Source organism: Ipomoea nil, unplaced genomic scaffold, assembly GCF_001879475.1.
Source record: "Ipomoea nil cultivar Tokyo-kokei standard unplaced genomic scaffold, Asagao_1.1 scaffold0873, whole genome shotgun sequence".
Classification (NCBI taxonomy): Eukaryota; Viridiplantae; Streptophyta; class Magnoliopsida; order Solanales; family Convolvulaceae; genus Ipomoea; species Ipomoea nil.
In genome coordinates, this window is record NW_017617301.1 from 1,267,235 (window position 1) to 1,339,323 (window position 72,089).

Sequence of the window (72,089 nt, forward strand, 5' to 3'; positions counted from 1 at the left end):
ATTTTTTGGTTGACATGGACCCATTTGTAGATATCTTCTTCGCACAATATCCCTATCATTGATATGATATTCATAAATGCTTTTCCTTTTAGCCAGATCAACTTCAAGTTCATCTATATTAACTTCAATACGCGGCCTTATACTTGACAATTCGTGACTACCGTGACTAGATGAATCCTCAAAAGTTGATTTTCTTTTCAAGAATTTTTCCATAACTGAACCAACATAATTAAGTAATTAAATTAACATAAGTAAATTAACTAGGATAATCCATGACATTAAATTAACATAAGTCATTTCCATGATAGCAAGGCTTTGAATCTTAATAACATAAACAAACTAGTAATTAACAGATTAAGTAGTTAAATTAAGTAATTAAATTAACATAAATAAATTAACTAGGATAATCCATGACACTAAATTAACATAAGTAATTTCCATGGCAGTAAAACTTTGAATCTTAATAACATAAGCAAACTAATAATTAACAGATTAAGTAGTTAAATTAAGTAATTAAATTAACATAAGTAAATTAACTAGGATAATCCATGACAATAAATTAACATAAGTAATTTCCATGACAGCAAGGCTTTGAATCTTAATAACATAAGCAATAAAGCAAACTAGTAATTAACAGATTAAGTAATTAGTAATTAACTAGGATAATCCACACTTAATAAATAGTAAATTAGTAACTAATAGATTATCAATTGAATACCTGGCTACCTCCAGAGTCGATTGCAGCAGCTTCCGCCTTCCAAGTTCCACCAATTTGACAATTCACCAAACATTACATAAGTAGACTGTAGACATCAAAGATTCAAAGCCTTAACCTGATTCTGAATTAGGGTAATTTCAAATTAGGGAAATAAGAATTAGGGCAAACAAAAAATTATGGCAATTAGGCAAACAATCGAATAAATTTTTGAAATTAATATTTATAGTTCAAGCTTCAATGGGGGAGATTGTGAGAAGTTGATGTTGGTGTCAAGGTCGAAGAATGAAGAAAAGTAGAAATTAGAAAACCAATTAAAGGATTAACCAAACCTTAGCAAATCGCGACGCGGTCGGAGGCGATGGATCGGCAAGCGGCAGCCGGCAGGGGCGACACTGCGGCAAGAGTGTACTGTGTATGGAATATGGAGGCGGTGCCCTTGTCGGTGTTCGCAAATCGCAAGAGAATCGCAGAGGAGAGAGGACGTCTTCGGACTTCGGTGTTCGCAAATCGTAATTGCAGAGAAGATGCGGCTTACGGGCTTAGTCTGTAGAAAGAGTGGAGAACAAATGAAAAATAATATATATATATATATATATATATATATATATATATATATATATATATATATATATATATATATCAGCCCCAAAACAACGTCGTTTTGGGGCTGAGTAATTTTGGTCAGTGGGGGCAGCTGCCCCCATGTTCCCTCCGCCCTTGCACATACACATACACATACATATAGAGTTAAACTCATGCACTTTAAACTAAAAAGTGATGCACTGTAAGCTTTAAACTTGTGCACATAGAGTCTGGAAGTTGTTATTCGTAATCCTTAATATTATATGTTCAGAAACTTGTTTTTCCTTGAGGTACGTATTGTTGTGACTTTGAGTATTTGAATGTAATTAAAAAAACTCCATAAAGCATAATGAATATTGGTTAAAGGATTTAAATATATGAGCACGATTACAATTTACAATTAAGAAAGATCAAAATTGAATGTAAAGAACATACCTTGATCGAATTTTTTCACTGCAGAGCAATCGTCAATAAAGAAACCAATTTTGCCTAATTTTTACGTATAGAGAAAAAGAAAAGAGTTCTGAAAATGTAACAGTAGAGATTAGGAAACAGAGATGCGAAGAAGATATTGTCAAAGGTGGTTAACAAAATCGGTTATAGATATTACCAAAAAAAACAAAAAAAAAAACAAAAAAAAAACAAAAAAACAAAAAAACAAAACAAAAACAAAACAAAAAAAGTCTCCTAATTAGCATTATACGTTAAAGAAGACGCTCATATTTGGTCCGTTTGATCAACCCCTATCAATGACTTTGATTTAACCCTTTTTTTTATAGGAGCAACACTTTGCATGGGAGTAGTCCACACACACACACACACACACACACACACACACACACACACACATATATATAGAAGAAATTTCAAATTGGGCGGGATCTTCCCGTGCGGCGGAATTTCAGAATACACCAACAGTTTTAACAACATGCACCAACATTGTAAGGGAAACACACCACATTGAAATGCAAAAAAAAACACCAAAAAATACACAACATACACAAAAAAAAATACATCATGTAACTCACCACACTCCAATGGTGTATTTCTGAACACTGTATGATGTTTTTACTCACACCTAATGGTGTGTTTTTGGCGATGCGTACCTAATTTTTGTATGGTGCATTTTCCTAACGTTGATGGTGTATATTTGTTGAACTATTTTTGGTGATGCCGCACCGCCGCACCTGAACTCGCATATGTAAGTGCACAAATTTACAATTTAAGGTGTATAAATTTCAACCTAAATTTGCATAGAGTTCAAACTTAGCGCACATTGCTCTGCACCTTAAAGTGCCCCAAATTTACAACTTAATATGCATAGATTTGAAAAGTAAATTGCATAAACTTAAAGTTGAGTACAAGCACTGAAGCACTTAAGACTAAAAATATCACATAGAACATAATGAATTAAGCATACGAACACAAAAAAATATGCAATTAACTAACTCCAGATGCTACTAGTACTAACAAAGTGATTGATCACAATAACACAATCACAAAAACATCTAGAAATTAGTAAAATCATAAACAAAAAAAAACACCTAGAAACTACAATCATGCAATCATTTTCTTAACCATAATACATTATTTGATGATTAGGTGAAATTTACCTTGTTGCAGCCGTTGGGGTACATTTTCTTCAGAAGCCATTAATCCTCTGTACTACTCTATGCCAAAGGCATTAACGTTGTTCTCGCTTGTGAGTGATAAGAGATGGAAAAGATGTAAAGACAACAACCAGCAATGGAGGAGATCACTTCGCCTGACGTATTTACCTTCTTCTCGCCTACGGGATGCAGTTGATTACAAATGGTTTGAAGACACACACAGAGCATGAAACAATAGAGATTAAGAGGGAAAAGACGACATAGTGGAGAAGATTTCTAAGTTCTTCTTTGATTATTATTTTTCTTTTTTACTTTTATACCCCTTAGTAATATGTGAACTACCTTTGAATCAACTACCTCTCCAAATTCACAATCAACGGCTGAGATTCGTTGATGAACATTGAATAAAGGGCTGGGATTAAACCCCATGTTTCACTTGGGACATATCATCGCACCTGATATCCTGTGTGTGTGTGTGTGTGTGTGTGTGTGTGTGTGCGTGCCAGGATCAAGTTCAAAGAGATGATCTGATAAAACATGCGAATAAATATGAGTTGTTGATCTGTCCAGATCAATGAATCTAAAAAAATAGAGTAAAAGACATTTTTAGTCCTAGACTTATGGTGGCTCGGACAGTTTTGGTCCTTAATAAAAAAAAAAATCAGACAATTTGTGGACACTCTTATTGTGACGAAGACAATTTTGGTCCTTCGTCACTTATCTCGTTAGTTGACTGTCTAAATGAGGGGCATTTCTGTCAATTCAACTTATTCTTTTGATCCTATAACAAAAACGACGCTGTTTTGCCGAAGGTGACAAAAACAATGAACAATTTCGTCTTCCTCCAGATTCACGCACGCTGAACACAATACAATGGTAGTTTCTCAAATTCAAGCTGCTACCAAAACCCTCCAGATTCACCTTCCTCATCCATAATCCCCACCCAAATTCTTTCAATCAAAGATTTCAATGCATCAATTTCACCTTCCTCCATATTCACGCACGCTCTGACGATTTGCGAGAAAACTAGCGATTTTGACTTCGCCAAATTTTACCGCAAAATTCCGGCGCCGACATCAATCATGGAGAGGGGTCAGATGATAATCACAATCGACCCTCTAAAATTCGGACGAGTGCGACGAATCGTGGAAACCCTAGTTCTTCGTCTCTCGCCCCCCGGCCGACAATCACACCCGCTGCGTCTTTTGCTATTTTGATCGCTCCGTCGTCAATGGAGCCTCTACATGGGCGATCGGAGGTCTTGGCTGGTGTTGGGACGGTGTCCAGATTAATCCCCTTTGTTCAGATTTGCGATCGGAGTCGAAGAAGAGAGTCTTCTGCAGCAAAACAGAGTCGAACCCAAACCCAACAATTCTTGTTTTGTTTTTTATTAGGGTTGCATATTCTCTCAATCTGTGATCTGGGTGTTTGGATTTCATTTGCTTTGATTATGAAGTTTTGTTCTTGAAACTCCAGTATTTGATTCAGGGTGGGTTTCCAATTGTGGGCCTTTTAGATATTTAGGAAAATTAACCAAACAAGGAAGAATCATTTTCCAATTAGGTACAGCTTTTAGATGTTTCAAAAACTGAGCAAAAAGGGAAGAATCTTTGAAGTTATTTGCCAAACAAAAATACAGAAAGGAATAGTCTTTTGAAATATTTTCCAGATATCATCGTACCTTATGGTTTCTTAAAGCAGAAAGGCTTGCTTTCACTGCATTTATCTTTGTTATGTGGATGGTTGTGTGTTGAAATTTTCATATGTGGAGAGGGGCATCTCTTTTCATATATCATAAACTGCTTTGAATATTCACTGTCCTTACTAATCAAGGAATTGGGTTTGTTCAGGCAGTTGGAACCTTGTTAGGAGCAATGACTGGAGCTCTGATAGGGCAAGAGACGAAGAACGGCTTAATTAGAGGCGCTGCAGTTGGCACTGTCTCCGGAGTTGTTTTCTCTCTCGAGGTCTTCGAATCATCGCGGCTGTTGTGGCAGTCAGATGAATCCGGGATCGAGTGTCTCCTGTATTTGGTAAGCAAACACGACCTTTTAGTTCTGCGTTGTGATCACTGGCCACTAGTGTGATATTAAGTGGCTTGTGTATGTTGTGGATCAATGTCTAAAATGTACTCCTATGTAATGCTAATTTGAGCAAACTTTGCATCTGTTTGTTGCGTTTCAGTGCGGTTGGTTAGATTTATTCCAAGTCATTGGATGATTTGAAACTATACAGATTGATGTGATTGCAAGCCTGTTAAGCGGTAGACTTGTTCGTGAGAACATGAAGCTGACTCTATACTGCACTCAGCATTGCAGGACCATAGCAGATATAATGAGATATAATGAAATGACGCAAATACCCTCATCTCAAATGGCCATCTAACGGGAATGCTGATGGAGGACCAAAATTGTCCTCGTCACAATAAGTGTGTCCATAAATTGTCTAAATTTTTTATAGAGGACTAAAATTGTCATTGCCACCATAAGTCTAGGACCAAAAATGTCTTTTACTCAAAAAAATAATTTTACGCTTCTAATCTACTGTCTTTGCATTCTGTTCAAATCCTGGAAGGCACAAAATGTGCATTCATCTTCACAAGATTAGTAAACCCATATCTTGAACCTGTCACTTTCCCACAGGATTATTAAACTCGTTTCTTGAACCCATCACTTTCCTTCTCTCTTTCACGGGACTTAACAACGAGTCTGTTGAACTTATTAAACCAACCTGTTAACAATGTGCACTGGAAAACACAACAATATGCACTATAAGCACTCAATAGCAAAAAAATAATGCACCCATAGACAAAAAGAGAGTAAATGTCATCTAAGGTTCTCCGAGTTTAGTGGTTTCGCCACGTTTAGTCCTAAACTTTCAAATTGACCACCCGTGGTGTGACACCCCGAAAATCTGACTCCTTAAGTAGGATTAATTGAGGAATTAATCCTAAAATCCTTGGTGAATTCCTTTCCAAAATCCTGAGATTTAATAGTCGAGTCACTAGAAGTTGACTAATTCCTTAGTCAACCATGAGTACCTTTTGTTTTGTGCTTTGTACCTAGCCTTTTGTCTTCCTAGCCTTTTAGTAAGGGTAAACTTGTGCTTTCACACATGATTGGTGTTCAAGCTTGCCCTAGCAAGACACATTTCATTCATCCTCTTACTAGCCAATATCCTAAACTCTCTACCTTCTCTCTAAGAAAAGTTGGCTTATCCTCCAAGCTAAAAGAAGAACACCCCATCCTTGCAAAGAATCATCCCAAGACTCCACCTTTCCATCTCCCAAGCTTAGGAAAGGGTAATATCTAAGGTTGTTTAGTGTTTTAGTTAGCTTTGCTGAGTCTTTATCTAAGTTTTTGTGTTTTCTTGTAGTTTTGGGTTGTGTAAGAAGTCTTGGTTGAAGGGGAGCTTCAAGGAGAATCTTAGAATGGTAGAAATGAATAGTTTCTTGGTCTACAAAGGTAACTCATGCTATACAAAACTTATTTTCTACTTGTTATTGATGAATCTTGACTTCTATTTATGATTCTTGGTGTAAATGTGAGATTTGATGCATGATCTTGTGATAGTGCATGTTTAGAGCTTGTATCTAGGTTTCTTGAATGCTATTCTTTGATCTATTCTTGGGTTCAAGTCATTTCCTTGTTGTATGTGAGATTTGGGGTGTGTTGGACTTGAACTTGACCTTGGAGATGAAATTCCCCGAAGGGAATTATTTGTGAGTCGGGATGTTCCCCGCGGGCGGAACGGCGGGCAGATGTCCACCCGCCAAGCTTTGTACCTGGCGGGTAGGACCACGGGTAGGTACCCACCCGTGGTTCCACCTGCGGGGTACATTGATGGTGGCTTGTCGGGTGTTGTTTTCCCGTGGTTCCATCCTTTGGTATGTGATGTTTTGACATCCTTTTGTTGGATTGTTGAGCTTTTGGGTGTCTTATTGATGTTTCGTATGTCTAGAACGATGTCCTAAGTATCCATGTTAGGATTTGGTGTCTTGAATCGTGCTAATGGTCCAACTTTGTGATTCGTTGGATTAATGTGAGTCTTGGAGGTTCGTTGGAACCGTTTTGGTTTATCCGTTTGATGAGCATGCTACATATGATGTCGTTGATGCTAGTATCTGTTGTTTTTCCTTCCTATTGAGGATTGGTAACTTGTGTTACCAATCATGTTGTTATTGGATTGAAGTCCATTGTTGTTGTTGAGTATCGTTTCATGTCTTCCATTGAAACCTCTTGATTGAATTCTATGATGTGATCTTGTACAAATGTTGTACTTTATTGATTATTCCGTGGATAAGCTATTGTTGAGCTTATCCGTTGTTGTACACACCTTGTGTGGAATCTATGCTTTGTTGTATCTCTAGATTCCGTGTGTATTGACTCTTGTTGAGATGTTGGAATGGATGTGATGAGATATTGAGCTGGTAAAGTGGACAGTGTGGGGACTTATGTGTGAACTGATCCAGTAGTGGGTTTAAAGCTCCGGATTGCCGTGTGGATACTTATGATTTGTGGGCAACTTGGGAAACTCATTCCAGTTGCCAGAGATAGTAGCTAACCCATTGAGCTTGGAATCTCAATAGGAGGTGTATACACTCAAAGTTGCTAGATCTGTTTCCATTGAGCTGCGATCCTAGTCATTGCGATGACTCTATGGTATGTGATTGATGAGTTGGAGTCCTCCACACTGGTCCACTATGATTCGGGTCGTTTAGATGAATCTATGATGAATGCTTCGGTTTGACTATGTCCTATGTGGGCTTGGAACATGTTGTGAGTATGAATCTCGCCTTATGGCTTATGAGCATGTCTATGATGAACTCTACCTTGAGTATGGTAGGTTGCATCTAGTGTTGAGTATGTTGCTTGTTGTCCTTGTTGACTTGCTGAGTTGGTTCTCTTTGGTCTTTGTTGAGAGTATTGATGAGCCTATTGATGTTCCCTCTCTTGGTTTTAAAATGATATATTTATATTCCTCTGTCCCAAATGGTTTTGCTTATATCTATATATTATGATACTTAACGCATATTGGTGGGTTACCAGCATCTTTCGCTGACGGGTGTTATCCCTATCTCTTTACAGGTTTTGAGTAGCTTTGGAGAGCGCGTTAGTGGACCGTAGTTAGCTTAGTTCTCCTTTGTTCTAGTTGTTTGTGGCCTACGAGCCGAGTTAGTTTAACCGTTAGCTGTCGTGGTTTGTTAGTAGCTTGCCTGTGTACCTATGTTTGAGATAGGTGTGGCATAGCACCTCCGTGTTTAGACTTTGCTTCTGTTGCTTTAATGAATGTTTAGCTTGATCGTTCTGTTAGTTAAGCTTTTAAGTTTTGGTAAAATCGGGGGTGTTACACGTGGTCTCCGAGTTTCGAATTTCGACCTACCGTATGTCGTTTGCGCCGTGAAAAGTAAGGGCAAAACAGTCTTTTTATTTTAACCCCAGCCAAAACAACTCATTTCTCTCAACAATTAGCCCTAATCTCTGAATCATACTTCTTCAGATTGAAATTGCGGTTTTGGCTCGGCAAGGAACGATGTTTGCATAATTGAAAATTATTGGAGAAGAAGTACAATTATTAGTTAAGAAAAGTAAATAATATAATAGAGGGTAAAGTATGAAAAATAATAAAAATTTCTAAAATCAAAATAGTATAAACCATTCATTTCATCAAATAATTACACCAACATTTTTTGTTCCTATTAGGGGCCTAACTTTATTGACTCTTATTAAATTTGTAGATATATGAATTATGAAGTGGGTGCATAATATGTTCACTATAGACGCATAATATGAATGTCATTTTGGATCAGGGTCCACAATGCAAGGTAGGGCAAATTATTGTGTGGACTGTACACAGTTGTGTGGACCATGAATATAAAGTACATTTTTAATATAGCAGAGTACATTATTTGTGTATTGAATGTACATTATTTGATACGGAGTAGTATATAAATAATATACTTTCAGTACTCAAACAATACACTTTCAAATAATGTACTTTACTTTTAGTATATTAAAGAGTTAATTCTATTTTTGGTCCTAGATTTATAGGTCACAGTCCACTTTTAGTCTCTTTTTTTATTATCAAAATATCAACTTTTGGTCCTAGTATTATTGTGACATAACCAATGTTGGTCCTCTATCAATAAAACCGTTTAAAATATTTTGGTCCTAAATATTTACAGGTACCACTAATATTTAATTATAAAAATTATTATATTTAAAAAAAAAAAAAAAAAAAAAAAAAAACAGGGCATCAGTAAATCACCTAATGATTATGATGCGTTTCAAATCTAAAGGAAAGAAGTGTCCTAACCGAAATGCCATCCTGTTTAATTAGATGTATTAATCCAAAAGCAATACCATTCACAAGGGTTGGTGAATAGTGATAATACCAAGTTATGGAGATGAAATGATCACCGAAACAGATTAAGTGATTCATTATAAGATATGAAGGCATCATGCATATACTTTCATAAATTCCGTGTTCTTATGAAATGCAGGCAATACATTTTACAGAGAGTTCATGCTCATAAACAACTAATATGGAATTATGGATGGTACATATTTTGTGAAGTTAAAAAGGTTTCATGCTCATACATTTTACACTCAACTTGTCACACCAACATCTAGGACTCTGGAGATAACTATTATCTTCCTACCTCCTAAAGGCATTGCGTTCGGTTGCTTCTGATCTCCCCTGCAAATAATGCGTTCGGCGCCGCACACTCTCTTCTATGGTGGTGCTTCCTCCCTTCTCAGCCCCATATATGCTTCTATGAGCAGCATCCAGGAAATTTCTTCCACCGGTTGAGTGAGCACCAACAGCTTCCTTCGCGTCATTTTCATCCGCCTTCTTTAGCCTTTTCCATCTTTGCTCCTCGTGCAGCTCAGCATCTAGCTGCATCTCCCGCAGCCTGGCAGCTCTCTCTTCTTCAGAAAGTCTAACCGGATTCCTGCGTTTGTTTGCTTCACGCTTTGGTGAAGCGTCTCTCCGTGTAAAGTCTCTATGTTCTCTCTCCCTTGCATCACCAGATTCTCTCTGCCCGTAATTATTACTATCATGTTTGCTCTTACGTCTATAATCACCACCACGCTCTCCGTCAGATTTCAAATCTGACCCTCTAGTCTGCATATCTTTGTGTTTTCGGTCCCTATGTCGATCTCTCTTCCCTCGGTAATCCCCTTCACTTGAATCTTTATCTGACTCTCTAGTCTGCATATCTTTGTGGTTTCGGTCCCTATGTCGATCTCTCTTCCCTCGGTAATCCCCTTCACTTGAATCTTTATCTGACTCTCTAGTCTGCATATCTTTGTGTTTTCGATCCCCATGTCTATCTCTCTTCCCTTGTTCTTCCCCATCACTTGAATCTTCATCTGAACTTGAACTACGGCGCTTTGACTTTTTGTGATGCTTAGACTTCTTATGATGATGCTTCTTTCTGAGCTTCTCCCCGTCTTTTTCATCATGACTCTTATCCTTTTGCTTCATTGCTTCAACCTGAAACAAGGATTAAAAGTGAGACAGTTCACTAAAGCGTGCATGCCAGTAAAATCACAAAAAGGCAAACTCTATGATAATGCAAGATTGCACCTAATACATACATCATATAGGATTAAGTAGGATAAGGAAGTATAATAATCCTGCTGTATAAGTATAACATCATTGCATCTTGGATAAGAGTTCCAAATAAGATGTATTTCCTTCACATCCAATAAAACCCAAAAGGATAGACAAGGCTTTCAAATTATATATTATTAAGGATTCAAGTTTTGAATTAGCAATGTGGCCGTTTTTAAAATGTCTCCTACAGTTCCATTTCCTATTTCAGTTGAGGTAATTAGCAGCACTGTACCATATTATCTTTTTGAAAGCACTACTCCTCCCCAAAAAACATGCATGGTTCAAGGGGTGGATTCATAGGCAATGTAATTACACTACCGAGTACCCAAATCTACAGATACTCAAAGTCAACAAGTAATGGAACACATATCTACGTCCCTCGTTACCCTTAAGGTAACCCAAGTAGAAAGTTAGAGCACCATATAAGAACTAGCACTCATTCCATCACCCCAATCAAAACCAAGCAACTTCAAAAATAAAATAAATGGCCACATTGATAACTCAACAAAGCCCATCCAAGGCCAAGATACCAAAATTTAGTAGTGCCCTTGCCATTCTCATTACTTCAAATAGCAAACCAAAAATAAGCAGCAGCATACTTTCAATTTCCTCAACCTTTTCATAAGCATAGGGTGAAGGCAAACCCTTATAATTTCCAGTATGTCAAAGATACCCAAATTTAAACAATATAAAAAGGGCGAGCATCAAATTCTAGTTTTTTTAGTTCTACACAAAAGAATAAGTTCCTATACTAATTAATATAAACAATTTAAAGTATCTTAACATAAAAAACTTACAGATTTCTTAATCATGGCCATCTGTACTGGATTGTTCTTCACACGAGCTAAAGCATCTTGCTCCCGTTGACGAATTAATAGCAAAGGATCTGAATGGAGTTTCCTCCAAGCATCATTGGCAGATTGTGGTTTATCTTCAAATAAGGCACCAGGCGTCGCTGATTGTGGCTGCTGAAACAAATATAAGCTAACTTAAAAAGTGTAAAACAACCAATTTTCCACATTTCAAAAACTAGAACGCTTATTCTGCTTCAAGATTATTTAAGCCTTCAGAACAACAATACAGAAATACATTTTTTACACACTTGAAAGAAAAACTTTACCTTGGAAGCAGAAGAAGAGGCAGGTGTTGAATCAGGAGGATCGGTCTTGGTGGGCAAGGATTCAAGAGCCTTAAACCCACTACTCTTTCCCACAGCTAATCCAGAATCATACAAAAATTCCAATCTCTCTTGCCTCCTGTGAAAATTCAAAAACAAGCCTAAGCGAAGGGAAAAAACAAAATTTATAATTCAAAAAAAAAAAAAAAACTTACGGAACGAGTCCGGCTTGTTCCTGGAGTTCTCGAAACTCGGCGCGTTCTCTTTCCTCCTGGATCTGCTTGCGGAGCTCCTCCAACTTCTTCTGTTCCGCATCATGTTTCTGCTCGGCCTTCCATACGTTCTCGATATTCCGAAGGCTCCCCGTGTGCCATCCCTTCTTGTTCAGAAATTTCAACGCCATCGGAGGGGTTTTCGATCTAGTCTTCCCTTAATTGGACGGTAGAAGTCGGAGCAGTGAGTATCCGCGGCGGTGGCCTCGTGTCTCCGCCTCTATCCCTTTCGTTATCTGTCTGTGTATGAGAGACTCTTCTGGTCTGCGTCCGATTTGCAGAATGATGATATATTACAACCACCTCCCTAATCCCTATACTTTACAGATATTACAAACACATCCTCTTTTCCCATTCCAACCGGATTTCGAATTTCATTTTGTCCCCCCAACTCTTAATTTGTTTTTAAATATCGGATTTTAAAATTCGGAGTTGGGCTATCCAAACTCAGATTTCCATTTATATTCGGATATTATTAAAGTAATTTAAAATAATTTTTAAAACAAATTTTTAAGAAAAAAGTTTGTAAAAAGTTAAAAACTGGGTCAAAAGACTACTATACAAATACTATAATAAACTAATAATAAATAACTAATAAAGCTATCCAGCTACATGCCTATACAATCGTTATATTGTGCACTAGGGTCCACATAGCAATGTGCGTCCCGCGCCTCTCAAAACGACGTCGTTTTGTTGATTTCAAGTATAAAATTCCCGCACCTCCCAACAAAGTGACTGGCGACAGTCGCATGTCACGAAGAAGGAGACCAAGGTCGCCTTCTCTGTAGAGAAGGCGACCACACCGGCGACCGTCCGTCTGTCACTTTGTTGCCTGAAATTTCGTCGGAATTTTGTCGACGGATTGCCGGAACCCTAATGACCTGTGTTAGCAGGTTAATTAATTGGTTTTTGGACTTTATTGCATCAAAATAAATTGTTGATGAGTGTAATTACATCTTTAAAATGTTTTGCGGGCTAATTGACTTTTTAGCTAAAAGTTCGAGGGTCTATTTCACCATTTTTCCTTATCTCTTATTACACATTCAGGTTTCAAGAAAACGGTCCAAAAGTGAAAAGTGGAAAAAAAGTGACCACCGTGCCTTTTCTTTGAACTCCCTCTTGTCCTGTTGACAAGGTTTCTCCCTCTTGTCCTGTTGACAAGTTTCTCTTCCTCTATGGTTTTGTCGTTATTGCGATTGTTTGCATTTATCCTTCATCGTATGGTGTTGTTGTATGTCTCCACTGTTTGTTAATGAAGCAGTAGGGGTTGGTGAGGCTCTATGCCAGGCAGTTATTGCATGGAGTAAATGATGAAAAGAAGTACCCTCTTAGTACCTCAAGTTGCCCAAGGTCGCTTTTACTTGAGATTTAAAGCAGTGACAATTCTCAGTGATCTCCCCACCTGCTACTCTCGTGTCCTCTTGTCTTCCTTGCATTTCCTCTCTGCTTTCACAACTATGGCATCAACCAGTAAGGGAAAAGAACTGTTGGAAGAACAATACGCTGCTCTGAACATTCATGCTGATGATGATGAGATCGAGATTCAACTGGACGAAGGTGTGCTAAACCCTATAGGGGAGGAAGAAGTCTTCACCCTTGTCGGAATGGTCCTCACCGACAAACCCGTGAAATTCAACTACATGAAAGACATCCTTGCGGTTGTATGGCGATCGATAAAGGGCATGCTTGCGAAAGAGGTATCTCCAAATCTGTTTGTCTTTTATTTCTTCCACCTGAAGGACATGAAAAGGGTTCTGAATGACAGTCCATGGTCATATGATCAAAGTTTACTCATTCTCAAAGAGCTTGGGAGTAACACATCCCCGTACGACGTGAAGCTGGACAGAGCCGAGTTTTGGGTCCAGATCCATAAGATACCCCGGGCTCTTGCCAACCCGAAAATAGCTGAGATCATTGGAGCAACTCTGGGAACTTTTTTGAAGGCAGATTTCTCAAATTTTGATGGCACTTGGAACGCTTTTCTTCGTATAAGGGCATCCATTGAGGTTAACAAACCTCTGAGAAGAGGTGTGAGGATCAAGCAGCCTAATGGTGAGTCTATCTGGTTGGAATGCAAATACGAGAGGTTGCCCACTTTTTGTTTCATATGCGGCAGACTGGGGCACGCTGAAAAATATTGCCCACACCAGCTTGCAATCGATGAAGATAGCTTTGTGAAACTGTATGGCCCGGAGTTGAGAGTAGCGCGACGGAGCAACACCATTGAAGCCAGCAGATGGATGCGCTCGGAACTGCCCTTTCAGTTTGGACAGGTGTCGGAGAATGTCGCCGGAGATGCAAACCACCAGGAGAACATGGGCGGAATCCCGAGGTACGAGGAAGATGGAAGGCAATCGGTTCATAGCTCAGTGTTTTACTCTTCGGTTATTGACCAGGAGGCAAGAGGCGTTTCCATCCAGAACTCAGAGGCATTTAATTCGCGTGCTGACACTCTTAATGGCACATGCGACAAAAACATTTCAAATGTTCCACCGCATGTTTCTATTATGGACCTCCTAATGGCTGATCCGAATAGAAAGAGAAGGGCCCAAGATATAAGTGGGCCGAGTGAGGTCAACCAGTAGGCTGTTGAGCCCATGACTGTGGAAGAGGAAGGATGCAATGTTAGATCAAAGCACTTTTTTAGAGGTGGGCTCTGCTGGGCAGGCCCGCCTACATCAATGAGTTTCTTAGCCTGGAACTGTCGTGGGCTTGGCAACCCAGAGACAGTTCAAGTGTTAGTGGACTTGATCCACTCTAAGAGGCCAACGGTTGTTTTTCTCATCGAAACGCTATCTAACTTATCAAATTTGCAAGGTATTAAAAATAATTTGGGCTTTCTAGGCTTGTTCATGGTGGATAGTTTGGGCCGTAGCGGAGGTTTAGCTCTTTTATGGAAGGAGGAGTCCGAAGTTAGCATAAGGGGCTTTTCCAGATACCACATTGATGCTTCGATTACTTTGGCAAACAATCCTGAACCTTGGAGGTTCACAGGTTTCTACGGGAATCTGAAGAGGAATCGACGGCGAGAATCTTGGAGCCATCTCTGTCAGTTGGCATCGTTGAGCACACTACCTTGGGCGATAATGGGGGACTTTAACGACATCCGCAATCCCTCAGAGAAGATTGGTAATCACCCGCATCCTCAGTGGCTATTCAGAGGTTTCAACGATGCAATTGAGAGCAGTGGTCTGAGAGATTTGGAGTTTGATGGATGCCAATTTACATGGGAGAAGTCTAGGGGCACTCCATATTGGATCCGAGAAAAACTTGACAGAATTTTGATCAACGATGCATGGGCTCAGAGATTTGGGAATGCTACTGCTCGGGCAATTACAGTCCCTACAACTACAAGTGACCATCTGCCACTGTTTATGTGTACCATTCCTTCGATTCATCGGCAAAAAATGAGAAATTTCAAGTTCGAAAATGCATGGATAAAAGAGAGTCATTGCAGGGAAATTGTCACTAATTGTTGGGAGCAGTCCTCCGGCTATCACGTTCTAATACGTCTTGACAAGTGCAGCAAGGCTATCTGGGATTGGGGGAGAAGGAGAAACACAAACTTTCAACCGAGGATTGATGGCTGGGCATCTCGGATGGATTCTCTCCGTAGCAGAACTGATCCGCAGGGACTGGCAGCCTACGCCGATGCTCAGAAAAATTATTTGGACCTGTTGAATCAACAAAATATTTTCTGGAGACAAAGAGCTAAGGTCCACTGGTTCAGGGACGGTGATATTAACTCAAAATTTTTTCACATGTCCTGTCAACGACGAAGGAGTAATAATCACATTGCAAAGCTTATGGATGGCAATGGAGTTTGGTGTGAAGAGGGTACTGACCTTGATAATCTTATGTTGGATTATTTTAACCACTTGTTTACTTCTTCCCAGGGTAATATGGAACCAGTTCTGAATTGCATCTCTACCAGAATCACCGAGGCTAATAATGCAGATCTTCTAAGAAGGGCTAGTGCGGACGAGGTCAAAAGGGCAGTATTTGGAATGCATCCTGATAAATCTCCGAGCCCCGACGGTTTCAACCCAGGTTTCTACCAGGCTTATTGGGATATTCTTGGCCCAGATATTGTTAGATTATGCAATGAGTTCTTTCGCTCAGGGCAACTGCCAAGAGGTCTTAACTCTACCCAGCTTGTTCTAATCCCGAAGAAGGCCAAGCCAGTGTCCATGGGGGACTTGAGACCTATTTCCCTCTGCAACGTAGTGTATAAAATATTTGCTAAGGTCCTGGCCAACAGATTGAAACCTCTCATGAATAGTCTTGTCTCAGAGAATCAAAGCGCTTTCATTCCCGGGCGCCTAATCATGGATAACATTATGATTGCCTTCGAAGCACAACATTACTTGAAGAACAAGAGGCAAGGGGCTGATGGCTATGTTGCTTTAAAACTCGACATGAGCAAAGCATACGACCGCGTTGAGTGGGGGATATTGAGGGCTATGCTACTGAAATTTGGTTTCTGCCACAGGTGGGTGATGCTAATTATGGAATATGTATGTTCAGTGGAGTATGTCATCCAGGGGGAAGGAAGAGAGTTAGGCCCTATCATTCCTGAACGTGGGCTTAGACAAGGAGATCCCTTATCTCCCTATTTGTTTATCCTATTGGGGGAAGGTCTAAGTGCTCTTATCAGGGAGCAGGAATCGCTGGGAAACTTTCATGGTGTCAGAATTGCTCGTAACGCTCCCAGGATATCTCACCTTCTCTTCGCCGACGATAGCTATGTTTTTTTCAAGGCAAACCAGAGTCAAAGTATCATTTGCAAACACATTCTCGACACGTACTCTACTGCCACTGGTCAGCTGGTAAATTATGAAAAGTCCTCTCTGAACTTTAGCAGAAATGTGGATGTAACAATAAGGGGGGTTGTTGGTTCTATTCTGGGGGTGAGATTGGAGGGAAATGCTGGGAATTATTTAGGTTTACCTTCTCTAGTTGGGAGGAATAAAAGGGATATTTTGGGGTTTGTTAAGGGAAAAATTGTGGCTAGAATGAATTCTTGGAATCATAAGTTCCTTTCAAGGGCGGGGAGGGAGGTTCTTTTGAAGAGTGTTATTCAAGTTATACCCTCTTTTTGCCATGAATTTGTTCTTGCTTCCTCAAGGGTTGGTGAGCGAAATAGAGAGATCCATGAATGGTTTTTGGTGGGGAAAGAGTAGTGAGCAGGGCAGGGGTCTGAGATGGATGGCATGGGATAAACTCTGTGTTCCAAAAAAATGGGGGGGAATGGGCTTTCGTAGGATTAGAGATTTTAATCTTGCCATGCTCTCAAAACAAGCTTGGAGGCTGATTGACCAACCTGAGTCTCTAGCTGCAAAAATCATGAAAGCTAAGTATTACCCGGATTCCCATTTCGTTGATGTTGTTAAGGGTGGTAATCATCTTTTGTTTGGTCTAGCCTGTTGGAAAAAAGGAATATCATCAAGTGTAACACCCGCTAGAGAATTGGAAATGGGAGTCTTGTCCGTGTTTGGCACGACAAATGGTTGCCTGATGGCTGATGCCGTCAATCCCATGGTCACCACCCCACCATATCCCTTCCTTCATGATGCTACTGTGAATTCACTGCTAAATCCCCAGGAGTCGGCTTGGGACGTGGAGGTGATTAGAGACATCTTCAATTATAGGGATGCTCAACTCATCCTTAGCATTCCCATTGCGCATGGTACTAGGGAGGACAAGATGATCTGGGCAAAGGACGAGAAAGGGAGTTTTACGGTTAAGAGCTGCTACAATTCCATCTCACACGATCTCACACATGTTCCTAGTTCAAAGTGGACTGAGGTGTGGAAAGCTCATCTCCCTCCCAAAGCAAAATCTTTTATATGGCAAGTCTGCTCCGGCTGCCTCCCAACGGCTGACAAGCTACGACTAAGGAAAATAGATTGCAACCCTCTGTGCCCTTTATGTTTTGAAGCCGAGGAATCAGCATTCCATCTTCTAGCTCACTGCAGGTTCGCGACTCAATGCTGGAATCTCTTCCAGACTCTGCCGGACAAAAATCAATTCCAAAATTGCTCAGAATGGATCGCACAGGCCTTTTGCACTCTGCAACGTTCACAGGTTTGCCTTTTTGTTATCATCTGCTGGAATATCTGGCGTGCTAGAAATGAGAAAGTGTGGAAGAATATCTCTACGCCAGCCAGGACCGTCATGGAGAACTCTAAAGTTTACTGGAGGGACTGGACAGCTTGTGTTGAGGAAAGCAATAGGAATCTCGGGCAGAACTGCATCATCACAAGATGGACTGCTCCTAGTCAGGGGTGGTACAAGCTGAACGTGGATGCCGCTTTGGACGTAAACTCCGGTAAGATGGGACTTGGATGGGTGCTGCGCAATCACCATGGCACCTTCTTATCTGCAGTCTGCAATCCCTGGACTGGAACTTACTCTCCCAGGGAAGCTGAAGCTTTAGCAATTAGGGAAGCTCTAAGCTGGTTCAAGCAACAGAATCTCGACTTTCTGCATGTTGAGACGGACTCTCTTCTGGTTGTTCAAGGCCTATCATCTCCCGCGTCTATCACTTCTTTTGACCTTCTGTTAGCTGATGTTAAAGATTCGTTGAGCAGTATTGCTCATAGTTGTATCTCTTTTGCTAAACGTTCTGCGAACCGGACTGCCCATCTCCTTGCGAGGGAGTCCGTTTCTATGTCTGAACGTAAGGAGTGGTTTTCCACCCCTCCTCCCTTCATTTGTAATGCTCTTTCCTTTGATTTAATATAAGTTGCTCTTTGGTTTTCAAAAAAAAAAAAAAAAAAAAAGAAAAGTAATGTTGAAAAATTAACTTATTTAATCCCGCTATTCTCAAAAACATTTTGAGGAAGTCACAACTTTTTTAAAAAAATATTCACCCCTAGACTTTTGCAATGAACGTATGTACTGTCAGTTCCATTTCAATGGAACAAGTTTAGCCAAATGAAGGGGAAAAAACACCATTATACTATAATTGAAGGACTAAATTCACTGTAACCCTATAGTTGTAGAACCAAAAATATCAGGCATCACACTGCCATTATAAAGGGTCGAGTTTGAGCTACCGTGAGTTATTAAGCAATCAAGCTTCGGTTTCTTTATAGGAGATAAAGCACTACAAATAGTAAAATACCAAAAACATCATAGTAAGCAAGAGGCTGAAATTGAGTACAATAACACAATGGCAATGCTCCATAACCGAATTTGCAGATATCCACAGGGCACTATAAACTAACATCATATGCTACTATTGGCTCCCCAAAAAGAAGTATGATACATCTAGTCAACTTAAATAAGATAATAACACAAATTATTTCTAAAGGAATAGAATATATCCGAGCAAAAACCGGAAAAAAAAAAAAAAAATACCTAGGCAACTAAGACAATAGTCAGAGATTACAGTAGGACACCCCCCCTATTCTCAGTTTTTACTTCCTCTTTCTCTTCTTCCCAATCTTTGACTCAGTTTCTTGCTCCTTGGATGCTCCCGAAACTTTCCCCTTCCCGCTATCTGGTGTTTTTGCTACCTCTGTGGACTTTTCCTTCACATCCCCAGTCTCCTTGCCCTTTGACATAGACTTTCCTTTGCCTGTACCGCCATTGGCACTGGGCTTACCACCGCTTTGAGGAGCTTTACCTTTTGACCTGGGGATTGATTTTGTCACAGTGTCTTGCTGGGATTTGCTGGCAGTCTTAGGAGAGATATCTGTCTTGGACTTAGACCTCGGAGAGCTGCTGCTAATAACATCTTTCAACTTACCCAAGCCCTTTTCAGAATCATTTTTAAGTTTATTACTAGTCACATCCTTAGATTTACCACCAGATTTTAGGCCGCGGTCTTTGGATTTTGGCTCAACAATAGCATCATCCTTGGATTTACGACCAGATTTTGTAGCTGTGCCTTTGGCCTTGGATCCACCACTGCTTAAACATTACCCCTTAATGAATATTCTCTCACATCATGTCCACAAATTATTGACACAAACAAACGAATAAATGAATTACAAACCTCCTAGGTGAAACATCTGACCTGTCATGCTTAGATGTTTCAGCCTGTCTTCTGGTTTTTTTCTTCTTCGGCCTGCAATAAAGAATGAGCACATAAACAAATAGAAAAAAAAATATATTGCAGAAGGATCAAAAGTCAAAAGAAAAGGTTAAAACCTGAAGAAATGTTCTAAAATATGGAAGGAGTACAAAATGATGGAACATAACAATATGATGAAGACAACAAATGGTATCGTCTGATTAGCAGAAGCAAGAAAACAGACAATATGGAGCAGGATACTGGAATAAGATCTAAAATTTGGAAAGAATATGGAATGATATGACACCATGCAAAACTTTCATTCAACATTGGAAACATGTTCTATATAATGACTATTATAAAAACATCCTATATAATTCATAAAGTTCCTACGCTTAATTTTAATGGCTGTCTCAAAATAATAAAAACCTTCCACCACTTGAAGATCATATCCATATAATATTGTCTGGTATGATTGTTGTAGATAGAAATGTGCTTAACTAGACCCAAAATTCAGAAATCCGGAAAGAAATACTCAGTAATAGTTGTTAAAGGAGAGCCCCAAAGCACACAAAAAGGATCAAAGAGAAATGGTAGGAGGGCTGAAAAGATCTTAAAAAGACATTGACACGTCCAATAAAGAAATAAGCTTTTACAGACACAGCATAGCAACAAGTTTGGGAAAACATGATGACACTAATCTCTAAGAGTTGACATCGATGAAGTTGCAGAGAAAGAAAGACTTCATCACATGCTGGAAATATATTACTTGGTACTTCCAATATGATATGACAATGTTCAAAACAAATATTCATTTATCAACGAGGTTCAACTTATATCCTCGATTACTCAGAGAACATATAGTAACATAAAATCTTTTAACGGGTAGGAACAGAGAGAGAGAGAGAAGAATGATAATGTAAGAACACCAACTCAATCCTTGTTTTCATAAAACACCTAATAGCAAGAGAGAATAAGTTGCTCATCTAATGAAAAAGTAGCACTCACATCTCGGCAGAAGCATCGGGGCTAGATGGTTCGTCCAAGTCCTGTCAAAATAGGATAATCAAATAATGTCTAAAAGTGATTTAAAAATGAAGGTAGGAAATGCACATTGACTGGAAACATACTGATTCTCCCATTAAATGTTCACCAACAATTTCCCATCGTTCCTTCCTAAGATTCAGAACTTCTTCATCTCCATCAGTGTACAAAACCTGATTAAATATAATGGAACTGTTCATTTTCTGTAAGAGCCACATGGCATAAACAAACCATCAAAGGAAAAAATGAACAGACCGTATGCTTCTTTTTAACAGGATCATAGGATGCTACAACACCTTCATAAAATCTGCAATTGGTAAAGCAAAGTTAGCTTTTTGATAAAATTTCAAAACATATTAGCATATAGCCAACAAGCCATTAAGCTTTTTGATAAAATTTTAAAACATATAAGCATATAGCCAACAAGCCATTGGCTCATGTTACACCCGGCAGTACTTAGGAGTTAGCACAATAATACAGCAATGAGGCAGGGTGGGATTTGCCAGTGAAATTCCAGCCCATAAAATGAACACCCAACCGTAGCCATATAACCTACACCCATTAAATCATTCACTCCTCTTGTGACGAGGATCTCAAAAGCTCCTGATTTATATTATAGATGAATGAGAAGAACTTACACACTATCCAATGGCCACCAAACTTTGACCTTGGAACCAACAAGGCTCTCATCATATGCTATATCCGGTACCTGACATACATTAACCAATCAAGCATTTGCATTAAAAAAAAAAAAAGAATAATTGAACTCAGAAAAAAATGAAGTATGCAGATCAAGAGAAGACCAGGGCAATCATAACACCACCCCACCCCTCACAAACACAGATAAATACATCCTCAAAAGGTATGTCTTCAAAACAACAACCAAACCGAAAATAATTTCCAAGATGAAAGTGAAGGTTTAGTATGATATATGAAAAAGGTTTAGTATGTAGCATTTGAGTTTCAAATCATTTAAATAAATTTATAAAAAAAAAAAAAAAATGCATGCAGTTTCAGTTAAGTCAGGAAAATATAATAGTACTTTCTCCTTGCCCAAAGGACGCTTTCTCTTTGTGTTCTTCCTTTGGCTTCCTTCTTTACCATCATCTTCAGCAGACCTCTGAGGAGACTCTTGTGAAGACATCTTCTGCATGATGAATAGAAATGTTCATTTAGATGGACTTAGAATAAAAATAATAGGATCACAGAATTTAGATTTGATAGTGAGAAGTCAAAAATTACATTGCTATCATCTTTTGCAGAGGATTTTGGCACATCAATGTCCATATTAGCCTTTCCACGTCCACGTCTTTTTGTGTTATTCTTCTTTCTCATTGAGGAACCACCCTCTGTGATATTAGTCTCAGCCTTCTCACCTCGCTGTTTTATGTCTTTTGCCTCTGCATCACTCATGGTGCCAGCTTCTTCCTCGTGAGAAGTCTCAGTCTGCACCCTGATACCAGGATCCTCCTGTGGCTGTGCTTCAGAATCACTTGTCCCATCAGATGGCTTCTTAGATGCAATTTCAGCAGAGACACTCTCTTCCTGAACCAAATCATCATCCTCCTTTGGCTGAGTAGGCTCTTCTTCCTCGTGGATTTCATCAGGAAGGCTCTGACTAGGGTGTGAGGAAGCAACATTGGCAGCTTCATCCTCAGATGTTTTATGTGGAGAAACCTGAGCACTAGTCTTGTTTTCATCCAATAGTTTGGCTGCCTCATCAGTTGTGTTGTCAGCAGGCAAACTGTCAATATCTTCACCTTTACTTTTTTGTTCATCTGGATGATTCTCAGGTGAATTTTCAACAAGAGAACCATGAACATCTCTCTCACTTCTTTGACTATCTGGAAGCTTCTCAGTCTCTTTGTCTGTATTATCAGGATCAGGAGTTTGATCCAAAGATTCTGCAGAATTTGTTTGTGACTTAGACTTCCCTCCCTGTTCCTTAGCACTGTGCTCAGACTTGTCTGGCTCTGATTTCATTGAGCTATTAGCCTGTGAATCATCAGTGTCAGATTTAGGTGTCAACTTTGCAATATCTGTCTGGTTAGGACCATGATCCCCCAACTTTGCTAAAGATTCAGTTTCTACAGAATTCCCTCCATTAACACCACTACTAGTAACTGACTTGGGAGACGTATTCACAGCTTGATTTTCATCTTTAGAACATGCCTCTTGTTTGGTGTCAACAGCCATCTGATAGAAGAAAAGATATATTATAATGACTATGCCTAAATACATATACACAATAATGTGCCACAGCAAGCGCTATAACAATTATTGCTTTGCCAGAGCACTAATGCACAATGCTAGACTTGCTAACAAGCTAGCCTGCTCTTAAACTTTTAGAAGTGAAACTCCAACAGTCAAACATGTCTGGCATAACTCATCAATTTTAGTAGCTTCACATATCTTTACCTGGCCCAACTCATCTGAAGACACAGTAGATGCTTTGTTCTCAACAGTCTACATATCATCCACACAAATAAGTAATCTTCAATACAGAAATTCAAAAAAAAAAAAAAAAAAAAAAAATTATTGAAACAGTAAAACAAAACAAAAATAATGTACTCATATACCTGAGTTTCCTGTGCTCTCTCGGCAGAACTAGCTAACTTGCTCTCCACACACTTGAACAAGTCATAAGGGTGCACAAAAGTTAGTTATGCGTTCAGAAGGCAGTTAACTGACTTCAAATGCAAAATCTCAACAAGCACAGAATTTATATACATATATTAAAACTAAAAGAATAGTATATTAACTGATAAGCAAGATTGGATGATAAGATCATTCTACAAGGAATTAAACCTTGATTGGGAAAAGGGTCAAATAAGCCCTCCAACTATTGCTAAGAAGTCAATTAGGCCCTCCAACTATTTTAAGAAGCAATTACACCCCTAAACAATGTATTTTGATGCAAAGAAGTCCAAATACAGGTAAATGACCTGTTATCCCATGTCATCGCAAATCTGGCGACACTCCGACGTATTTTCCGGCAAAAAAGTAACCGGCAACCGGCGAACGGTCGCCGGTCACGGAGACCCCTCCCGGAGAAGGCAACCCAGAAATCTGGGTTGCCTTCTCCGGCCGAGAAGGCCACAGTGGCCACCACTGTGGTGGCCTTCTCGACCGGAGAAGCAACCCAGAAATCTGGGTTGCCTTCTCGGCCGGAGAAGGCAACCCAGATCTGGGTTGCCTTCTCTGGTCGAGGACCGGAGAAGGCAACCCAGATTTCTGGGTTGCCTTCTCCGGGAGGGGTCGCCGGTCACTTTTTCGCCGGAAAATACGTTGGAGTGTCGCCGGATTTGCGATGACCTGGGATAGCAGGTCATTTACCTGTATTTGGACTTCTTTGCATCAAAATACATTGTTTAGGGGTGTAATTGCTTCTTAAAATAGTTGGAGGGCCTAATTGACTTCTTAGCAATAGTTGGAGGGCTTATTTGACCCTTTTGCCAACCTTGATTTAAACAGCACAAAGAGACATATCATAATGCCACCACACACACACAACTGTGTCAGTATTAACAAGAGAACACTGAAGAAAATATGGGATTTGCTCCTCATTGCAATGATACAGAGAAGAAAATCTGGAATAACTGAAGAAAATTCTTAAAATGTATGCAAGGGTTGCTAGGTTGGTATGTTAAAGCCAGAAGTAGAAGAGCAGTTCATTGCCTTCACAAAATGGCTACATCACGGTACAGACATACATACCATAAGAATCTCAGCAGTCAAGTGTAAACAATTCAAACACTCACCAAACTTAGACATAAAATCAACTTAAACTAAGCAGTAAAAGAAATGCAAATGCCAGCACTACACACAAGCTATAAAAATTCATGTTGTGCTAAAATGTTGATTCACATTCCAGACATGCATGAATTACAAATAAATGAAGTACACTTAAACACCATCAACTGGAAACACTTTAGACAATCAATGGAATTTGTTGCAATGAATTGAACAGAAACCTATAAAAAGTGATTATCTAGGTCTAGAGAAAGGGGGCTTGTTGACATCTGAAATTCTTGTGCATGTCATGAATAAGGTGCTTTGTTGCACAGCTATTGCTTCAATAAAATATTTACTTATCAAAAACAAAATGTTATTCTAGTGAATTATAAAAATACTTTAGTAATTAGTTTAAAGAGAATTTAGGTTGAGTAAACAATGAGACAAGGCTGAGGAACATAGCCACTTTCATAATTATCTTTATTATTGCTACCACTACTACTATTCTTATAAATAGCAAAATGCCCAGTTTAATTAGAAAGAAGCCCAAAAGCTTGTATGCTAATTATAGTAAGTGTCAATAATAAGACTTCCCACAGGACTATCCAACTGGAATTTTAGAAGTTTTCTTCACAGTGTCAACAATATATGACATAGAAATGGAATGAGTAAGAATTGTCCTGGCAAATAGGAAAGCAGTCTTAATGTTGGTTGAAATCTTTGATGATTTAGGGAAATAAAAGCAGATAAGTATAATAACTTTAGAAAGGTGACAATACCGATAGTTCTTTCAAAGTATCATTATTATGCTCAGCAGCTACAGGAGTCCCTTGCAGTATGGAACTTAAAACTTCACTGTACTCATCCAAAGAAATGCCCAGAGATTTTACAGCATGAGTTATGTAAGGCTTTAGCTTGCTAGCACAGTTTACAACTACACTCTCTGCCAACCTTTTACCAATTGGCTTTATCTCCTGAAACAACAAAACCAATCAGCAGGGACCCAATTACTACATTAAGGAGAAAGATCAGGTCAGAAATAGTTAGAACAGTACCTCATTCTCCTTTTTGACACTATCCAGTAGCTTAGTAACCAGCTCCATAGAAATATCTTCACTTTCTTCGAGTACAAGTATCATGATTGATTCCATGGATGAGAAGATATTGTCTGGATGATATTCTCTGAGAGTTGAAGATACGGCTTAGAGAAAACTACTCAATTTCCATCAACATGCATATTAAGTTGTCAAAGTTAAACAATGATTAATGCACCTTAAAGAACACTACTCTAGAGTCTAGATATTATTTATTCATCCTGTGTTTATAATTCATATTTCATTTTAAAAAATACAAGTATTTCATTGATGCAATGCTCTCGTAACCGCATATTTTTATCCTAATAATATGAAGCCCTCTGTTATCTAATGCATGAAGAATATATTAGTTAAATGATGCTCACAGTGAATTCTACAGATCAATGAGATAAATTTTCACAAAAAGAAAGGAAGAACGAATTTAAGGAGCTGAAACTAGCAGCTTGATTTTCACATGTGCATGACATATTTATATCATTTCTTTTTTATTTTATTTGTAGTTGGGGGATGAGTGGGTGACATAGAAAAGGTAAGTCTAAATTGATTAAAGTGAAAATTGATGTGTTTCATCACCAAAGTGAATTGCAGCTTGAAATTTCAGCAAGTACATAACTACAATTCTTATGTTCAGAAACAATAATGGTTGAAGTAAAAAAGAGATAGTTGTGAAAATAAGTATCCAATTTAAATTAAAATTCCCACCAAAAGAAAAAGAAGTATGTAACAACATTGAATATATGGAACTTATGGTACAGCAACAACAAAAATGTTGAGCGTTATCAGTAATAATGTCATACCTAATGGCCTTAAGGAAGTGCTGAAACATGTCAAAGATAAGTGCATCACATTCCAGATCCAACATAACAACACATAACCGGACCTTGGACACGGTTTCAAGAATCATAGCCCTCTTACTAAACGATCTGCTTGACTCATCATATAAATTCTCAAAAGACGAAACTATTAATTGGAAGACAACCTGTATATAAACAATAGAATTTTACATGGTGCTGGTGAAAAAGAAAATAGAAAAATAATGGGATATTGATACCTTCATCTTTTCATCATCATATGGGGCATCCGGTGCAGTAATTCTTGTGATCTCACTTAAGCAAGAAGCAAGGGCAACCTTCACATCAACATCAGAATGCCTCAAAAGTTCATCCGCTACCAATGCCTTAATCATTGGAGAAAGTGCATCATGCATGGATTTAGCTGGTGACTGCTCCACTTTTGTGAGGAAAGACTCAGCTTCCTTAAGACCATGAAAACAAAAAATTAAAGACATAACATTGAATGATAAGAGAGCCATTTAGATTGTTCACAAGTTTAGTATCTATATCTAAATTAAATACGGATCACAGCCTTTAGTTACTGAAATATTAAAGAATCAAACATGAAACTATACTTGATGCATTCAAGAGCATTATTCTGATATGTACTATGCTGAATGTGTACCAATAGATTTCTGTGTTTCCACTATATTGCATGTGGAAATGAAGGCAGATATGCAATAACAGCATCATCCCTTACAGATAATTAGGAAGAAAACATATGATACTATAATAAATTTGTTACAATTCCCAATTTCTTATCCAAACTATCTCTCCAACTGCCATCAAGTACAGAACAAATGTAACTGCATATTTTTGTCTCTTAATCTTTTATTTTTTTTAATTTTATTTGGAACTGCATTGGTAATATAATTGCCCCAAAAAGCACCAAAACTTGACTATGTGAAAACCCACAGTTAAGTCATTTTTATATGACTAAGCACACACCTAAGAAGGTTAGGTGCTTCATAAAAGTCATGTAATACTTATAAATTTAGGATCTCATAGTATGACCATTATGACAACCTTGTAGATAAAAGATCAATCCAATGATTTAAGAGTATAGAGTGCTTAGAAAACTGCAGCCATAATTCTTCACTAAAGCAGCACAAAGTATTATAATACAATGTTTGAAGAGAAACTAGAACTTATAACCATTAAAAATGTCCTCCAACACTCAAGTAAAGAATACAAAAGTTGCAGTGCCAGTTAAAAACAAAATAAGTGCACTACGAAATTGCATGTCTAAAACCAAGCTTTTTTCCTAATTAATAATAGACTATGCAGAGCGGTAGATTACCAACTAGTGCACTACCAGTATACAAATTTGACAGCATTCCACTTCAACAAATGGCCAATCAAAAGAAAAGCTTCATAGGTCCATAGACAGCACTGAGAAAATAACGATATCTTGAACCATAAGGAATTGTGACCCTTATTTTCTAAACCAAATAGACTATTTGCATTTGCACAAAAATTAAGGGCATTCCAATCAGCATGGTTTTCATTTCACATGTGGTTTTGGAAATTAAGGGGATCCCAAACAGCATACCCTCAAATTTCATCGAAAAAACTGGCATATGTTTTAATACCTAAAACAAATGAAGAAAAGATTCCTTCTTGTTTCGAGTCAAACAGAAAACTACAACTAAAATATCTGTTGTTTTTTGTACTTTTATGACACTTGAACACAAAATTTTTGCTTAGCAAATTAGGGCATGACCAGTAATAATCATAGCAGCATTACTATATTGGTAGCTGAGATTCCAACAGGATACATCTAACACCACTAATTAGCAAAAGGGATGCAACATTTTCAGTTGGAGAATCTAGGGTCCTAATTGAGCCTAAGGGAACAAAATAAGCTCTAAGAGAGTAAAGTATCTTAGTAACTATTATAGGAGCTGAACAGATACAGAGTATCATATACCTAGAGCAGAAGAACAGTCAAATTAAAGAAATCATAGAACAACTGTACAAATGCTGCGTCGTGTAAAAAAAAAAAACACCAAAAAATCAAACAAATTTATAGAAACGGCATAGAATTTGATTCATTCCCGACTATAACTCCAGAGAAGAAAAATAATTCCAAGGCAGCAACGGCAAGGGGTCAGAAATAACAGAAAAGTGAAAGTGTAATAATAACCCTAGGACTTACGTCGAGTAAAGGGAGGAGTTCATCAACCGAAGAAGGAGGCTTGAGAAGCTTGTTTCCAGCTTCCGCCAACTGCTCCTCGAGCCCTCTCCCTGAGGACGCCGCCATCTTCTCAAGATCTCCCACACAAATCTACCGATTCCAACTCAGACCATGTAACGAAACCCTGGGAAGAGAGTTCCCTCGTCGTCCTCCCCCTCTCCCGGACCACGAAATCCCTCGTCGCTTTGGTGTTATTCCCTGTCGGGAGGGAAGATTGGAGAGAAGAGACGGATTGAGTCTTATTCAGATAGGTCGCGGAACCCTAGAAAACCAGTAAAGCCAGATAACTCCACGAACGCAGAGAAGAGATTATGAATAAATAAATAAATAAATATTGAGTATATATATATATATATATATATATATATATATATATATATATATGTGTGTGTGTGTGTATAGTGCTCCGTATATGTGTAATTTTTGTGCATATATATAGTTATATATAGTTACAGATTTTAAGTTGGAGAAGCGGGATTGGAGCGCTGCATTGTAAATTGTAATATTGTATATTGACGCCAAAACCGCGAATTGTCATATACAAGGGCTATTTTGTAATTATAGACCTTTGAAATTTAGAATGTGGTATGCCACTGTGCGGCGCCAAAAAAGCATATTTTTGTAATCAACAATTGAACGTGAAACTTGATGACAATTATATCAAGTGTGATGATAGCAATTTATGATTTTTTTTAAAAATCATAAACTAATAATAGGAAAATGGTATATGTACGTTAAGTCGTTAACAACTAATTTTGTCTTTTTCTTTGACTTTCAGTAATTATATATTTCTCGTTGTTATATACTTATTGATGAGTTATATACCCCGGGTCCGTGCCATCACTTACAGTCGGGTCGAGGTCTCGCGGTTCGGGTCTTGTCCTACAGGTCAAAATTAAAGGTGCGGGTCAAACCCGCCACCCGGAGTATAAAAGGGCCTTTTGGCCCACATAGTGAGGGGGGCCATTCCATTTGGCCATCTTTGGGCTCCTTCTCTCTAAACTATTTCTCTCTTCCTTCTCTCTTCATACACAAAGACAAAGAAAGAACAACATGGAATAAAAGAGAGTTTTGAGCTATTTTTTGTGTTGTTCATACATTCATATACATCTTTTAGTACATACAAGTGACATCCGGGTGAATTAGTAATATCACTTATATTACACACTAGTTTTTTTTTTTAAATAAAGAAGCTAATTCATTAATCATTGATTGAAACGCTTATAATATCATAGTTCAGACGAGTCTATTTTTCATTGTCATGTTTGTCACCCAGGATAACATTCACATACGCTATGACCAGTTTTATTAATTCACGCTTAAAAAGAACTCGCCAAGCAAACGAGCGGAAATAAATAGTCAAAACAACGTACGAGGGGAAAAACACAAAAATGGCAAACAAAATTAAATCAGTAAAACAGAGTAAAAGGGAAATAACCTCACAAGGCGGAGAATAGAAGAAAAACGGCGAAGACAGAGAAGATAATGAAGGCGACGTTGTCTACGGTGGAAAATGGCGGCAGGGGAAGACAATTGGACGCCGCCTCCGATCCGCTTGCTTCACGGAGGCGGCGGCCATGTAGATATTTGAGTAATCGAAAAGCAGAGACGAGAGAGAATTAGGGTTGTATAAAAAAGTACACACTAGTTGTTTTTATGAGTGATATCATATTAATACTCAATATTAACATTTTAGGAGCGCTTTTTTTTAATTTTCAAAATGGTCCATCGATTATTGCTGATTCTCACTTTTGCATTTCAACTTTCAATTACTCCAAATGTGGTTCCTCGACTTTTAAAAACTCACACAATTCAGTCCTTCGTTAGGTATTCTGTTTACTCAACGTTCAAATGGAGGGCATTTAGGACAGTTTACCTATTTTGTGTTTAATACACTCAGCAATAGTCAAGGGACCATTTTGGGAAAAACTATTTTATATGTTTTCATTTATGTTTTTAGACTCTATCAAATTAGAATTTATGTAGATTTTTTCTCAACAAAAAAAAATATGGACTATTTTGGGAAAAAAAAAGTTTTTTATTTATTTTATTTTCATTTCTGTTTTTAGACTCTATCAAATTATAATTTATATAGATTTTTTCTCACAAATATAAATTGTTAAAATCTCACACCCCAACTCCAAATTTTTCAACTTTCGATGCATACTTTTTTCCCTTTGTTTGAGCATACATACTTTTCCTCTATTTATATCAAGTTTTACAATACGTTCCGTAACTTTCATAAATACTCATATACTTTTTTATTTTTATATTTGTATGTTCATATATATCTTTAAAAAATCATACTAAAAGTTCAATAGACAATCAATCAGTATGTATCACAATAAATATTATTTTTATCATTGAAAATAACTTTTTTTACATACCTTTGTAAAAAAAAAGTATCGCTTTCAAATTTAAATGTATTGATATTCATATATAAAATACAACCAAACTTCAAAATGACAAGAAATTGTGGTAAAGGAGGAGGCTTTAGGTTTAGGATTATCTGTTTTGTGCTAATTATTTTAGCATTTGGTTTGTTTTACTTCTACTGTAACACATATGAGACTGGTAGCCATAGTTGTAGACTCACTTTAGCATGATGTACTACTTGGTAGCTAACGTTTGTACTAACTTTGGAATATAATTAATTGCTTTGCGGGCTAAGTTAAACTAAGTTTTCAAAAATGTTTTCCACGTTTTGCCACTAACTGAGAAGTGAAGCGCACTTCACTGTTTTGAGGAGTGCCAGAAGCACCCAATATTACAAAATACGTTAGGCGCCCCCTAGGAACCCGATTTTTTATTTATTTTTACTTAATTTTTTTAAAACTAAAAATTGTAAAAATTCACTAATAAAACATAATGTTCCTCTAATTTTTTCTTACAAACTATTTACGTAAGTGGTTGTAAAATGGTTCAAAATATTATTGTAACCATCTAAATACATAAAATAAAAAAAAAAAAACCTAAAATTAAGACCCAAAGAAGCAATTTTTTGAGAAATTGGAGGGGCAAACCGCATTCCTCGAAAAAAACGCGATTTCAATTTTTTTTTTTGTCCAAAATGGATAACCGAGTCAAAAGTTATGTCTTGCTAAAGTTTCTACACTTTGCAACTAGTATAAACTTCAACAAGTCAACACTAATATTGTAAAATGGGGTATTTTGGTCATTTGGCGAATAACACTAAAAAAAAAAAAAAGGGATGGTTCGGCCGGCTAGGCGGCTGATTTCGGACTTCCTCGCCACGGCCGAGCGGCGCAATTTTTGCAACACTGGAAGCACCTATCTGACCAAGAAGTGCGTCCCTCATTGGTATGACTGAGAAGTAAACTTACCTTCCGATCACAGGCGAGAGTTTACTTTTCGGCTCAGCCGATAAGTTTACTGGACAAATTTACATTTTGGTCCAACATTTCCTTACATTTTGCACTCCTTGGGGTGTCTAAACTGAAAAAATATACTAATATTTTTTCAATGATAAAAATAATATTTATTGCGATACATAGTGATTGATTGTCTATTGAATTTTTAGTATGATTTTTTAGATATATATGAACATAAAAAGATAAAAAAAAAAGCATATGAGTATTTATGAAAGTTACGAAACATATTGTAAAACTTGATAGGATAGAGGAAAAACTTATATATTTAGACAGATGGAAAAAGTAAAAAGTTGAAAATTTTGGGGTTGGAGTGTAAATTTTAATTATTTATATTTGTGAGAAAAAATCTACCAAAATTCTAATTTGATAGAGTCTAAAAGCAAAAATTAAACTAAATAAAAACAAAATAAATAAAAGAGTAGAGAACAAATCTATCAAAATTCTAATTTGATAGTCTAAAAACAATAATGAAAATTAACAAAAATAAAATAAATAAAAGAGTTGAAAAAAAATCTATAGAAATTCTAATTTGATAGAGTCTAAAATAAAAAATGAAAATAAATAAAATAGTTTGTTTTTTTTCAAATTGACCCCTCGACTATTGGTGAGTGTATTAGGCACAAAATATGTGAACGAACCAAAATGCCCTCCATTTTAACATTGAGTAAACAGAATACCTAACAGATGACTGAATTGGGTGAGTTTTTGAATGTTAGGGAACACATTTGGTGCAATTGAAAGTTGAAATGTAAAAATGAGAATGAGCAATATTTGAGAGACCATTTTGAAAAGAAAAAAAAAATTCAAATCTTATTTATATTGACATTTTTTAAATAATAGTATATAAATTTTTAAAAATTCATAATTATAGAATTCATATTATATTAAAAATATAATTGATAAATTTAGTAATAATTATGGAATGATTGATAATTATTAAAGTAATAATTTTAGATATGGTAGATGACTAAATATAATTATGATAATATTTAATATATACTAAATGAAATTTAACGGTGTAAGATAATTTTATCCGGTAAAAATAATATTACAATATTTTTAGAGCAATGAACAACATAATCTCTATCTCTATATATATTAAAGCAAAATGATTGGCACAGAATTTTTCCCTCCAAAATGTGAAAGCAATAATAATAATAATAATAATAATAATAATAATAATAATAATAATAATAATAATAATAATAATAATAATAATAATAATAATAATAATAATAATACATACATACATACATACATACATACATACATACCTTAATAATACTAATTATTCTTATAATATGGTCTGACCGAGGTGTGGGAGGCCCTTAGGGTTGGGCTTCGACCTTTCAAATAATAATAATAATAATAATAATAATAATAATAATAATAATAATAATAATAATAATACTAATTTTCTTATACAAAGAAAATTATTATTACTTACCTTAATAATACTAATTATTCTTATTAAATCATCTCCATAATTTTGACAATCCTAAATTTTGTCTAATAATTATTTAATAATAATAATAATAATAATAATAATAATAATAATAATAATAATAATAATAATAAACAAAATAAGTACTTACCTTAATAACAGTTATTATTCTTATTAAACACTCTCCATAATTCTAATAATCCTAAACTTTGTCTAATAATTATTTAATAATAATAATTACTTACCAATAATAATAATAATAAACAAAGTAAGTACTTACCTTAATAATACTTATTATTCTTATTAAGCCCTCTTCATAATTATGACCATCCTAAACTTTGTCTAATAATTATTTATTATTTAATAATCCTATATATAATAAAGCTATATGGTCTTGTGAAAATTAAATGGTGATAATCAACATTTAATTTTCACAAGACCATAATAATATTGTTGTTAATTATAATAACAATAACAATAATAATAATAATAATAATAATAATAATAATAATAATTGCAATAATAATAATGATAATAATGATAATAATTGCAATAATATATATATATATATATATATATATATATATATATATATATATATATATATATATATATATATATATATATATATATATATATATATATATTTATTTATTTATTTATTTATTTATATTTCAATTTCTACTGGCAAATTATTGTGTGAACGATTGTCCACATAATTGTATGGATCATGAATATCAAATACATTGTTAATATATTAAAAATACATTATTTTTATATTGAAAGTACCTTACATACATATATAATGTACCCTTAGTATATTTAAAATATACTTTTTATTGCATGCAACCTCAAAGTTCATAAGTTTGAAATTACTATATGACATAGCTAGGCGGCCTAATATTTAAGATTGTTGATGTGCATATTAAGGACTACGGAGACAAAGATGCGTTATTCGTGGATTCATCGGATACTATCCAACAACACTCTCCAATTTAATTGACGTGAAGTAGGCTTAGTAACATTAAGATTATATTCTCAAATTTTTAGTTCTCATCTTTTATTGATTACACACTTAATTCGATAGTATTTTGAAGAAAAAATCAATGTTTGAACTAAGATTGTGATTTTGGTCTTTAAAGGTCAATTGTATGTTGCTATATCTAGAGTTAGAAATCTCAAAGGTCTAAAAATTGTGATCCGTGATGACTCTAAATTGTAATTCAATTACTATTGTATTTTACTAAGTTCTTAAAAATTTGTAATATTAAATATTATCTACTAAATTTTTAATATAGTTTAAGATTTGTAGTAATCACCCACCTTAAATATTATTTTAATTGTTAATATATTTATGTTCATAATTTTATCATAGGAATTCACACATAATAATTATTAAATAACAAAAATTTTATATATAAATAAACCTCATATAGAGTATATTTTTATAACATATTTTCCGTGCATCGCACGGGACAAATACTAGTAATAATAATAATAATATAATAATAATGATAATAATAGTAATAATAAAATTAATAATAATAATTGGTCAAATGAGATTAGCAATATGAATACATTTATTGGTAAATTTTTATATTAAATCATTATTTTCTAATATAATTTTACTTCTATTACATCATTATTATTATTATATTGAATATTAAATATTAAATTAAATATATTATTACGACATAATCTCTATCTCTACATCTACAATTTATTTTCAAATCTAATAAGAGCCAATAATGTTAGGCCCTTGACTGGAACAAAAAAAATATCGGTACAATTGTTTCTTAAAATGAATGGTTCATATTATTTTGATTTTAGTATTATTTAATGATTTTTCTTATTTACCCTCTATTACATTATTTTCTTCTCTTAAATAACCTTAAATTCTGTTAGTATAAATTTCAGTATCGGAATATTCCGTTAACTATTTATTATTCTTAACTTAGGGTCCGTTTGGAAAGCAGGAAAATGACTTCTGGAAAATGACTTTTGGAAAATGAGTCATTTTCCAGAAGTCATTTTCCTTTCCTGTGTTTGACTGCACAATGGAAAACTGTCTTTTGGTGTTTGGCTCATTTTCTGGAAATGATGTAGAATTGTATAATTAAACATTTTATATAATCAATTATTTTGTTTAAAATATATAAAATTTACAATAATATTATAAATAATAATATTTATTTTTAAAATCAAATAATATTATTTATTTAAAAAAAAATTTTAAAAAAAACAAACATAATATTCATTGGTTTCCGGCGGAAACCAAAACCTGCCGGAAACCAGTGAGCCCAAAAGACAAAGGATGAAGAAGCCAATGAAGATGAAGAGAGTCAACTGCTCTTGAAGTGAAGAAATGAAGAAGTCAACATTCGGAAAATGACTTCCCCTTTTTTAAAGGGGAAGTTGTTTTCCTTAAAAATAGGCCCATTTTCCATTGACCAGTACCTCATTTTCAGTTGACTTCAAATTTTCCTTCTTTCCAAACATTGGAAACCCGAAAAATGATTTCCAGAAATCATTTTCCGGGTTTCCAAACACACCCTTACTCATTAATTTCTATAAAAAGGTCTTAGGTTCGAATCCTATCTCAATTAGAGTTGACATAATTGTTAAACATATTTACAAATATGTTAAAACGTATTAGAATATATATATATATATATATATATATATATATATATATATATATATATATATATATATATATATATATATATATATATATATAAAATATTTAACATAAACTTTGGTTAAATAATTAACCCGACTAAATACATAACATTCAAAGTTGAGCATCAAAGATTATAAATCAGGAATTTTGAAAATCATTTGATTTTCTTGCATTTTTTAAAAAAACAAATTTAGGTTAAGTTTTTTTTCTCTCTCTCATTTTTTTTTTTTTGAAAATTATATGGTGCTTCATTAAAAATATGCCGAAATAATATCTGGTGGGAGCAGATCCCAATACATGGCAGCAAATTGCTGGTAAGCCGTAGTAGCTAAAGCATGAGCTAAATAGTTATCTAATCTAGGAATTAAATGGAACGAACAAGACTGAAACGAAGATGCATTAAATCTGCAGCTGTCAATGGCATAGCCTAGATATGTGCGCAACACAACGGTTGGTGTCGTAAGATAGTGGTGTAGTGTCAAACAGTCCGTATATATCTCGGCATTCTGTTCCCCCCGATCCTTCAACCATGATAGAGCCTCTTTACATGCGAGCGCCTCGGCCATAAGTGGCGAGGAACATCCTTGTAGCGGTCCGCTGTATGCCGAGACGTAGCCTCCGTTCGTATCTAGTAAGACCGCCCCAAATATAGCTTGGCCCGTCCCTTGCATAAATCCCCCATCTACACGACACAGCCTCCTCGGCGGACCATGTGGCGTCTCGGCAGTGTGCAGCTCGACACCATGCAGCCCGAACTCCCCTTGCAGTTGAACCGGCTCGATTGGCAGCGTAGTAGTTCGGGCCGTGGGCAGTGGGTGCGCCCGCGTCCATGCTAACTTGGCAGCAGCGGCGGCCTTGAGTACCATCTCCGGGCGCGGTAAAGTTGCCTCCCAGACCGCCCTGTTCCTTGCTCTCCAAACATTGTAAAGAATTGCTGCTGCATATAACATCCCATCAGAGTCTAGAACATTTAAGAGTTCACCAAACCAATCATGAAAAACATTTGTGACTATATTGGGGATTGTGAGGTTAGATTTATTCCAAATGTTCTTTGCAAAATCACACAACACTAAAGCATGCATTGTGTCTTCTTGAGATATTCCACACATGGCACATCGTGGATCCACATCCACCATCTTTATAAGCAAGTTTGTAGTGGTAGGCAATATATCACTAATGGCTCTCCAAAGAAACATTTTCCATTTTGGTGGGATTTTGAGCTTCCATAGGTGTAACCATTTTGTAAATATCCCATTATTTCCTTAGATAATTTCCTACTATTAGCCTGTATCCACTCTTAACAGAATACTCTCCTCTTGGGTCCCCATACCAGTACCAGGTATCATCATAATCCAGGGAGATGGGTATTTTCATAATCTCTGCTACATCACTAGGTTGAAATAGATTAGTTAAAATTGAGGGGTCCCAATTACCGGTTTGCTGATCAATCAAACCTGCGACCCTGGCTCCTTGCAACTGTATTGGCATTTCTGTCTGTACCATAGGGTCATGATCATCATGTAACCAGGGGTGGGTCCATATGAGTGTAGATTCCCCGTTACCAATTCTGTGCCTTACCCCACCACAAACTATACTCTTTGCTGCCATGATGCTCCGCCAGCAGAAACTGGGATTATTTCCCACTTGTGCATCAAAGAAAGATCCCTTTGGAAAATAACGGGCCTTATACACACGCGCCACCAGGGACTCAGGCTTAGTCAACATTCGCCACGCCTGTTTTCCTAGCATTGCTAGATTAAAAGCACGCAAATCTTTAAAACCCAACCCCCCATATTTCTTAGGGATACACAACTTGTCCCATGCCTTCTAATGTATTCGCCTGTCAGTTCCAGAATCCCACCAATACCGATTCATAATTATCTCTATCGCCGTACACACTGATATAGGTAGCAAGAAAACACTCATTGAAAACGTAGGCATAGATTGTGCTACAGTTTTCAACATAATCTCCTTACCCAATCCTTTGACGGATTTTATCCTCAACATACGCAAAAACTGCTTTCTTGTGTCTTCCAACAAAAGAGGGGAGTCCTAAATACTTGCCAAAATTAGGAGCCTGCGTCACTCCCAAAATCTGAGCCACATTTTCCTTATCAACATTGCTTGTATTTCTGCTATAGCATATACTTGACTTATGATAGTTAACTGCCTGCCCAGACAGATCCTCGTACACAGATAAGCACCTTTTAACCTCAATTGCTTCCTCCACACTGGCCTTAAAAAACAAAAGACTATCATCCGCAAAGAATAAATGAGAGATTGGGGGGGGGGGGGGGGGGGCACCTCTGGCTACCCTACATCCATGTAATGATCCCACAGTATGTGCCTGCTGCAGTAATAAAGATAGTCCCTCCGCACAGATAATAAATAGATACGGGGACAAAGGATCCCCTTGCCTTAATCCACAAGTGGGTATAATAGGATCACATCTTAAACCATTCACCTGAATATTATAGGAAACTGTGGTGACACATTTCATAATCAATTCCACCCAACCACCATGAAAACCCAACGCCAGCATCATCTTACGGAGGAAAAACCATTCCACCCGATCATATGCCTTTTCCATGTCCAGTTTGAGAGCACTCCATCCCCCACCCCACACTGCTTTCTGTTCAGAAAATGCCCCACTTCCGCAGCTAATAGTATATTATCCGTTATCAGTCTATCTGGGACAAAAGCACTTTGTGACTCAGATATTATTCCCTCCATTAGTGGCTTCATTCTGTTAGCTAACATTTTTGCCATAACTCTATAGACCACATTACTGAGGGCTATAGGGCGCAAATCAGTTACAAACTCAGGGGTGTTCTTCTTAGGGATCAAAACAATATCAGTTTCAGTCAACCCGGGCGGGAAATCACAGGACTCTACACAATTTATTATAAAGCTCGCCACATCCCCCCCTACCACATCCCAAAAATGCTGGTAGAAGCCCGGATTCATTCCATCCGGGCCTGGTGCCTTATCCGGGAACATTGCAAACAATGCACCCTTAACCTCTTCCAATTCAAAAGGCCGCAGCAAAGACTCATTTTGTGCCTGCGTGACTCGCGGAGCAATCCCCTCAAAAAACCCCTCCCCAGTTCCCGGGGTTCCAGCACAGAAAATACGGTTATAATATTGCAAGATAATATTTTTCATAGGCTCCCCCTCCACCCAATCCCCATTATCATTCATCAATCTAGAAATAGTATTCTTCTTTTTTCGGTGAGAGGCATACCTGTGAAAAAACTTCGTATTAGCATCCGCCTCCTTAAGCCAGTGTTGCTTGGCTCTCTGCCTCCAATAGGCATCCTCCTGATCTTCAGTGCAGCTTAACAGCTGTTCTAGGCGCCGGAACTCTGCAAGCGAGGCCGGGTCAGTACGCCCCCTTAGTCGCTGATGTTCCCTTGTCAGCTCATTGATCCGTTTTCCGTACTTATGATACCGGTCCCCACCCCATCGTGTTAACCGGTTCCCGCAGTACTGAATACAATTCTGTAAACCTTGCCCCCTCCCCTCATGCCAAGACTGCTCTACCACACTCCTGCACCCCTCATCATGCAACCATGCCATCTCAAATCGGAACCCCCTCCTCCCAGGCCCAACACCCCCACCGGACTCACGGATCCCCAGAAAGAGAGCCGAGTGATCAGATTTCCGGGTCCTCAGATTCATCACCTTAGCCCCCGTCACCACACCACGCCACTCATCTGTCACCAAAACCTTATCGAGCCTCTCCTCCATCCAGTTTTCTGTCCCCTTCCCCTTTTCCCATGTGTACGGATATCCAGTCATAGGCAACTAAGCAAGCCCACAGTCCTCAATAGCTTCCCCAAAACCGCGTAGGAGGCGATTCGGATGCAGATTCCCCCCTCTCTTCTCATTCCGATATAGCAAGTCATTAAAATCTCCAATGACAACCCATGGGAGGGTTGACCTGCCCGATAGTGTTCTCAAGAGATCCCATGACTCAGCGCGCCTCGTTCGTTCCGAGAAACCATAATAACCCGTCATTCGCCATTCTGGAAAGCCAGCAATAGTTACCCCAACATCAACGTAGTTCGTTGAGTAACTTAGCAACCGGGCCGTACAATTTTTTTTTCCACAATAACGCTATACCACCACTCAACCCATCACTATCAACATAGAAAAGCCCCTCATAACCTATCTTAACACGTAATCGCTCTGCATGATCGCGTGCCACTTTAGTCTCCATCAGAAATACAAAGTCGGGTTGCTTACGGGACACCATGTCTACAATCTCCCGAACTGTCCATGGATTACCCAAGCCACGACAGTTCCAGCTTAGGGTACTCATTGATCCGGGCAGGTCTGGGAACCAGAACCCGCCTGCTGCAAGTTTTTTGAAAGCTCGGCTATAACAACATCCCCTCCCTCATGTGTCTGTCCCTCACTACCCACCTCCTCCCGGCGCCGTTTGGCCACCGCAACCACTTCCCCCTCTACTACCTCATCAGCCCGATTCCCAACCCCCGGAGACCGTCCCACGGCCACACGACCAACCTGCGGATTCCGGCCCACAGTGTGCCGTCTCGGCGGTAAAAGCCAACTTCCACCCACCGGCCTAGGGCCACGGCTACCCCCCGCCCGCAATTCCGGGCCGTACAAATACTCCTCCACCGGCAGTTTCGAATCCCTGGCCCCACGACAGAACTGATATGAGTGTCCAAGCATCCCGCAAAAATAGCAATAAGTATGTAGGTGTTCATACTTGAATGTTACCCAGCAACTCGTCTTGTCCCGTTTAATGAAATTCATCCGCCTTTTCAAGGGTTTATCAACAGACAACGAAACCCTAATCCGGTGAAACACCTTCCATGGGGCATTATCGAAACGATCATCACTCTTAGCAAACGTGCCCAAGAAATTTCCAATCTGTTCCAAGATCCGACTGGACGAGTATCCATTCGGCAATCCATGCAATTGAACCCATAAGTCTACCGTATCCAACACTACATCAACCGGCATGATCCCGTCCGGGACTTGCTTACATACCAATGTGCTATTATCAAAAGCCAAGAGCCCCACATTCAGAACACGTTCCATGTCCGTTACGTGATGGAAAACAAACAGGAACCTACTCGGTTCTACCTCCGTTGCCTCAACTCCGCTCACCGGTTGCCATACTGATGCCAAGACCTGACTCATGAACTCCAACCTGACTAGCTTCCGTGTCAAGAACCTCCCCACAACCCCCCAACTCTCCTCCACATCGTCGCCCGCCTCCTCCGTGTCCGTCTCTTCGTCCGGCATGAAAGCCGACGCTTCCTCCTCCAGCACAATGTCTGCCCACCTGGCTGTTATTCCCGCAACATCCGGTCCCACAGGTGTAGACACCATCTCGCATGCAGGCCAACGTCCACCGTTTCTCTCTCTCGTTTAATTACATTTCTTTTGAATATTTAGAACAAAACTTAATATTTCAATTATGCTTTTGCACTATTAGAATGATTTAGGTCATTATGGTATTAATATTTTTTGTTTGTATTTTTATAATGGTACAATTGTACATTACTATTTTTTTATCGGACAAAATTGTTCTTACATCATTGTTAGACCTGCACGATCTAACTACAAAGTTGTTGATCATAAATACAATTACATCTGGACTCTAAAATGGTACAAACACTTTTCAAAGAATTGACAATGTTGACATCCCACTGTCCCAGTTGAATACGTTTACACATCAGAATATTATCAATGCATGAAAACTTCTAAAGAAATTTGTAAGTTTATTTAATTTTTACTATATCATTATAACAATATCTATTGTGACCATATATTTCGAATTATTTATTATAAATTAACAACAATTGTAGCAATTGTCATTAACAAACTCTTAAAACAATTTGTCTCAACAACGAATGGAAATTAAAAAAAAAATCAATGATTTCATTATTATTGATGTAAAGTATCTACATCACTTTATTACTCTTATTAAATTACTAGTTTTTTACGCGCATTGCACGATTGGGATAATGCCCAATGTTTTTTTTTTTTTTTTTTTTTTAAATAAGTACTTTAAGGTATATCAAGACAAGATTATATTGAAATTGTTCATGCATAGATAATTGAATGTTAAATTTGTGTATTTAAATAGGCAATTCTAAGTTTACAAATGCAAGATAATATAGTCAATATTGATTATAATTGTCAATAAAATAATTGTATAGGTATGGTTGAAATCAAATACGGGACATAAGAGAGAGCAAATAAAAATTAGGGTATAATATTGAAGAGCTAACTACTGATTGTCAAACAAGCACACTTCAATTTGTTGTATAATTTGAATACTCTTTTTGTCAATAAAATCGCCCAAGTAGTTAATATGATTGGCTTAATTATATTTTTTTTTATTTTTTAAAAACAATTATTATTATTATTATTATTATTATTATTATTATTATTATTATTATTATTATTATTATTATTATTATTATTATTATTAAATATATGTATACCCTTGGTCATTTTACATATTAATCTAAACAGTTAATTTTTTCAAATATCTTTTTATCAACCGTTGATATAATTCGCTAGTCAAATATGCTAATATAGGCCTTGTTTGGTTAATAGCGGATCCACCATTTTGACGTTTTGACTTCCGTCAAAACGCCAAAAACCATGTTTGGTTACTCAACGGTTTGGAGCAGCGATTTGCTCCAAACCGCTGAAATCCCAAACGCTGCTATGAGCAGCGTTTGGGGTTGGAGTTTTGGGGAAGGAAAATTCTTCCCCAAAACACCCTCCATTTTTATTTTATAAAAAAAAAAAATTACACTAATCCGTAAGAAGCCTGGGGCTTCTTTATTTAAAGAAGCCTCAGGCTTCTCTTCTCTTGCCCATCCGGTGTGGGATTTTTATTTTCTAAAACTTTCGATGTGGGATATTTTATCCCACATCATTTTTGTTTTTTTTTTATTCTTATTATTATATTATTATTATTATTGTTTCAAAAATTATTATTATTATTATTATTATTATTATTATTATTATTATTATTATTATTATTTTTATTATACTCTTTTGGTCATTTTACATGTTAACCGCTAATCTAAACAGCTAATTTTACCTAACATCTTTTTACAAACCGCTGATATAATCTGCTGGTCAAACTCGCTAATATAATCCGCTATTTGCTAACCGCTAATACAATCTGCAAACACTAACCGCTAACCGCTAATTGCCAAACAAGGCCATAATCCGTTAACGCTAACCGCTAATTGCTGATTGTCAAACAAGGACATTGCGAGGTAATTCTCACTTCAATTTGTTGTGTGATTTGAATACTCTCTTTGTCAACAAATCCCTCAAGTAGTTAATATGATTGGCTTTATTAATTATAATTTTTAAATTTTTTCATGGTATTAATAAATTACTTGGTAAATAAATATATAGCATTATTTTGTATTTTAACTTTGATATTTAATTAAAAAATAGTGCACAAAAAAGATAATAGACAATGTAGTGAATATAATCAATTGATGAATTTGAATGTAAAGAATTTTTACATTGGAAAAATATAAAGACAATATAACTAATAAAATTATTTCTCTTAATTAATTTATTGATAATGAATAATTTTTTTTTTTAATAAAGACATTGTAGGGACAATTAGCGAATATAATCATTTGATGAATTTGAATGTAAAGAATTTTGATATTTGAGAAAAATAAAGACAATATAACTAATGCAATTATTTCTCTTATTTAATTTATTGTTAATGAATATTTTTTTTTTAATAAAGACATTGTAGACACATAATTCTAAATTAAAGAAATGCATATGTATTATTTTTTTTAGCTAGTAAATTATTATTTAATTTAATAAGAGTAAAATAGAGTACTAATTATGCCAACTTTGATTGGGATGAGGTTCGAACCTAAGACCTTTCTTATTGAAATCAATGAATAAGTTAACGGTGAACTAACAGAAGTTAACGGAAAAGATAATATTTAACGGAAAAGTTAACGGATAATCATATTCATTAAGGATAAATTAGGAAATCTTAAAGGAAAAATTAAAATCTGATCAATCTGAGCCATTCATTTGATTAAAAAATTTGACCGCCATTTTTTCTACCCATTATAGGCCTAACTCTCTTGGGCTCTTATTAGCATATATATATATATATATATATATATATATATATATATATATATATATATATATATATATATATATATATATATATATATATATATATATATATATAGTAGATAGGAAATCTTAAAGGAAAAATTAAAATATGATCAATCTGAGCCATTCATTTGATTAAAAAATTTGACCGCCATTTTTTCTACCCATTATAGGCCTAACTCTCTTGGGCTCTTATTAGTATAGTAGATATAGTAGATAGAAATAAATTAGTGGCTACAACAACAAAAAAATACATATACATTTAATTAATTTAGAATGAGATGTCTATAATGCCTTTATTATAAAAAAATAATATTCATAATAAAAAGTTTAAAAAGATATATAATTTCATTAGTTATATTATCTTTATTTTCTACAATTCAAAGATTCATTACCGTCAAATTTATTAATTTATTATATTCATTACATTGTCCATTGTCTTCTTTTTACATTATCTTGTAATTAAATATCAAAGTTATAATACAAAATATGATATATATATATATATATATATATATATATATATATATATATATATATATATATATATATATATATATATATATATATATATTTATTTATTTATTTATTTATTTATTTATTTATTTACCAAGTATTTTATACAAATATAATAAATATTAATATTTTGTTCAATACTTTCACATGATAACCTACGATACACATCTCACAACACATGAAACATGTAGGGGAAAAACTATCACTACCAAATATCATAGATTCATAGGTGCTTGTAAGATAAATAGTTCATAGTACAACTAAGATTACAGTCATATACACAGCAAGAAAAATCTAAAGCTTCCTATACACTATAATCTCATTGCACAATATATATCTCTATGCTAGGCAAATTATGCTGTGGAACCGTGTCCACCTTGCAAGGTGGACACAGTTTCAAAACTGTTCATAATTATGAATATATATAGTTCAAAAATTATGAAGATATAGTTCTATAATTATGAACATAGAGTTGTGAACATAGTTATGAACATATAATTCTGTAATTATGAATATAGATATTTAATAATTGTGAATATGAAGTTCAAAAATTATGAATATATAGCTTTATAATTATGAAATTATAATTCAGTAATTATGAACATAGAGTTCTGTATTTGTGAATATAGAGTTCAATAATTATGAATATGAAGTTAAAAAATTATGAATATATAACTTTATAATTATGAACATATAGTTCAGTAATTATGAACATAGAACGGTGTCCACCTTGCAAGGTGGACACGATTTCACAGCATAACGATTGTCTATGCTACCACCAGTAACCCAATTGCACATGACACACTACAAAAAAAAAAAAAAAAAACCAGAAAAAGAGGACATGTACTGAAGATGAAGATACTGATAACGCTACCCAAAAGATAATTAAGAAGAATTAGAGAAATTTAAATCAAAAGTAGTATTTATTTAGACTATCACTTTTAGACTATATATTTAGACTAGCGTTATTACAAAGTTGCAAACATTTATTTTAGTGACAATTATAATCAATCTCTCATATATTATATTGCATTTATATACATTAAATTACCGATTTAAATAAACAAATTCAACATTTATTTACCTATGCATGAACATCTTCTATATAATATTACATTAATATACTTTGAAATATTTATTTAAAAATAATTATTGGGCATTATCCCATTCACGCAAAGCGCGTTAAAAAACTAGTAATATATATATATATATATATATATATATATATATATATATATATATATATGTATGTATGTATGTATGTATGTATGTATGTATGTTGTATGTATGTATGTATGTTGCAACACTAATAAATAAATATACTATAATTTGTTTGGAAATTAATTAAAACCAATTAATTAATAACAATTACTTACCAATAATAATAATAATAAACAAAATAAGTACTTACCTTAATAATACTTATTATTCTTATTAAACCCTCTCTATAATTCTGACAATCCTAAACTTTGTTTAATAATTATTTATTATTTAATAATAATAATAATAGTAATAATATAATAATAATAAGAATAATAATAATAATATAGTAATAATAATAATAGTAATAATAAAAAAAAACAATAATTGGTCAAATGAGACTAGAAATATGAATGCATTTATTGAGTTCACATTTATTGGTTAAGTTTTATATTAAATCATTACTTCCTAATATAATTTTACTTCTATTACATCATTATTATTATATTATTATTAGATTAAATATTAAATATTAAATTAAATATATTTTTACACCATAATAATATATATATGTACGTTACATATGTTACAACACTAATAAATATACTATAATTCCTTTCAAAATAATATACTATAATTTGATTGGAAATTAAATAAAACTAATTAATTAATAATATTTCATAATTACACCTTCCTTTTTGAAAAATTATACAAATTTATAATTCTCATATTTTCTACCTATAAATACAATTGATTGGTGAGTTTGGAAATCACAATTTTTCATTTTGCACTGTTTTCCTCTTCTTCCCGTCCTCTATGTGGAATCTGTTAGGAATAAAGTGTAATGGTTTTGATATGCCAAATATGTATTTGTAGAACCCCCAATTTTATTTGTATAGGTCTAGTAGAGTTTTAGACCATGATCAGAAAATTATTCAATTAGCAAAAGAGAAAAACAGAGAAAGATGCATGAAAATAGAAGAAGAAGATACCAAGCCTAAAATCAAGAATTCGTCTGATGAAAATGACAAATTGAAGAAGAAGATGTAAGTTATGAACTTCACGTCGATGCTACTCAGAAAGAATTCCAAGAAGGATTTTCGATTAAGAAAATCAAGATTTGAAGTTTGCATGAATTTGACTTAGAGATCAAGCATCTTTGGAAAGAAGGAGTACATCAAAGAAGATTGAAGATGTTTGGTACATCGATAGTGGTTGCTCACGCCACATGACTAGAAATAAATCATATCTAGTGAATTTCAAAGAAATCGATGGACCAAAAGTTATATTCGGATGAAATCAAAATTATGGAATTACAAAAGGAGTTGGCACAATCAAGAAAAATGGTTTAAAGATTGAAGATGTTTCATTCGTAGAAGGCTTGAAATTCAATTTGTTGAGCACTAGTCAATTTTGTGATAAATGCTATCTTGTGGAATTCTCTAAAAATAATTGCCTAATAAAAAATGAGCTCACAAATGAAGTTGTACTCACTATAAAAAGGCGAAAGAACATGTATGTTGTTGATTGGAGTACAAGTAAAGATACAGTGTGCTTAATGGCAAGAAATTCGAATGAAGCAAATTTGGAATGACACAGAAAGCTCAACCACTTAAACTTCAAAACTATCAATCAACTTGCGAAGAAGAATCTAGTTGAAGGCTTACCAAACATTATCTTCAAGAAGGACCATGTGTGTGATGCATGCCAATGCGGAAAGCAAATCAAATCATCATTCAAGTCAAAAGTACACGAGTCAAGACCGCTAAGCTTACTACACATGGACTTATTTGGACCGGTTGATCCAATAAGTGTAAGTGGAAAGAAATATACACTCGTTGTTGTTGATGATTTTTTCAGGTACACTTGGACCATATTCCTCAAGAAGAAAAATGAAGTTGAGCAAGTTTTACCGAAGCTGTTGAAGCAACTCCAGAATGAGAAAAAATCACAAATTTCAAAAATTCGAACGGATCGTGGAATCGAGTTTGTGAATGGCATTATACAAGTTTTTTTGCAATTCACATGGAATTTCTCATCAATTATCTGCCGCAAGAACACCACAACAAAACGGTGTTGCCGAAAGAAGAAACCGGACGCTCAAAGAAGCCGCACGAGTGATGATTAGTGCAGCTGGTCTCCCGAAGCGATATTGGGCGGAAGCTATCAACACTGCTTGCTACACGCAAAATCGAAGCATGATCCATAAGCAGTACAAGAAGACGCCATACGAGCTTTATAAAGGGAGAAAACCAAATATTGGTTATTTTCATATTTTTGGATGCAAGTGCTTTATTCATATTAATGATAAATTGCATCTAAAAGCTTTTGATGAGGGTGCAGATGAAGGAATTTTTCTAGGATATTCGACTACCAGCAAGACGTTCAGAGTTCTAAATAAAAGAACAATGGTGGTTGAAGAATCCATACACGTTATATTCGATGAAAAATCACGAGTCAATGACACACTTGGCGAAGAAATTGAACAAAATGGTAACAAGTATCATATTGATTTTTGTGATACTAATGATACGTGTGAAGATGATGTTTTGCAGGGAATGGATGAGTTCGAAATTAATTCTCTAGAAAATCCCATCCATCATCCAGAAGAAGTTGGAAATTCATTTAAGAGTAAATACCCAAAATGGTCCCTCGACTATAGCTAAATTCACAAATTGGTCATCAACTTTCAATTTCACCCAATTAAGTCCTTAACTTTGCAATTTTGACACGATTTGGTCCTCCATCTAATTGACTGTTTGTTGACCGTGATCGACGATCTCCAGAAGAACCTTCAGTTCTCGTCGGAGCACGTAGAGGCCTCCAGGATGACGTTGCACCGGTTCGGAAACACGTCGTCTTCTTCGCTTTGGTACGAATTCAACTACATTGAATCCAAAGGGAGGATGAAGAAGGTGACCGGGTTTGGTAGATTACTTTCGACAGTGGATTCAAATGTAACAGTGCGGTCTGAAAATGCAACCGGAACCTTAAAAAACCGACGATGGACCATGAAATTACATATATATCCTCAAAAATCACAGTCAACAAACGGTCAAATAGACAGAGGACCAAATTGTGTTAAAATTACAAAGTTAAGGACTTAATTGGGTGAAATTGAAAGTTGAGGATCAATTTGTGAATTTAGCTATAGTCGAGGGACCATTTTGGGTATTTACTCTTCATTTAATAATGATTTTGGAGGTGAAGTTACATGTGAGAATGGAGATGCAATACGGGTTGAAGTTGGTGATCCAGTTGGTGATCAAGTTAGAGGTGAAGTTGGTGGTCAATTTCAAGAAGAATTAAATGTGGAAATTCGAACCAACTCTGCCAGTTCACAACAAATGGATCCACCCAGTACCATGCACCCATTTGAACCAGATTTGAGATGGCTCAAAAATCACCCTCCTGAATTAATTATTGGGAATGTACGTGAAGGCGTGAAACCAAGATCCTTTACCATGGAAGCATTGCTAACGTGTTATCTATCTCAAATTGAACCAAAAGAAGTGGACGAAGCTCTTAATGATCCGAGTTGGATTGATGCAATGCAAGAAGAGCTTGATCAATTCAAAAGAAATGACGTTTGGGAACTTGTTCCAAGACCGGCGAACCACAATGTTGTAGTAACCAAATGGGTCTTCCGGAACAAAGAAAACGAAGAAGGCGTGATTGTTAGGAATAAAGCAAGGCTCGTTGCAAAAAGGATACTCTCAAGAAGAAGGAATAGATTTTGATGAAACTTTCGCACCAGTAACCAGACTCGAAGCTATAAGGATTTTCCTAGCCTACGCCGCACACAAAGATTTCACTGTTTATCAATGTTCTTGACAAGCTGTGGATTCACCAAAGGCCTTGTTAACAAAACTCTATTTAGAATTCAAGATTGTGATCATATTTTATTAGTTCAAATCTCTGTTGATAATATTATTTTTGGAAGCACTAACAATTATTTGTGAGAGAAATTTTCAAAGCTTATGCAGAATAAGTTTGAGATGAGCATGATGGGTGAATTAAATTACTTCTTGGGCTTACAAGTCAAACAGTTGAAAGAAAGAATATTCATCAATCAAGCAAAGTACACCCGCGACTTGATAAAGAAGTTTGGCCTTGATGGAAAATCGTCGATCAAAATTTCAATGAACACATCATTAAGGCTAGACAAAGATGAAGATGGAAAGGATGTCGATCAAACAAAATATAGAGGAATGATTGATTCTCTTCTATACCTCACTGCAAGCAGGCCGAACATTTCTTATGATGTGGGAGTGTGTTTAAGATTCCAGGCAAATCCGAAAGAAAGCCACCTCACCGCAACTAAGAAGATCATAAGATATCTGAAAGGCACAATCAGTGTAACACCCCCTAAAACACATGCTATAAAAAGCCTTAAAACATGCAAATAACAGAACTAAACAATAAACACAGCGGAAGTCTTAACAATAGATAGATAGGTAAAGTCTGAAACACAGGGTGTTATGCCACGTTCACCGTAAGGATGAACGCACAGGCAATATCTGCAATGTTTACAACTATCCCGTAAGTTCAAAGTTCTATAACTAAACAAGCTCACAGGCCATAACAGGAGAGGGGAAAACTATGCTAGCAAGCACTAGACCGCGCACTCACCTAGACATCACCTGAAAGAACACAATAAAACATGGGACGACGCCCGGTCAGCGAATAATGCTGGTAACCCACTAATACTTGTGAAATAACATACATAAGTAAAATATAAGTTGTAAAGCCATTTTCGAAACGGAATACATATATATATATATATATATATATATATATATATATATATATATATATATATATATATATATATATATATATATATATATATATATATATATATATATATAAGTGTAAAACCAAGAGTAATAGCCAACACAAGACTCAACACTCTCAACAATAACACGGGAACACATCCCAAAACCACAAGGAACAACAATAACTCAAAAGGATAAAGACAAGACCAATGGCAACACATGCCTAGGCAACACGTGCCTTTGTGACTACACACGTCACAAGAAGAGAACACACAACAACGGCTACACAAGCCCTCGTGACATCACTCATCACGAGTTGATATGCCTTTCTTATGCCCTGTTCCAACCTTATGGCTACCCCTAACCTTATGTCTAGTTCCAACCTTTACCTCCAGGACCCCTGTACACCAAGTCCAACCTTATTCCTCTGGGAACCGTTGTTCCCCCTCCAACAGTCCCTCCAACAAAACCACCGATTTCATGGTACACGAGGTACCGATCACACACACGGCAACACATGCCACCCAAGAATCACGTGAACCTTACACAAAGGTCACAACTCCATAATCACGTCACGACCACCACGAGGACCGCTGCCGTACCTTGGTGATTAAGGCCCCATAAACCGAAATCGTGCAATCCAGGTACAGCCACACACGCATCACATCTCAACAGGAATCAATCAACGGATCACAACGAAGATATGAAACCATACTCAATCAAGGAATGGGCTACAGCCCAACAACAACAACGATGAATAACACAAGTTATCATCAACCTATCGGAAGGTACAAACAACACACACGCTAGCATTTAAACACCGAACTAGCATGCTTATCAAACGGGTAAACCAAAGGTAGTTCCGAAGAACACACAAGACTCATCATGGTCACCCGGCTGATTCACCTCCCGACCGGTGTTCTGCTTGACCGCCATACCTTTGTTCCACATGGAAGCGGTAACGCTGGAGAGGGGCACGTGGCAGCACCAGGCGTCAACAGAGAGTGACCACCAGGTTTTGGCACGTGGATGCTGCGTGGAGTACATGCCGATAGGCCGGAGGTTGTTCCCGGCGATGTGCTATAAATATCCACAGCGGATAGGGCGAAGGGGACTTTTGGAACGATCAAGATGCTATTTACAAAGCTGCCCGATTGCAGACAGTCGGCCCTCGGAGTAGTCATTTAGATTGTATTAGGTCACCTGTGTATTTACACTATCATTTTGGCACCGTCCGTGGGGATCGGTACAATTAGTCACGAACGACGAAGTGCCTACATCCCAAAAACATGTATCCATATATGCAAGATATACAGACGGATGTGGACAGCTCTTCCGACCACCACACCTAGTATGGTCCAACCGTCGACCTGAACCTCAACCTCTCTCCCCCTCACTCGGTGGCTCCTAACCCAGTCAATTATGTCCAACCAATGTATCCGCCACCTGGTCAGCACTTCCCGTACCCGGGATATTAACCACACCCGGCACTACCCGCTCAGTATGGGTATTGGCCCGGGACCCCAATGTACTATCCGCCGAGTAACTATCAACCTTATAGGCCTGCGTACACGACTCCAGCTTCTGCTCCCCCGAATCAACCAGCAATGTAGACCGAGTCCGAGCTTCAGCTCGGTCCCCGGACTAGGCGTTCGGCTCGCTCAAGGTTGGGATCGTAGGGGGCGGGGGCCACGGCAGTAAACTAATGGCCAGCAATGCGTCAATGATTGGGACCACAAGACCCGGATAGGCGGTCGGTTGACTCACCTATGCGCGCGGCCAGTCAAACAGAATCATCAGGAACTAGTGGACCTCATGTACATCATCGTCGTCGAGCCCGTGAGCAAACCCGGACGGCCGAGCAAGATGACACATGGGGAATGGTGAACGAGCTACGCGCAGAATTCACTCTTTGGCAGCATGAGCATGCTTCAGGGCCTTCGGTTCCCACTGCTTCATTATTGCGAACCCCTTTCACCGTCGAGATTATGGCTCAGCCGTATCCGCTCGACCTACGCATTCTCGGTAATAAGGAATACGATGGACGAACAGACTTGGAGGTCCATGTCAATACCTATTACGGAAACATGCTGATGATGGGTGTGAGTGACGCCGTGATGTGTCGAGCTTTCTACTCGACATTATCTGGACGAGCAGCCAAGTGATTTAGAACGTTGGACCTAGGATCTATTTCTTGTTTCGCCAACTTGGCGACTAAGTTCACTCAAAAGTTTGTAACCTCGAAAATCATACGGAAACCTTACATGTACTTGGCGAAGGCTAAGCAGTTGGAGGGAGAGACTTTGACCGACTTTTTGGTTAAATGGAAAGCGACCGTAGGTGAAGTCGAGCCCATGGATGACTTTACCGCAATCCATATGTTGCACATTTCCCTAAGAGCCGGATATTTATATCAAGACTTTATACTTCATCCGCCAACGACTTATGAAGAAGCACTTCGCCGAGTGACAGACTACGCCAATGCCGGTGAGGCCAACGCTATCAAAGGGTCTCAAGAAGTCGGTTCATCCCGCAAGCCCCCCGAACGATCGGATAATCGGTCGGCAGAGCACCACCGATCCCGAACGCGTCCGGAGGATTTCACGGCTTTGAACCGTTCGGCCGCGGAAGCCCTGCAGTATGCACAATCATGTAATCTCATTCGATGACAAGTCAAAGCATTACGCTTTTCACCGATGCATTGGGCATGATACTGAAGAATGTACAACTTTGAGACAGTTGTTAAAAACCCTACTTCAAGCCGGTAAGATGGACAAGTGTGTGGGAAAAAAAGAAGAAAACAAAAGATCAACCGGGAAAAGAGACCATCGGCGTTCCGATCGATCTGAACGGTCGGACCATGACCAAAGAGATCCGGATCCCAAGTCTGACGGTCAACAAACATCTAAGCCGACCATCCACGTAATATTTGGGGGTTTGGAAGATGCATCTCAACCCCGAGAGCCTTTCCCGGTCGCGGTTGTGGAATCTCGCAAGACCGGTAAGCGGCAAAAGATGGAACCAATTACCTTTGCGTTGGAAGACCAGCCCGAGACCGGGGATACGGGGATGGAGGCTCTGGTAGTGATGATTGATATCATGGGAGTGGATGTATAGAGGGCGATGGTTGATACTGGGAGCAGCGTGAACGTCCTGTACCTGGACGTTTTTGAGAAGTTAAAGCTCGATCGCCGAGAATTGACTCTGATCAGAGCGCCTCTGTCTGGATGTACCGGGGACACTCTCCACCCCGAAGGAAAAATTATCCTCCCGGTTGAATTGGGGATTCCTCCCAAGTCGGTCTTGACACAAATGGAGTTTGTCGTGGTCAACCTTCGTTGCGTCCATAATGCCATCCTGGGCCGTCCGGCAATCATGAGGGTCGGGGGAATTATATCCATGCCCCATCTCTGCATGAAGTTCCCCACCCCGGCCGGGGTTGGAGTGTTGTGCGGTGATGCCCAATCAGCAAGAAAGTGTTATTCCCGAGCAGGCAACCGGCGAGATGCAGCCTCTTCACGAGTGAATACTATCGCCAAGGATGCTGGAAAAGACAGAAAGGAGCAACCCGAACCCTCTGAGGAAATAGAAGAAGTCCCCTTATCAGAGGACCGAACTGAACGGAAGGTAAAGATCGGTCGAGCCCTTACCCCCGAGCTTCGATTAGAGGTCTTGGCCATCCTTTGAGAATTCGCTGATATATTCGCGTGGGGCCCGGAGGACATGCCCGGGATCGACCGCAATGTGATATGCCATCGACTGGCCATGGATCCTGCCACAAAGCCAATCAAGCAAAAGATCAGGCACTTGTCCTCAGATCGTAGGGAGTTTGTACGAGAGGAAGTAAAAAAGATGGCAGCCATCGGGCATATCCGCCCGGTCACCTATCCTGAATGGGTGGCTAACATAGTACTGGTTCCCAAGCCACCATCTTGGAGGATGTGCATCAATTTTACTGACTTGAACAAAGCGTGCCCTTTCGACCCCTATCCATTACCGAGCATTCATCAGATGGTGGATGAAACGGCCGGGGCGGAATTGATGAGCTTTATGGATGCCTTCAAGGGCTACCACCAGATCATGATGAGTCATGAGGACGAGAGTAAGATGTCGTTCATCACTCCAGATGGCTTGTACTGTTATTGGGTTATGCCGTTCGGTCAGAGAAACGCAGGGGCCACGTATCAACGAATGATCAACATGCTGTTCGAAGACCTGTTGGGCCGAACCATGGTGGCATATATTGATGATATGCTTGTTAAGAGCCGAGATCGAGCAGACTATACTCGGGATCTCCGCCAATGCTTTCAGATTATGCGGACATATCAGTTACGTCTGAACCCTAATAAGTGTACGTTTGCAGTTCAAACGGGAAAGTTTTTGGGTTATATGATGAAAAAACGAGGGATTGAGCCCAATCTGGCCAAAGTTAAAGCGATCCTTGACATGCAGCCGCCCACGACCGTCCGAGAAGTATAGCAGTTGACCGGTAGGTTAGCAGCTTTGAGCAGATTCCTCTCTAAACTGGCAGAACGGGCTTTGCCTTTTTTTAAGGTGTTGCGTAAGGTCAATGGATTTACTTGGGACAATGAGTGTCGATCGGCCTTCACGGACTTGAAAGATTACTTGATGTCCCTAATCGTGTTATCCAAACCAGAGTCAGGGGAAGAGTTGGATGTTTATTTGGGCGTGTCCGATCGGGCGGTCAGCGCCGTATTATGCCGAACAGATCAAGAGGGCACTCAATGACCAGTATACTATGTGAGTCATGCGCTGCATGGTCCGGAACTCCGTTATTCCCGGTTGGAGAAAGTCGTTTATGCTTTGTACACAGCTGCCAAGAAGTTAGCCCATTATTTTCAGGGACGGGTCATCCGCGTCTTGACCGACCAGCCAATCGGGGCTGTCCTTCGCACCGCCTCTTCCTCAGGACGCTTAGTGAAACTAACGTTGATGCTGACCCAGTTCGCCTTGGAGTACCGACCGCGCCCCGCCATCAAGGGTCAGGCCTTGGCAGATTTCCTTGTAGAATGTACCGCTCGGGATACCCAACCACAAAATTTGGAAGACCCCGAAGCGGCCTGGTGGACGTTAGCCACTGATGGGTCGAGCAGCAAGAAAGGAGCGGGCGGAGGAGTAGTAGTCACGAGCCCGGAAGGCATCAAAGTTTATTACGCCCTGATGTACTATTTCACCCCCACCAATAATGAGGCAGAGTATGAAGCGTTCATCAATGGATTACAATGTGCTCGGGACCTGGGAGCTGACTATATCCGAGCGCAAACAGATTCTGCCCTGGTGGTCGGACAAGTACTCGGGGAGTATGAGGTTAATGGTGAGCGACTTCAAGCTTATCGGGATCTAGCAATAGAAAAACTTAAACTATTCCGAGCGTATGCTGTTCGGCATGTTCCTCGCTTGGATAACGCTGATGTAGACATCTTGTCTAAGTTGGCACAAGATGCCCATGAGCACATGTCTAAGATTGCTCGAATCTTAATGATTCCGATGCATAGCATCCATCGGCTGCCGGTCGTCCCTGTACAACCAGTCGAAGAGACTTGGATTACAGACTTGATGGAATATTTACAGCATAACTGTTTGCCGGACGACCCACAACGTGCCCGAAAAGCTAAGCTACGGGCGCCAAGGTTCCAGGTGCAAGATGGCAGTTTATACCAACGATCGTATGGCGACCCCTTGATGCGGTGCCTCAATTCCTTCGAAGCAGAGTTGGTTATGAACGAGCTACATTCAGGTCTCTGTTCATCGCATCAAGGGGGGCGCTCGTTGGCTCGTCGCATCATGGTGATCGGATATTATTGTCCGTCTATACAATTAGACTATGAGAAGCTCACTAAAGGTTGTGAAACATGCCAGCTCTATGCCCGGATGCCCGGTTGTCCTGCAACATTCTATCAGCCGATCACGACTACAATTCCATTCGCTCGATGGGGGGTGGATATATTAGGGCCCTTTCCACAATTATCTGGGCGTCGTCGTTTTGTCATCGTCGCTATAGACTACTTCTCCAAATGGATCGAGGCCGAGCCCTTGGCTACGATCACCTCCCAACAATGCGCCCGTTTCTTATGGCGAAATGTCGTTTCTTGATTTGGCGTCCCTGTTCAATTGATAAGTGACAATGGTCGGGAGTTTGTGGGTCGGTATTTCCAAAACTTCTTGGCAACGATCGGGACGACCTCAATCCGATCATCGGTGGCCTACCCTCAAGGGAATGGTCAAGTAGAGAATGCCAACCGTACCATCCTAGAGGGATTAAAGAAAAATTTACATTCAGCCGGTCGTAATTGGGCCAAGGAACTCCAATTTGTATTGTGGACATATCGCACAACACCCAGAGAGGCAACAAGAGAAACTCCTTTTGCATTGGTTTGTGGCGCTGAGGCCCGGTTGCCAATTGAAGCTTGGATCTCGACAGCTAGGGAGCGGTCTTATGATGTAATAGAGAACGAACATTCTTTAACCGTGGACCTAGATAGTGTGGAAGAAAAAAGGGAGATCGCTGCTAAACGCATGGCCGAGTACCAACAGAGAGTGAAAGGCACCAAAGACGTTCGGGTTCAGCCGCGTTATTTTCAGGTCGGGGATTATGTGTTACGACGACGGGAAGCAAGTCAACCCCTTGAAGGAGGCAAACTGGCCCAAAATTGGGAGGGGCCATATGTGATCACAGCGGTCGTTCGCCCGGGCACCTACCGTCTTGAAACAACCATTGGGAAGTCGAAATGGGCGAACGCCCAACGACCATAATGTTGCTAAAATTTACCCGATAAAATCGGGGTCAATTATCCGGTTATAACCGATGAGGGTAAAGGCCCCCGTTCGGCACCGACCGATAGGGGTAAAAACCCAACGACTTCAAAAGTTGTTCACATTCCGCTCGGGCAGTTCAGAATATCGGTAAATAGGTCTCATGTCCGGCGAACAGTCGTACTACGACATCGACCGGGTAAGGCATGTCAGCCGGTATGTGCTCGATCAATCCCAACGTTAACTTACCTCTTAACCACTGTCGCACTCACTCGTCCCTCGTATGTCCGGCAGTGTGGGGTTAAGGTTAACAAGCATAAAATGCGAAAAATAAAAAGCGATGCAATGAACAATCGATCTAAGAAGCATAAAATGCGAAAAATAAAAAGTGATGTGCAACGAACAATCGATCGATTCATTTAAAAACATAAAAGTTGCCCGGTACAAACGGGACCGGGCTCCCGATTGAGTTAAGATGCAAAAAATCAAAAAAAAAAAAAGAAGAAGAATAAAGGCTCTAGGCTCGATCGTCGATCACACAGCCTTCCCTCCAGCCTGACCTCCCGTAGTTGGCTCAGCTTCAGATCCCGACGCGGATGGCTAAGGATAAGGGTTAAGGTTAACAAGCATAAAATGCGAAAAATAAAAAGCGATGCAATGAACAATCGATCTAAGAAGCATAAAATGCGAAAAATAAAAAGTGATGTGCAATGAACAATCGATCGATTCATTTAAAAACATAAAAGTTGCCCGGTACAAACGGGACCGGCCTCCCGATTGAGTTAAGATGCAAAAAATCAAAAAATGAAGAATAAAGGCTCTAGGCTCGGTCGTCGATCTCACAGCCTTCCCTCCAGCCTGAACTCCCGTAGCTAGCTCAGGTTCAGATCCCGACGCGGATGGCTAAGGATAAGGGTTAAGGTTAACAAGCATAAATGCGAAAAATAAAAAGCGATGCAATGAACAATCGATCTAACAAGCATAAAATGCGAAAAATAAAAAGTGATGTGCAATGAACAATCGATCGATTCATTTAAAAACATAAAAGTTGCCCGGTACAAACGGGACCGGGCTCCTGATTGAGTTAAGATGCAAAAAATCAAAAAAAAGAAGAATAAAAGCTCTAGGCTCGGTCGTCGATCACACAGCCTTCCCTCTAGCTTGACCTCCCATAGCTGGCTCAGCTTCAGATCCTGACGCGGATGGCTTGGTAAAGGGCGTGGGCCCGGGGTCGGGGATCTCGTCCGGAAGAGTGGTCAATACTGCTTTCAGATCCTCGCCCTCAAAGACCTCCTCCATTATAGTCCGAGTCTCCTCCCGCATCGCCCTTTGACCTGACGCGTAGGCCCAATGGCCGAAGGTCCAGACCTTTTCTTCCCCGAGCTTGTTCTTCATAAGAGCTTGGAAGAACTTTTCAGACGAGGGCTCGTCACGGCATAAGAACTTGGCCAGACCATCCAGGTTGCCGAGTCGGGTCTTCAGCTCGCCCGCTTCTGCTCGGGCGACTCGCGCCTCCTTCTCGGCCGCCGCTTGAGCCTCCTTAGCGGCTTTTAGTTCCTTCTGAAGGTCGGGGATTTCCTTGCCTTGGCGCTCGGCGACCCACTTCAAGGCTTCGGCTTCATTGGCCATCAGCGCCCGGTACTGAAGGCCGAGGAGTGCTCACGAGGCTTGCAAGAAAGTGATGTTAAAATAATCGATCGGCTCGTAACAGTTGAAAGCTAAAAAGCAGTCTTAACAAACCTCGACTAAGTCCCGAGCCCCCTTCTCGGCCATCTGGGCCGGCGTCCATCCGGTCATGTCTTCCCCGATTGGATGGAGATTGTTAATCCTGGTGAGGAGGGACAACTCCCCGCCCGTCTGTCCGCCGCTCGGGACGACTTCGGCCTGGGGGCTTTGCCTTCGTCGACGCTTGAGAGAGTCCGCCTCTTCTGCGTTTTTCCCAGACACTTTCTCTTTTCCCTTCTGCCCGGGGGCTCGGGGGGCCAACGGGTCGGCCGCAGCGTCTGCGAGCAGAACCCCTTCGGAGGTGGTCGTGGATGCAGCCATGGGACGAGCGACCGGGACAAAGGCATCCTCGACCTCTTGACCGGCCGGTGGGGCAGTGGCCATTGCTTTTCCCCCGAGCGTCAGTTTGGCTCGGGGGGCTCGAGGAGAGCTGGCGGTCGGAAAACCACGAGTCGGACCCATTCCTGCAAGGAAAAAAGCACAACGTTAGTTCGTTGTTAGTCGGCGTGAAAAGGCCAAGGAAGTGTAACGGGAGGTGAACCTTCGTCAGTTAGCCTGGCTTGAGGGGTCCCTACGGCGATTGTTACCGAAAGGGGTCGTGGTGTGTATTTCAGCTCTAAGTCGTATCGGGGCGGCGGCAGTCGGGCGTTCTCGTACGCCTCTTGTTGATCAATGATCAAACATTCAATTGATTCAAAGTACAGAATAATCTTGAATTCCTTCAAACTGTAGTGCTGGGTAACGGTTAAATCAAGCCACATGATCTTCTAACTCAAAGGCAGAAGGAAAAACGCCTATTCTAGAGTTCTAGCCTACTTTGAAGTCTAAATATACTATATATAATATATTTTTTTAAATATGGGCCCCCAAAAATTGGGGGCCCTGGGCAAACATGCCCAGGGATGGTTCTGGACGGTTCTGAAAATAGCATTAAAATGACATTTTAAGTAGATGGTGCAAATCAAAATCTCATAGTGAGCCTGAAAAGACTTGACTTAGGCTTAAATTCGTGTACGCGGACACGAATGTCGTCCGAAAATATTAATTCCAGATTGTTGAATGTTATTTACACCTCAATCTCAAGTGTGAGAGTGAAAAAGAGACACAACACACACTTTGATTTTACTCTCTCAAACTCCTACTCCTACTCCGTTCTTGCCGATTGTGTTCGGCAGGTTCGTTCGTTAATTTCAGAATTAATCTCCATTGTTGATGCTATTTACACCTCAATCTCAATTAGAGTGAAAAAGAGACACAACACACACTTTGATTTTACTCTCTCAAAACTCTGCTCCTACTCTGTTCTTGCCGATTGTGTTCGCCGGGTTCGTTCGTTTGGGTGCTCAAACGTTGAACCGTAGTACGTTTTATCCTGGAAGCCTAGACCACAACACTCCTAGCACTTTTGGGGGGTGTCAAATAAAATTTTAAGGAAAAAGAGTATTTCGCTCGACTCGTACTTACCCTCTTCTTTATCTTCTTTCTTCTCTGGTTTTGGGATTATGCTTTCAAGCAATAAAAATCCGTACTTCGTTTCCTTTTGGTTGGAATTATAATCCGAGGATTATAAATTCTATTTTGGTTGATATATATATATATATATATATAGAATTACAATCATATAGGAACCCATATTTAGGTAGGAACATATGAACTAATCTAAGCCTTTTTTTTATTTAATCTACGGTTCATATTTTATCATTTTAATGGCTTTTTTTTTGCTGATTTGGTTTTATTTTGGGTGAGCAGGGTTATTTTAGGAACTTCATATCGTGTACGTGTGGTCGTGTGTGGAAGGGGAACAAATCTCGCTAGATCTTCGCAGTCTGATTTTGAGTCGTAAGTTGGACTCTCTCGTCGACGCCATCTTCTCGCGCCCAGAAGTCCATTCGCTTCAAGCCATCCCTCGTCTCTGCTTCAGTTCTCCGTCTCAAATGGCCCCGCGGTGATGGTAGTAACACCAAACGTTCCCGTCCGGTGACCAGGTTGTCCGCTGCTCGAGGCGAGTTTTTATTCTTTTTTTTTTTAAGTTTCGATTTCCTTTGTAATTTGTGTGTATTTTAATCGTATATGAGTTGTATAGTTGTTTGATTTTGCTCATCTCGCATTCGGTTGTTGGTGTTGGGTTGTGGTCGCTGGTTATGGGCTTATGGCATTTTTTCTTCTTCTTCGTCTCCTTTTTTCCCTAGTTGTTTTCCCTTTGGATTTTTGGTTGTTTAAGTTGTTTTTCATTTTTTTATTTGATTTTGTTGTGGTCTGATTTTTGTGAAGCTCTTCGGGTTTGTGGTTTGGTATTTGTGTAGGGTTTTGGTTCGTGTTTGTGGTTAGTTGGTGCGCACTTATTGTTTTGATTCTTCATTACGCCATTTGTTTCAACCTCAATTTCTCACAATTACTTTTTTTTTTCTGTGTGATTTTGTTTGTAATGTTTTTACGTATTTTATTTATTTATCTATTTTGTATTTGAGTTGGTTGCTGAACATGATGAAGTGTGTTGGTATGTGTTAGTAATGTTGGAGTTTCTTGAATTGGTCTCACAGTTGATCACATGCAATTAAGCTTTAGTTTCTAAAGCTATAGTTTATTTGCTTATATTCAGGACTGTTGAGGAATATCCATATGCATACCTATGTTCATATCAGAGTTTTACAAAAAAGTATTCTGATATGAAGAAATCAAATTGAGATATGAAAGTCTGAAGAAATGTTGATGATAATCCACACATGTATGATGTATACAACTCCATTGATTTTATAGTATGTGGGTCGAAGATTATCAAGGGAGAAGCTTCTTGCCTGGTAGTAAACCTCTGCCTAAAACAGAATGAGTAATGTGTTTGTAGGTGGAGAAGAAGAGAAGCACAGGGAGATCCAATAGCAACACTCTTAGTGTTTCTCATTCATATTCATGCATTTTAGTTAGCCAAACACCAGTAAATCCTTGGGACTACTTAAACCCGGTCAAATTGATGGGATGCTATAGTGGTATGATTTGAATCCTGTCATTTGCTTACTACAAGAAAACAAGAGTGCTTTATTAATTTTTAATTTATACATTGTTTGGTTCTTGTGCAGGATTCATAGCATTGTATGCTACTCTTGCCAGCAGAGATATAAACGGTTGCTTGATTCCCGAATCACCTTTTCATTTAGGAACAATTTGTTAAACCTTGTTTAATTAGCCCTTATATGTTGACGACGATGATGGGTCTTGGTAGTGATTTTCTGTTTGTATATGATAAAGAAAAATATTTTATATTTTTTGTAATTTTTCACAAGAAATGTGCACACGTTTGTCCATAAATGCACATTATGTTATTCTAATATGCACAAACTGCTTTTATCCCAAGTGAAAACACTTAACAACTGATGTGCACATTATATTTATCGCAAGTGCACACAGTTCACAACAAATATGCACACACTTGCGAACAAGTTCCTACCTCACATCCGTAGCGCAGTTGAATACCATTATATGGTTGAAAAATGCTAGATACCTGAGCTAATTTGAACAAGTTGATCAATACTTTTGTTTAGTTCATTTGAGCACAGTTATGTTTTCTGTTTATGATGTTTGAGAATTAATTCTTGGGTGTTTTATGTCCTTTTTTTGTTGTCTGACGCATTCCTATAATGTCGCACACAACGTTAAACACGTTATGGGGGTATTGGTGCATGCACACATTCCTTAACACAAATGCACACGATATTTCGTATAACATGTTTCTTGAGCATGATGGCACAAACTCGTTAATGGAAGTGCACACGATATTTCGTATAACAGTTTTCTGAAACATGATGGCACAAAGTCGTTAACCCAAGTGCGCATGGTAATTCATATAATGGTTTTCTTGAGCATGATGGCACAAGCTCGTTAACCCAAGTACATATGGTATTTCGTATAGCAGTTTTGTTGAGCATCATGGCACAATCTCGTTTACCCAATTGCACACCCGAATCTATCAACCCAAATGCACACAGTTCAACTCAAGTGCTTACTAGCCTATTTTACGTCTTTCATACACACACTAATCCTGCACATTATGGAACACACAATGTAACCCATGTGCACATCCCAGCCTGTCACATCCCACACACTCATTTTGTACGTTATCGCACAAACTTTTATATGCAACTGCACACCAAAGTCTATAACATCATCATGGTTTTCGTGGATTCAATCTTAGTATTTTGGTACATTATAGCACACACAGTTCAACCTAAGTGCACGTTAACTTGTTTTATGCCTGTTCATGGACACACTAATTCTACACATTATTGCACACATGGTGTGACCCATGTGCACACCAATTTCTTTTACGCCTTTTTGTGCAGACACTAATTCTGCACAGAATGGCACACACGGTATTACCTAAGTGCACACCATAGTCCATCACATCATTCTAGATTCTGAGATTTCATTTTGTCAGTATCACTGCACATTTTGGCACACACAGATAAACTCATGTGCACACTGATCTGTACTACGTCTTTTCGTACACACACTAATTCTGCACATTATAGCACATACAGTGTAACCCAAGTGCACACATAAGATTGTTAAATCAAGTGTTCTATGTTTATTCATACACAAACATGCATTATTAACGCTTCACACTCTGGGATCCAGTGCTTCGTTGATCCTGGTGAAATATTCACTAAACACCTGGATGAACTCGCTAATGAGCCGTCATGATCTACGACGCATTACACTATGTTTGCCATAATATGAAATGTTTTTGTGACCATGAAATGACATGCTCTAATTTCAGACTCATGTGCACACCAACTTCTTGTTCGTCTTTTTATACAGGATCTAGTTGTGGCCATTATGGCACACGCGTGAAACCTAAGTGTTGCGCCTCATCCTAGTATCCTATGTTTCAATATGGCAGTATTGGTGCACACTTTGGCACACACACCATAACCCTTGTGCACACTAACTTTTTTTTTTTTTTTTTAATCTTGGAGAAATATCCATCAAACACCCGGATGAACTGCCTGATGAGCTGTCATAATCTGTAAAGCGTTGTACACATTATTTTATCAGTATATGCTTAAGCTAAGTGGCACAAACATTTGGCCCTGTGTGCACACATTTAGGGTTCTTGTCGCCTGTGTGGCACAGTAATTACCCCGTAGGTGCACACATGAGTATCCTGCCCTCGTAGAATGGGATGTGTACAAGGGCACATATATTCTCCGTTGACGTGATTTTCGCGTGTGCACTTACCTTGTGTTGTGAGTGCACACAACCCAAGTGGATGGAACATGCAGAGTTGTGCACTTAGGTTTCACAGTGTGTGCCATAATAAGTAGAACTGGTGTGTGCCAAGGCGGATCACCCAAGTGTGTGCACTTAGGTTTTGCACTCTGAGCCTAAGACCCCCAAAAAACTCCCACCATGAATTTGCGTGAACCAGACGGGTGATTAACACAATGTACAAACCATTGTACTACATCCTTCTCTTTATGCAACTTAGAAAACACATGAACAATACCAGCACACCTCATGCGATTGCTTGTGCAGACATACAGGTATTCAATCTCATCCCAAAGTGAAGGATGCACACGAACGGCGTACAAATATGGTGTCAAGTAGTACAGTTACCTTCAATATCGCCACTTGCCATCCCTCCGCAGCAATTGTCGTTCATCTCTTTTCAATGTTGCTCTCCGAATCCTCACGAATGGCGGACGGTCGTCCGACAGTAACTAACGGAGATGAGACGATCATAGTATCTGAGTCCAATTGGTCTCCTTCCTTATCTTGACTTCCTAAAATCTTGGAATAAATCCAATTATATAATATTAGTTTATAATTGGCATCTGAATAAAATTATACTATTACCCTTTTTATTAATTGTGTTTAAGATCTAGATTAAAATTGATTAATTATCTAGACATTTGATTGAGCGAATTTTAATGGCTTGGATAAGTTCTTAAGTTCCTACCTAATAAAGAGTTCTCACTTGAATGCCACCCTATATATATATATATATATAATATATATATATATATATATATATATATATATATATATATATATAACCGTGTGGCCGATTTATATATATTTGTGTGTATATATATATTTCGGATATATATCAAATAACATTTTATATATTTTCGTGTGTATATATAAATAGTATTTTACGATACTAAATCGATTTTGGTTCATTATGTATCCTTATTTCCTGAGCCGATACCAAGCAGTTGGACCACTGCACCTACACGGCTACGCTTCATACCAAATATGCTATTCATTTTCCCGTTTGTTTACACTAAAACTTTCTTAACTTGTGATATGACATTAAAACTATTGAAAATTTTATCAATAATTCAAACTTTTGGTGGAATTTGATGGGTATAATAAAAAAGTAAATGATGAATTATTCACTTAGGGATAAATTCTTGACCCAATAACACAATATATGTTATATTATCGGACAAACGTGCGCGTCACGGGACGAGCAAGATTACTCAGGGTTGTTAAAGAGATTAGAGAACAAGGATAATAGGAACGTATTGAGAGTTCCCATCCCACATGAATTTAACTTAACTTCTTTCTTGCTTGTCCCTTTTTGAATGAGAACTCACTTTATATAAGAGGATTATCAAGACTAAATAAAACATAAAAAGGAAAGAAGAATCATTAAAGCTCTTTACCATAATTATTCGTTATTTCTAAAGGAAATAAATCAATTGTAATATAGTAAGGATACTAATAAATCAATTCTAATAAAAGGGTTAGCAATATTAAATATTAAATAAATAAAATATAAAAAGGGAAGAATCATTATTATAGCTCCTTACCATAATTATTCGCTACTTCTAAAAGAAATAAATCAATTCTAATATAATAAAGATAATAAATCATTTCTAATAATAAAGATATTTTAGAATCAATTTTCTTAATCATATATCAATATACTTGATAAATAATGAAATGGTAATCTGAAAAAGTTTCACTATTTTCAATAAATATTACTTCTTTTGCTACGAAATTAAGAAAAATACAGTTCTCTAAAACATGTAAGACATCGTTATTTACACAGAACGCATATTTTGTATTCTAGCTTTGGTCGATGGGAGAGGACAAGTGGTTTGATATGGACAGAATACGAATTTATGGTTAGGTAGAAACGTAGAATACATGAGAACATCCCTTATGCTGCACCAGTTGGATGTCTTGGATATATTCAAGTCTGTACGAGGCCGGATATTGCTTTTGCGGTTGGAATGCTAGGGCGTTACCAGCACAATCCGGGGTTAGACCATTGGAGAGCTGTAAAGAAGGTTCTAAGGTATCTCAAAGGAACCAAATGTTACAAGCTTGGGTTTAAGCAGACGGACAATTTAGATCTTGTCATTTATTCAGATGTGAACTTCGCTGGCTGTGTTGATTCTCAAAAATCAACTTCAGGGTGCGTCTTCATTATGGCCGGTGGGGCTATCTCATGGAGAAGTGTTAAACAGTCCTTAATAGCTACTTCTACCATGGAAGCTGAGTTCGTTTCCTGTTTCGAGGCTACTTCACAAGGTGTTTGGCTAAATAATTTTATCTCTGGGCTTAAAAATATGGATTCTATATCTAAGCCATTGAAAGTCTACTGTGACAACTCAGATGCAGTCTTCCTAGCTAAGAACGACAAAAGTGGAAGTCGAACTAAACACATCGACATCAAGTTTTTAGCAATTAGGGAGCGTGTCAAAAATAAAGTTGTATTCATTTAACACATTCATACTGAGTTGATGTTAGCAGATCCCTGGACTAAAGGCATGCCACCATTTAAGTTCAAGGATCTAATTCAGAAAATTGGACTATCGCCCAATTTGTAATTTGTATATATACATTCAGTTTTAATAAAATTCTTTGGCATTCAGACATTTTCTCAATTAAGTGTGTACACCTTCATTTGCTTCATATTGATGAGAAAATGTACTTCAGGGACTTGGAATAAACATAGGGTTTATTTCGTTGGGTTTTATTTCCTAATTAAGTGCTCAATGGCAATTTGCATTTGATCATAATGGATACTACTCGCGCTAATGAGAACATATCATTATGATTGGTGTTTTTCTGTTATTGAGTGGTAGTGCTTGCACCAAGTGGGAGAATGTAACGTTTTATCCGTTACTATTATTATAACATTAAGATAAGTTATGATAATATTCAGTATTTGATGTGTGGTGCAACACAAATAACCTAATAGCTAGACTAGCATTATGATTAGGAGTCTGGTTAGGGTTTAGGATACCTAAAGACATACAACCACAATGATGGCCAGTGGTTATATAAGGTCACTAGTCCTCTCACTACTTACATTACATACCTCATACACCATCTAGAGAGAGCTGAGTAAAGTGAGAGACAAAATACTCGTTATCTCTCAGCCCGGATCGCTCAACCATATCAAGAACTATGGCTGGAGCCTGGAGGTTAGTCGGTCCTGTATCACACAGTAATATGCATGTGATATATATTTCGTCTAACATTTTATTCATGCACGAGAAAGTTGTTAAGATTTTAAACGATAGCTGTATTAATACATATAGTATTGAGATATTCCTAAAACTAAAGAGTGTATTCCTAAAACTTAAAAGAAACAAATTAAAATAACTAAAGCAAATTATTAAAAGACTTTTTTTGTCCTATAAATTAAGGTGGAGCTCGTAAGAAATTGATGGCGAGAAATTTAGAATTACGTGAGGAAGAAGACAAATGAGGGTACTCGGGGGCAAACTATAATAATGTAGTAGACTAGTAGCAGTGTTTTTTATTTATAGATAGATGTCTTATATGTTACGGAGCAGAAAACAGAAAGCGAAACCTCGAAGAATTGACCTCTTCGCTAGCCAGCAAAGTAGCTAATACACGCAAAGAAAATCTTGAGCACACTCAGTGTGAATGTGTGATCATGGGAAACACTCTGCGAACTCTTTCCCGGGGGTCTGAGCAAACCCAAGAAACCCCACCCGCAAGGCTTGACGCGGAAGACCGAGCTCAAAACGAGCCATTCACATGTTATTCCTTCTGAAGAAATTTGGGTTCATTTGTTGTGGGAAATTATGCACTCCCACACCTTGTCCTTGTGGTGGAAATTGAGTTGGTTGGAAACCCAATTCTCCTCCATAATATGGATTTAGATTTGGATTTTCCATGAAGTTGGAAGTTGGTACTTGTATTGGGGTAGCCAGAGTTTGAGAAATATTTGCTTGAGCCCCCATGTACTGTTTTCCTTGTCTTGGGCTTCCTCGGGTACGGTGTTACTTCCAACGGGAGATATTTGGCCTGAATTGCTAGATTCACCGGTCTCCATGTTCATTTCTACTGGTTCAAACTCTTTGGATAGTTATGTTGTGCATCCGTATGCACCATGCATGGTGCATACGGATGCAAAAACGACGTCGTTTTATTAAAAACGCGCATCCCACTTTTAAAAAAATTCAGTTTCGATTCCCCTCAACAGCATTATGTTCATTCATTCTGGAATTTTAGTTCATAGATTCTGGAATTTTAGTTCATAGATTCTGAAATTTTAGTTCATTGATTCTGGAATTTTAGTTCATCGATTCTGGAATTTTAGTTCATCGATTCTGAAATTTTAGTTCATAGATTATGGAATTTTAGTTCATTCATTCTGGAATTTTTAGTTCATAGATTAGATTCTGGAATTTTAGTTCATTCATTATGGAATTTTAGTTCATAGATTCTGGAATTTTAGTTCATATGTTGTTGATGGGAATCGAAACTGATTTTTTTTTTTAAGTGAGACGCACGTTTTTAATAAAACGACGTCGTTTTTGCATCCGTATGCACCATGCATGGTGCATACGGATGCACAGCATAATTTGCCAAACTCTTTCAACCAATTGAAGTCTTTTCTTAATTTCCTTAAATCTCTTGAAAGCTCTAGGTTTATAGGATGAAGGTTAAGATCACCTTGTGATCTTGTTTGCATATATCAAATAATACCTTCACTTAAACCTATGTTCATACAAGTCTTTAAAACTCTATGAAAATCATGATTGAATACACCTCCCTAACATTTTGTGACCAAACTCCTTAAATAGGATAAATTGTTATGTGGAACTCGGTCCAACAATTTACATACTAAATGTTCACAATTAGGGGTGAGCAAAATGTCGGTTAACCAACCGAAACCGCTAGCCGATAATCGAACCGCCCGAAAAAATTGGTTATCGGTCGGTTACAGTTTTTACTTTTTACAAATTGTCGGTTTTTCGGTTTTTCGGTTATAAAACGGTTATTGGAGGTTGGTTATTAGTCGGTGACCGATAATCGATATATAGGCTCTGTTTAGCAGAGCTTATTTAGGAGCTTATAGCTTATTTTAAGCTACTAATAAGCTATAAGCTCTGTTTGGTAATGTCCCAAAATAAGCTTCTAGCTTAAAATAAGAGCTTATTTTGGAACGCTACCTTAGGTAGCGTTTCAAAATAAGCTCCTAGCTTCTTAACTTTTTTTTCATCTTTATCCTTATTATTTTAAAGAAATGGCATAATTTACCCTTCCCAATTAAAACCCTTTTCTCTTCTTCTTTATCCGCAACTTTCACCGCAAATAATAATAATAATAATAATAATAATAATAATAATAATAATAATAATAATAATAATAATAATAATAATAATAATTTTAATAATAATAAAAATAATAATTTTAATAATAATAATAATAATAATAATTATACTAGGACTATGTGGTCTAATGGTACCCGGGTTGGACTTTCATTTAAAAGGTTGTAAGTTCGAGCCTCAGTGGAGGTGTTATTAGCTTTTTGTGTTTCAGTAGGTTGAGAAAGTATATGAACAGATATTACATTGTAATAGAGCTAGTAGCATTTAAACAAAAAATAATAATAATATTTTTATTATTATTATGAGATTCGCAACAATATTGCTACTTCATTATGAAATGATAGATCATATTATGCTAATAGTTTTATTTCAAAATGTTAATATTATTTTTTAAAGACAAAATGTTAAATTTTAATAGGTAAACAAACTAATTTAACTTTTATGAAGATGTCCATTTTAGTCTTTTTACATTTATCAGCTTATCAAAAAGCTAATTTTACCAAACACTTTCAATCATAACAGCTAGCTTAACAGCTTTTCAGTTTTCAGCTCCGAGCTTATAGCCTTTCAGCTTTCAGCTCTTTTTCAGCTTTCAACTCGTAGCTTATAGCTTTTCAGCTAGGTTTGCCAAACAGAGCCATAGTATTTATATATATTAAATATATTAATTATATTAAAGTCTATAGCCTAAACCATAAAATGAGATTTATACCCCCAAAGCCCCATAGCCTAAACCATAAAATGAGACAACCCCCCTCAGACACCCACTGTCTATCTCGCACTCTCACCCTAAAATGAGACAACCCCCATAGTTAATTAATAGTTTAATACTAGTATCATTTCTTTTGAATTTTGAATTTGGGCATGGGCAGTAAACAAAATAGTATGTATGTTTATGTATTTTGAACTTAGTCTTTTGGATTTTGATTGATCTTTTTATAATTTGGTTTTTTGGTAACCGACCGATAACTGACGGTCGGTTATCGGTCGGTCATGGAACCACCCTCGGTCGGTTTCGGTCGATTACGAAGGTCAAAACTCTTAGTCGGTTATTCGGTCGGTTATGTAACCGATCGACCGTTTGCTCACCCATATTCACAATTCAATATTTTGAATCTGGATCTACCTTGCAAGCTGGACCTGATATATGATATAACAACTCCTTATATTTAAGATGAGCTCAGATATTTGACTATAGTTTTCTACTTTTCTCATACATCACCCCGCCCAAATTACAAAACCTCTAACTCCTTCTCGTGTTCAGAAATCATAACAACACATCAGTGATACAAATTCCAGAAGTTTAGGTATAATTATTCGAGCATTTATCTTTTTTTTTTGTTACTAAAAAGCACCTTCTGATGGGGCCAACTTCACTGAACGTTTGTTCTAGCTGTTTTATCACCAAAACAAAAGTAGAAGTTGAACAAATTGAGATATAAATATATGTATGCATATACATAGATATCTACTGTATTGTTAGATGATAGAAGATACCTCAGTGTTGCTAAAGGAGAAAGGCAAGTTAGAAATGAAGACGGTGGAGGGAGAGTATTGGCTATCACTTATTCGTCTTCTTATTTTCCATATCTGAGACAACAATATAGTTCGCGAGCAACGGAGAGAGAAATCGCACAAAAAATTTTTACCAAGAACCCTCGCACTATTTTTTAGAGTAGGAGTTACAATCGTTATATCCTACACCACGGCGCACATAGCACTGTGCGCCGCGCGCTCCCAAAACGACGTCGTTTTGGGGTAGTGTTGGGAGGCGCAGTGGGAAGTTGCTGAGATTATGTGTATTTGTTCACAACGTTATGTGTATTTGTTCACAACGTTATGTGTATTGGTTCATACAGTTATGTGTATTTTTATACAATTATGTACATTCTTTTTATACAATTATGTACATCCGAATCAGAAAATTTGTGTGTATTATGTTAAGAGTTGATGTGTATTATG

General features: G+C 37.8%; 4 protein-coding genes and 2 long non-coding RNA genes across 12 annotated transcripts; 1 reads left to right on the forward strand and 5 right to left on the reverse strand.

Annotated features, from left to right (window-relative positions):
* The first annotated feature begins 4,309 nt into the window (after positions 1-4,309).
* On the forward strand, positions 4,310-5,369 carry LOC109178884 (NEP1-interacting protein-like 1). Its single transcript, XM_019328429.1, has 2 exons — positions 4,310-4,943; positions 5,146-5,369. Exons 1-2 carry the CDS (start codon positions 4,785-4,787, stop codon positions 5,293-5,295), a joined length of 309 nt encoding a protein of 102 aa, XP_019183974.1. The 5' UTR covers positions 4,310-4,784; the 3' UTR covers positions 5,296-5,369.
* A 3,981-nt stretch (positions 5,370-9,350) lies between these two features.
* On the reverse strand, positions 9,351-12,216 carry LOC109178883 (pre-mRNA-splicing factor CWC25 homolog). Of its 5 annotated transcripts, none has more exons than XM_019328428.1 (5): positions 11,866-12,216; positions 11,654-11,789; positions 11,331-11,501; positions 10,242-10,410; positions 9,351-10,154 (listed from the first exon to the last, which is right to left on the reverse strand). In XM_019328428.1, the coding sequence occupies exons 1-5, from the start codon at positions 12,051-12,053 to the stop codon at positions 9,568-9,570; spliced, it is 1,251 nt and encodes a 416-aa protein (XP_019183973.1). In that variant the 5' UTR covers positions 12,054-12,216; the 3' UTR covers positions 9,351-9,567. The 5 variants fall into 5 exon arrangements, with proteins under 5 accessions (XP_019183973.1, XP_019183972.1, XP_019183971.1 ...); XM_019328427.1 differs by having other exon boundaries at positions 9,351-10,067; positions 10,155-10,410; XM_019328425.1 differs by having other exon boundaries at positions 9,356-9,539; positions 9,570-10,410.
* A 6,846-nt stretch (positions 12,217-19,062) lies between these two features.
* LOC109178882 (leucine-rich repeat flightless-interacting protein 1-like) lies at positions 19,063-29,183 on the reverse strand. Of its 3 annotated transcripts, none has more exons than XM_019328421.1 (15): positions 28,810-29,183; positions 26,870-27,073; positions 26,616-26,797; positions 25,780-25,906; positions 25,504-25,698; positions 23,569-23,619; positions 23,408-23,455; positions 22,232-23,185; positions 22,032-22,136; positions 21,628-21,698; positions 21,245-21,296; positions 21,076-21,162; positions 20,954-20,994; positions 19,949-19,999; positions 19,063-19,839 (listed from the first exon to the last, which is right to left on the reverse strand). In XM_019328421.1, exons 1-15 carry the CDS (start codon positions 28,912-28,914, stop codon positions 19,347-19,349), a joined length of 2,766 nt encoding a protein of 921 aa, XP_019183966.1. In that variant the 5' UTR covers positions 28,915-29,183; the 3' UTR covers positions 19,063-19,346. The 3 variants fall into 3 exon arrangements, with proteins under 3 accessions (XP_019183966.1, XP_019183965.1, XP_019183967.1); XM_019328420.1 differs by having other exon boundaries at positions 19,928-19,999; positions 28,810-29,182; XM_019328422.1 differs by lacking the exon at positions 23,408-23,455 and having other exon boundaries at positions 19,928-19,999; positions 28,810-29,182.
* LOC109178885 lies at positions 23,728-25,497 on the reverse strand. Its single transcript, XR_002053787.1, has 2 exons — positions 24,450-25,497; positions 23,728-23,797 (listed from the first exon to the last, which is right to left on the reverse strand). It is a non-coding gene; the product is annotated as an uncharacterized LOC109178885 (long non-coding RNA).
* A 7,435-nt stretch (positions 29,184-36,618) lies between the features above and the next one.
* Positions 36,619-37,503, reverse strand: LOC109178853. Its single transcript, XM_019328404.1, has one exon. It carries the CDS (start codon positions 37,501-37,503, stop codon positions 36,619-36,621), a length of 885 nt encoding a protein of 294 aa, XP_019183949.1.
* Positions 37,504-61,980: 24,477 nt separating this feature from the next.
* Positions 61,981-62,356, reverse strand: LOC109178877. Its single transcript, XR_002053783.1, has 2 exons — positions 62,250-62,356; positions 61,981-62,153 (listed from the first exon to the last, which is right to left on the reverse strand). It is a non-coding gene; the product is annotated as an uncharacterized LOC109178877 (long non-coding RNA).
* Between the last annotated feature and the right edge of the window lie 9,733 nt (positions 62,357-72,089).

Bases quoted from the DNA above. Each gene is read 5' to 3' on its own strand.
- LOC109178884 (XM_019328429.1), top strand. From the start codon at position 4,785: ATGACTGGAGCTCTGATAGGGCAAGAGACGAAGAACGGCTTAATTAGA. The intron at 4,944-5,145 runs GTAAGCAAACAC...GAAACTATACAG, and splicing joins TCGAGTGTCTCCTGTATTTG to ATTGATGTGATTGCAAGCCT.
- LOC109178883 (XM_019328424.1), bottom strand. From the start codon at position 12,053: ATGGCGTTGAAATTTCTGAACAAGAAGGGATGGCACACGGGGAGCCTT. The intron at 11,790-11,865 runs GTAAGTTTTTTT...GAATTTTCACAG, and splicing joins GAACAAGCCGGACTCGTTCC to GAGGCAAGAGAGATTGGAAT. The intron at 11,502-11,653 runs GTAAAGTTTTTC...TATTTGTTTCAG, and splicing joins CCTCTTCTTCTGCTTCCAAG to CAGCCACAATCAGCGACGCC.
- LOC109178882 (XM_019328420.1), bottom strand. From the start codon at position 28,914: ATGGCGGCGTCCTCAGGGAGAGGGCTCGAGGAGCAGTTGGCGGAAGCT. The intron at 23,186-23,407 runs GTAAAGATATGT...TTCTTCTATCAG, and splicing joins CTTCAGATGAGTTGGGCCAG to ATGGCTGTTGACACCAAACA. The intron at 20,000-20,953 runs GTGAGTGCTACT...TCTTTATTGCAG, and splicing joins CCCGATGCTTCTGCCGAGAT to GCCGAAGAAGAAAAAAACCA.
- LOC109178853 (XM_019328404.1), bottom strand. From the start codon at position 37,503: ATGGTGGATGTGGATCCACGATGTGCCATGTGTGGAATATCTCAAGAA.